The 72,089-nt window shown below is 39.6% G+C and overlaps 1 protein-coding gene across 2 annotated transcripts; it reads right to left on the bottom strand.

The window, feature by feature from the left end:
- Positions 1-21,647: 21,647 nt before the first annotated feature.
- On the bottom strand, positions 21,648-34,878 carry NUDT12 (nudix hydrolase 12). 2 transcript variants are annotated; one of them, XM_075541360.1, is made up of 7 exons: positions 34,735-34,878; positions 30,538-30,749; positions 29,277-29,866; positions 28,054-28,221; positions 26,806-26,919; positions 24,901-25,100; positions 21,648-23,881 (listed from the first exon to the last, which is right to left on the bottom strand). In XM_075541360.1, the coding sequence occupies exons 2-7, from the start codon at positions 30,741-30,743 to the stop codon at positions 23,771-23,773; spliced, it is 1,389 nt and encodes a 462-aa protein (XP_075397475.1). In that variant the 5' UTR covers positions 30,744-30,749; positions 34,735-34,878; the 3' UTR covers positions 21,648-23,770. The 2 variants fall into 2 exon arrangements, with proteins under 2 accessions (XP_075397475.1, XP_075397476.1); XM_075541361.1 differs by lacking the exon at positions 34,735-34,878 and adding an exon at positions 33,991-34,606.
- Between the last annotated feature and the right edge of the window lie 37,211 nt (positions 34,879-72,089).

Raw genomic sequence — 72,089 nt, forward strand, 5'->3', positions numbered from 1 at the left:
TTTCAGTAGTCTTCTGCGCCGATTTCTGTGGAGTCCCTCTGGGATACGTTACTCTGTCACCATCTTGCCGGAAGTCCCAACCCTTGTAGGACACTCACTCTGAGCTTTCTCATTCCCTATCTTCTGGATTCTTATGAAAAATTCTACAGTAGGTATATATTGTTATAATTTAAAATGATTATAAAAATATAAGTTACTTTAAATTTCTAAAAGACTTGTACATGAATGAACCCTTATTTGTGAAACCTTATCAAACCAAAATAATTGCCATCCATTTAATTCTAATGCATCAAAATCCTATAGGATACAGTAGGACTGTTGCATGTCTTCCAAGACTGCAAAATAAATAAATAAAATTTTAATTTTGTATTGGGTGGATGCTTGCAGAGTATACAGCTTTTCATTCAACATTATATACCGTATATACTTGTGCATAAGGGGTTCGGCGTATACACGGGTCAGTGGTACCCCAGAGAGGTGTAACATCTCGCTGGGGCCCCCAAGGTAAAGGGACGAGCGCCCGTTATCTCGCAGGTGATTGCTGTCTCTCCGCTGTTCATTCAAAGCCCCGCTGACACTGCAGGGCTTTGAATTTTTGTTTACTCACATCTAACCAATCAAAGCCGTCCTATGATGGGTATCGTTGAATAAACCTTTTAAAGACCGTGTGCGAAGGATGTGGCATGAATGGATGTTATCTGGTCAAGCCCGACTAACAAAAGGAGGAAATCTCATGAAGCCTGACAAAGAGTTAATAGCAAAGTGGGTTCGAGATGCATGGGAAGACATTCCAGAAGACATGGTGCGACGTGCCTTCCAGAAATGTAGTATTAGTAATGCTATGGATGGCAGTGAAGATTGTGCTTTGTGTGAAAATGACAGCAGTGATGGCGATGACGGCAATCTCAGTGAGGCCAGCGTCTGTGATGACCTCACACCAGCTGAAGCTCTGCATTGGCATACGGATGATGATGAGGAATCCAGTTTTGAAGGATTTTAACTCTTTACATTTTAGCTTGGTTGCTGATTGAGTTCAGGGAATAGTACTCTTAAGGTATCATTGTTAATACTTAAGGTATTGTTGATACTTATTGTTTTTGTTGAACCTATTTTCCACTTACTGTGCTGGTTTACTAATGTTAAATGACTTCTTGTCCTTTTATTTATGTTTTTTATTTAAAATAAATATTTAAATACATTACCCCACTGATGTCTCAATTTTTAGTAATTTTATTTTCATTTTTTTTGATTATTTAAAACTCACCAATAGCTTCTGCATTTTCTACCCTAGGCTTATACTCGAGTCAATCAGTTTTTCTAGTTTCCCAGGTAATAATTAGGTACCTCGGCTTATACTCGGGTTGGCTTATATTCCAGTATATACAATACATTTTGCTTCTGGATTGTCATGTTCCCCCCCCCATGTGTATAGATAAATATAGATGCAAATTTATTTATTTCTCAATGTTTTCAACAGAAGTAAAGGTGTAAAGCACCATTTTCCACAGTACTGAAATATCTTTAAAGGACATTGATTTTTCCACAATTGCTCACTAAGAATAACTAGTCAGGTCTCAAATATCTGAAGTAACCCCAAAATGAAAGAACTATGTTGTTACTGCATAATAGTTTTTCATAAAATTTACTTTATTTTCATATTAAATGATGGTATATGTAAACTCTGAAGTTATGTACACAGTTCACATTAAAATAAAAACAAGTAACAAAAGGAAAATATCCTCACCTATCGTCACCCAAAACAATTGCTTGTAGCTGGCAGTTAGTTGTCTAGGATGATGATAAATGAGGGTCCATTCTTTTGTTAGGTATTTGAGGGTGATTGCTACGAAGAGCGGAGTAGCGTGAACCTGCACACACTGGGGTGTTGATCTAACCGAGCTGTACCCAAGAAGTAGTCACCGGCATCCCTTGCTTTCAGTTGTGCTGTTCTACTTGGTATGCTACTACCATGACGTTACCATTGTAGAAATCCCTCAAGAAGTGCTTTTTCCTTGTTTAATTTCTCCTTCAGATTTAGAATTACTGAGTGTAAATTTAGTTAGTCTCACTTGCAGAATGTTGCATGAATTAAATATCACTGTATGAAGAGGAATCCCTTTACTCAATTCAATTAGAAACTTGAGGTATACTAAAAAAAATTATTTTTTCAGAGGCTAGGTTTGAAAAATGTGCAATTATGGGTTTCCTCTACTCTGACCTTACCCAGCGCCGGGATTTCAAACCCTGTCTTGAGAAAGCTGTTTCTGTTCAACTCCACTCCAACTGACATTTTACATTACTTCTTGTTGGCTAATTGTATTTGCCTGAAACAAGACAGGATGTGATCACTTCATTTCCACATTTATATATCTCAAATAATAAAAATAATTCCTAAAATGGATTTCTGTGAACATGAAAAAGATAAACATTGAAGCATGTGCAAGCATTTAAACATGTCATTAGATACCTGGTAATAGCAACCAAAAAAAAAAGTAGGAGCAAGAGCTTATGGAACATATTTTAAGAATTATTTTTTCCTGTTTTAAGCTTCCTAAACCTATTAATTAAAGAATGCCCTTGAGTTCTCTAACGAGGAATACCATCATCTTTTTTGCTTATTGTTACAGGCAAACTTTGCTTCCCCAAAGATAATAATCCTCGAATTGCCAACTGTTGCTGAGTTCAATTGGCATTTTCTTCATTTTGAAGTTACAAGCTTAAACTCTATTTAAAGTAGGGCTAAGTAAACTGTCTTCATATTTCTACAGAAACTTCTGTGTATTCCCTCAAGACAAGAAGTCCCTCTGATTCCTTCATTGAATTTCATGTCTTATCCCTTAGGGGCCGAGCTCATCAAATCTGCTGATGCTAGAGTTTTGGACGACTCAAAGCAAAACCCCATGTAACAACTTCATTTAATTCTAAACTAGAATGACAGAAAACTGATGTATAAGTATACTGCTAAACTCTAAAAATAATTATAAATGAATATGTGACAAATATAAAATATTGCTACAAAATCTTAGAAATCTCTTCAACAAAAACAATGAAATGTGAGGCTATTGTTCAGACACATGCTCTATCTAGGTGGAAACATTTCTGAAGATGGTATTTCAACTCTCCAACCTGCCCTTGAAGAATTCAGTACTGTTTAATTAATATACTGTAAAAATAGCAATGTTGGAATGCTCAAGGGACTCAGATTGTGTTCCTTGTAAATGTTCTTTGAGTTTGGAGAACAAAAAGAAGTCTGAAGGGGCACACTCAGGACAATAGGTGGATGAGGTCAAGTTTCTCAGGAAAGTTCTTGTAGAAGAGGCCCTCACTGCTGTATGAAGGGCTTAGAATGCCCGATCTCCTCTGACTTCATAGGAGAAAGAAGAATCAAATAGTTCAAGGCCTCAACCCTCTGACCTTCTTTATCGATTCTGATACCAATTGTCCATCCGACAGCACTCACTCCTCTGGTGAGTTCAATAACTCATGGCACTGACCACATAGAGCTTAGACACTATTCACAATTGTGGGTTTATAAGGAAGTTAGCAGGTTACAATTCAGGATACAAAATGCTCCCAATATAGTTATTCAGTGAAGACAGTATTTTCTCCATCATGCTAGCGGGCATACCTTTCTCTGACCCTCAGCCTCTCAGCCAAGCAGCCTCCTGGCTTCTGCCAGTGTCTCAAAGCCCTTTCAGCTCTATTGATAATGCCCAAGAGGCCACTCCGTGCTGTCGTAAGTACACGTTGAGCTAACGAAGCTCAACTCAAGCTCCTGCAATTAGATGCCAGCTGCACCTTACCTGAGCAGGGTGCTCCCTTGAAGGGTGCTACAAGTGAGACTCCAGCCCGAAGGCCTTCAGCTTTATTCATAGCCCACAACTCCGGCTCGGCTGCTGCCTCTCCCTGAGCTCACAAAGCTCTGTCTCCATCGCAGAGTCCAAAAGACTTCCTGTACTCCTGACTCTTCTTTCTGAATGATAGGAAATCCACATGCCTGCTTCAGAGATTGCTCATTTTATATCCAGCAGGATCATAAAATTGACCAATCCACATTCTACAGTTCTAAGGTTTTCAGTAACAATTAAATGTTAACAACATCTCAAAATGAATCTCATAATCCTATCTGCATCTTCCTTTCCATCTACCCAGATCTTAGAGGAAAAGAGGAAATACACCCAGTTGGCTAGGTCCCACTCAGTCACTTATTGGAAATTAGGAAAAATATGGACAGAAGAGTTATATCAAGTAGATTACCCTTGAAAATGATCAGGTGCATTACCATGATGGGAAAAAACAAAGTTTTTTTTCTCACTAAATCAGTATTCAGTGTTCTTACACTGAAAAATTACAATAAGCCCTTGTGATTGCCTTTGTCTTTCAAAAGAATCTGAAAGGATTCTCCTTTCAGAATCCCCAAATACAGTCCAATGGTTGCCATAACCTTTTGAGCTAACTTGGCCTTGTTTTCAACTGACCCCAGTGATCTCCTCAGAAGCCATTGTTTAATTGACCTTGCTCTCTGAATTGTACTGGTAAATCCAAGACCCAAACCTGGTTTGTCCCTCTAGTTCCACAAAAGTGTCTGCATTAGCTTCAATCTTGCTTAAAAGCCTGATGGTAAGATCAGTGTCTTGAATTAGCAGACCTTTGCACAATGCACTTAGCACCCATTCAGCTGAACGCTTGGAAAGACCAAGATGATGTTTAAAATGTGAAATACAGAACCATGTGATACCCTAAGTTGGGTAGCTATTGTATCAGTGATAACTCTTCAGTCTTCTTCCACTAGTTTCTAACAGGCTTCAGGAACAGTTTCTTTATTCATTGACGTCCACAGTCTTTCTTCCCTTGGTCGATCTTTGAAGTCTTCCCAGCCTTCCTTAAAATTTCTGATAGATCTGAAAAATGTTTTATACTGGGTAGTACAGTACCCTTGTATGGAGTCCTGATGGCGTAGTGGTTAAGCAGTGTGCTATAGCCTGCATGATCGGCAGTTCAAATCCATCAGCAGTTGTGCCAGAGAAAGTCTTGGTTTTCTGCTCTCATAAGAAGTTACAATGTCAGATACACATAGGGAGTCACTTTGTGGTCGGTATTGAGAGAGTACTTTTGTGAATTTGTGGTAAAGCTGTAATGATTTAGGACGATATCCACTTAAGTGTTTTTAAACATTTGATAATAAACCTGACCTCTAATTTGTTTTTCCCCATGGCACATAAGGATCCTTTCTATTTGAATGCACCCTAATGAGATCAAGACAAATGTATTCTTTAGAGAACTTATCTGCAGCCATCCACCAATCACAGAGACAAACAAACTCCGCATGTATGAAACAAACAAACAAACTCTGCAAGTATAAATTGAACCCCCAGTGAAAACAAAAACAACACAGAAACCTCACTGCCATTGATTTTGACTCATAGTGACCCTAGAGGACAGGGTAGAACTGCCCAGGTGGGTTTCAGACTGTGATTTTTTCCTGTTTTCTCCTTGGGAGGGACCAGGGATTTCAAACTGTGGACCTTCTGGTTAGCATCACTACTGTGCCACTAGGACTCCAATAGCAATACTTTTTAATTACCCAGGCATTTTGAAAACACTCAAAATACATCTTTTTACTTCCTAAGAAAACCTATGTTTTGCTGATAATCACTAAGGTAAAGGCTGGAGGCTAATTATTTCAAATAGTTCAGCGGAAAGTAAGGAACGACTCTCTTAACTGTTTCAGTGGAGATATTACCACCATCAACTCTATTTAAGTGGCTAACTTTATTCTTAGTTCTTTTCACAATGTCAAACTTTATTAGTAGTTTAAAATGCATAATTTAAGATTCCTTGAATGTTATTTGAAATTATGTGTTCGGTTTGAAAAAGTGATAAAAATGGTACTGGAAATATATAAGAGGTTCAAAAAGGCTTCAAATCAAAAGTTTTAGAGGATGAATATTTTCCAATAATTTCAGGATAACCTAAATTAGAATTGTTGTGCTGGAGATGAATATTGAAGTGATCAATGGACTGATAAAAGGATAGACTGATCTGTATTGGAAGAAGTAAAGCCAGAGTGCTCCTTAGAGGCAAGGAGGGCAAGACTTTGTATCATGTACTTTGGACATATTAGCAGGAGATCAGTCCCTGGAGAAGGGTCTTATGTTGGTAAAGTGAAGGGCAGCGAAAAGAGGAAGGTCCTCAATGAAATGGATTGACTTAGTTGCTGTCTCAATGGGCTCAAGCAGAGGAACACTTGTGAGGATGGCGTAGGACTCAGTGGTGTTTCATTCGGTTGTCGATCGGATTGCCATGATCAGAGCTAACTAGATGACGACGCCTAACAACACCAATCGCTGAAAGTTTGATAGGAATATTCGGTGAATCCAACTGGTCTATGACTTTTTTGGTTGTTTTTTGTTTTGTTGCGTTTTTAATGACTGCTTCAATTTCATTCTTTTATTCATTTTGATATTGGTTGTTCAAATTTTCTACCTCAGTTTGTGTTAGTTTAGGTAGGCATTGTATTGATAGAACCTGGTCTATTTCTTTTAGATTCCCAAATGTGATGGAGTATACTTTTTAATAGTATTCTATTATGATCCTTTTTAATCTCATTTGACTCTGTTATTATGTAACCTATCTCACTGCTTATTTTGATTATTTATAACTTCTCATTCTTTTCCTTAAGAACTGGTTATGTGTTGAGTTGCTAGCCATATGATCAGCAGTTCAAATCCACCAGCTGCTTCTTGGGAGAAGGAGGAAGGTGTAAGGATTGTTAGTCTTGGAAAGCCAATTGGACAGTTCTACTCTGCCCTTTATGATTGCTATGAATTGGAATCAACTCAATGGCAGTAGGTTTGAACTTTTTTGATTTTATTGATTTTATCAAATGTGGTAGTTGTACAATCATTTGTCAATTTGAGGATTTAGAGTGTAGGAGTGGAGTCCAGTCTGTCAATCAGGTCATAGCCAATTATACCTCTGTGTGGGCATGGCCTTCTTATGAGGATTCTGAGAACTCCTGGATTTCCTCCTGGGAGGCGGAGACACTCCCTCTCTGCTAACTCCCTGTGAGACATCCCTGAGGAGAAGGCACATGAACCTACCTTCATGCAGCCTTGGGAGCTGGAAAAGCCCTATTGAGACAGTGCTGAGATTCTTACACCACCACTGGATCCCCAAGACTTCCCACCCACCGGCCTGTAACCTTCCTGCATTCAGCATCATTGCATGTGTTTCATGAGTCTGAAGAGGACTTTATAGATTGGTATCGGAAATAGAGGTTAATATCGGACTTATGGACTTGATCTGGTCCAGGCTAAGCTATTTTCTCAATATTCTCAATATTCAATTGTTCTTGTATATAAAGCTCTTTCCTATACACATATGAGCGTGTATGAATTTGTTCTCTAGTCTACCTATACTAACACATCAAAGAATGAACTTCTTTTCTTATTGATTCTTCATGTCTTTTTTCTATTTTCTCTGTATTTTTGCTTTAATCTCATCTCATTCATATGGTAATGCTGGGAACTTTTGCTTCTCTATTTCTGTTCAAGTTGTAGAATTAAACTATTGGTTTGGGACCCTTTTTTATTGTGTGTATTTGCTACTATAAATATCTTTTGAACATGACTTTTGCTGTGTCTCAAAAACCTTGGTATATTGTGTTTTCTTTCTTATTTGCTTTAGGAATTTTTAATTTCATCTAGTACATATGAATTGCCAACCAAAGTATAATTCAGTTTCCATATATTTGATTTTTTACTTCATTCTTTCCTGTTAATTTCTTTTCTAGTAGCATTATGATCAGAGGTGATGCTTAATATTATTTGGATGTTTTCTATTTTGGTAAGGCTTGCTTTGTGGTCTAAAATATGGTCTGTTCCAGATAATGATTCATGTGTTTTTTGAAGTAGAAGGTATCCTGTGTTTCTGTTGGGTGGGTCTTTGTATATGTCAATAAGGCAAAGTTGGTTGATGATGTTATTAAATCTGTAATTCTTTATACTTCTGACCTACATCAAACCTACTGTGTTGTTTCCCTATTATTATTTATGGAACTATATACTTAACTTTTAAATGAAGTTAAAGTTTGCTTTATGTTTTCTTGAGCTCTATTATTGGGTAGGTAATTGTTTATTATGACTGCTTTCTTAGCAGATTAATCCTTTAATGATTATATAGTGCCCTTTTTTGTCTTTTCTAATGCATTTTGACTTAAAGTCTCTTTTATCAAAGGTTAATATTTCTAGTTGACTTCTTTTGGCTCATGTTAGCTTTGTGTGTTGGTCTGGGTAGACCAGAGAAACAAATCCATAGAAACTCATATGTGTCTCCATGAATTTGTTCCTTTAATCTACCCAGACTAACACATTATGTTACCTTGGGAGTGGGGTACGAGAGAAACAAATCATAAATATGGAGAGTTGTATCTTTGTTTGACCTCTGCCTCACGGTAGTTTTTTCTTCTTTGGCTAGCCAGAGATCAGATAGTGTCATGCAGTTTACTGGAAAGAATATGGGAAGTTAAAGTTTTGGTTCTTTTCACTGGTTGTAGAATTTGGTTATTCCTGTGTGAAATGGAAAAAATGAATGTTGTTAATGTATATTTTGAACTCAGGGGTAGAAATTGCCATTTGAACTTCTCAGCGACCCTGTTGCTTAAGGGAAATGGTTAACAGAGGGTCAAAATGTTTGACAGAAAGCCTGAATCTGGCTTGATACTTTCAGAGGTCTAATCCCATAATTTTGTATAAATACAATAGTTTAGATAGGGATTTAGATAAGCTAGATAAGGATTGAATTAGACTTTTAAGATTGAGTTTAGCATATGATTCTACTTTTTTATACTAATTTATTCTGCTTATTCTTGTGAATTTAAGACTTATAGAAATTATTTTGGGGAGTATGAAAATAGAGAGTAGTAAGCTAACTTGCCTTGAGCCATTAGTTGCTCTTTAGATGGGTTTAGGATAGACTTCCAAAAAAGGCTCTGAAAAGATAAGCCCCACCCAGTGCGTCAGAGTACTCAAGACATTTTCCTGGGGGCAAGATTGACAGATTAAAGAAAGAGGAATTCTTTGGATTTTTGGAAATCTTGAACTAGTGGTTTTTGCCAGTAGATGGAAAAAATCTGGAACCATGAAGAAAACTCCTCTCTGGGAATGACCATTAAAGGGAGTCTGTGGGCCGGCTGAAATGCTTGCTAGGTGACCACCTGGATCTACTTGTTGAGTGGAAGTGGGAGAAATGCAGCAATAAAGAGACAGCCAATGATACCGGTTTACGGTTTACTTGGTTTACAAAACGGGTTGATTGGTCTGAAGTTCATGACCTAGCACAATGGGCTAGGGTTGTTGAGAATTTGTGATGGGGCCATGGTCTAAGGCAAGGTGATTATGGAACCTCTGGTGAGTCTAAGTGAGACAGCCCAACCTGAGTTTACCGGAACCCGGCCAGATGAAGAGAAGATTTTTGAGCCTGTGAACTGGTGTATATTGCTGCAGACTTTATGGATGGCCTGTCCTGATTTGACTTTGCTTATGGATGTGGACTTCACAAGGTTCCAACTGAAATGAAGATTCTTCACATCAAAGAATATGATTGTCTCCTCAGAGCACTGGGCTGATTTAAATGGGTAGTATAGAAATTGGATACCCAAAATTGGGGGATAAAAGCATGAAATGGTTAGCTTACAAACTTTCATAGGTGAGGGAAAATATGTTCAAAGGATTAAGGTGTAGGTGTTATTTAATTGCAATTGTTAGGCATAGAATATTTTTGCATTGTTTACTTATAGAATGTATGTTTAAATGAGAGTGGCACATATTGAACTGCATGTATTTTAGTTTTATCCTATTAGGTACAGATATAATTTTATTATTGTTTGCTTGAAAATTATATATGGCTAAAGAGTTATGACAAGGGGTGGTCTGTGGTAATTACATAATCTGGTCCAAAGTGAGAGACACACCTCTCTCTCTCTGCACTCCCTTGGAGGCAGTCTACTGACTTCCTGCAAGACATCCCTGAGGAAAAGCCGCATGGAGCTACCTTGATGCAGCCCTGGGAACTGGAGAAGCCTCGTGGAGACCCCTGCCAGCACTGAGATGCTTACAACGCCACTGGAACCAGAAGATTTCCAACCCACTGGCCTATCATCTTTCTGCATTCGGCATCATTGCTTGTGTTTTGTGAGTCTGAAGATGACTTTATAGATTGATATCAGACAGATGGGTTAATATTGGACATTTGGACATGATTTGGACTGGCCTGGGATGCTTTCTTAATGAACAATTGCCTTTTATATAAAAATCTCTCTTATACACATACGTGTCTCTATGAATTTGTTTCTCTAGTCTACCTGGACTAACACATTTTGTATATATGTTTCTTCTTTGGAAATTATTTTCTTTCAGAATTTTACCTATTCCATCCCATTGTTTTCTTGCCTGCATAATTTCTGCAAAGAAATCAGAGTTTGGTCTTATGAGTTTTCCATTTTATGTGATATTACAATTTTCCCAAACAGCTCATAGGATTCTTTTCGCGTTGGTTGGGGACGTCTGGCATGTCTTCGTGGATTTCTTTTGGGCTCTGCACTAGTTAGTGTGCTTTGGGCTCTTGGGTGGAGTCTAAATTGACAGAGTCCTATATAATTCTTAGGCTTCCTTCTTTTCCCCTTCTTTTTTTTCTAAGTTGTTCAAACAAATTAATATCAAAAGAGGTATCCTCTGTTGCTGATTCTAACTTCCACTGTTTCAATTCTACTTCCATATTCATCCATTGACTTATTTTTTCTGATATTTTATTGCTGATTTTCTGGATTTCTATTACCATTTTTGTATGGTTTCCATTGCCAATTTACTATTTTATTTTTGTATTTTTTACCTGAAAAATTTAAACATTATGGCTGTGTTTTTCTTGATCTTTTGAAAGGTCTTATGTATAAATTATTTAGATTTTTCATCAGGTTGTTCTATTACCACTTCTTCATTAGGAAGGTTTTCTGTTTCTTTGGTAACTTATGTGGGCCATCTTTTCTTGCATCTTTATATGGAGTGCTATTGTCTGCTATCTCTGAGGCATGCAGTGTTTTTGTTTGAATGATTAATGGTTGGTTACATATTGTTTTAATATGCCTGGGCAAGGAGGGTGGGTGTGTCCCTCTGGTTGCTTATGTGGAGGCACGGGCACATTCACCCCTGTTCCCAGGTGGGCAGGATAGCAGCCAGTGTACCACATGTTTCTTCTGGGTGCCAGCTATGAGCACTCCCACTGACGGGAAACAGACCCTCTTTGCATGCAGAATGAATTTCAATTATGCCGAGGAGACGAGTTTGTCGATTGCAGTTGCCTTTATTCTTATGCACCCAATGTAGTACAATGAATCAGATGAATCCTAATAGATGGTGGATATTCAAAGGTATATATGATGTCTTTCTTATCATAAATAAAAGAGGACTAAACATTAATTAGAATTTATTTTAGATGCACCCACTAGCATTTACATAGTTTTCCCTTTGCTATTTTTTTGTTTGCCAAGTAACTAATTTAGGACAACAGAAATTAATCAAAAAGTTCTTAATTAAGTCTTGTCAATCATCTCCCTTTCATAAATTTCTCAGCTTTTTAGGACCTACAGATAAAAGGTGAATACATATTTTTAAGGCAGGAAAGTGAGGTAAACATTTGTCTTGTTTTATTTTCGGTATATCTGGTACTATAAATCCAAAATTTTATTACATATTTCATCTTACGCTATGTCAGAAATGATCTACTATCCATTAACCATTTCGTCATTAACTGTCCTTACTCTTTGGAATAGTTCCCTTATTTTCAAATAGACAATGAATACAATGAGTCTTCCATAATTTAAGATCTTTTATGGAAGCATATATGAAACATGAGCATGATGTTTGTGTTAGCAGAAGCAACTGGAAGATACCCAAATGAAAACCTAAGTGGCCTAGTTTGGCTTTTTACCCTGATTGAATAAAACATTAGGCAATTTATTTAACTTTATACAGCAGGAGCAGATGTAGTACAGCAAAAGTATGAAAAGAGATGTAGGCCTAGATTCAGATTTAAGTTTGAGTCCTAATTTCATATCCTATGTTGTCCTTCAGAAAGTAATTGCATTTGAGAGGCTTTGGAACACTGAAGTAGATTTGTCTAGTAGGCAGTTGGACATAAAAATTTGGAAACAAATCACAAATATTGTGAAAAGCATGTAGAATAACAAAGGGAGAAGGCCCAACCTAAAAAGGCACTAATGTTTACGAATTCAAGTGAGGGCATTGTGAATGGGAGTATTTTTCTCATGCGGTATTATTAAACTTCTTTAACATAGTCTTTCTTAATGGAACGACGAAACTGGAGTGAAACACTCGGGCTTAAGCCTTGGGTTTTCTATTTATTACCAATACGACTTTGATAAATTGCTTTACCCTCGCCCAGTCACCAACAACTGCTGTGGGTTTTGTGTGTAGGGCTGCTAACTGCAAAAGTGAACAGTTCAAACTCACTGGCCGCTCCTCAGAAAAACAGAAAATCAAAGCCAAATTCACTACACTGCCATTGAGTCAAAGCCAAATTCACTTCCACTGAGTCATAGTGGACTCATAGTGTTGCCCCCACCCGCCTCGGGTTTCTAAGACGGTAACTGTTTCCAAAAGTAGAAAGCTCAATCTTCACACAGTGGAGCTGCTGTTGGTTTTGAACTGCTAACCATGAGGATGGCAGATCGATGCATGATCACTATAGCACCAGGACTCCTACTCCTAAGTAGGAAGGTGATATTTTATGCTTTTGTAAAGACTTTCCAGGAAAGCTTTGTTTGTATTACCTCAAGGACCAGAATCAACTTAATGACGGTGAAGATTTTGTTTTGCTTTGTTTTGGGCATCTACAAATTGGCGAGTATGATATTCATGTGTATTTCATAAGGTGTCAAGGAGAACATTTTAAAGATATATCAACATGCCATATTTTGGAATGCATACTAGGCAATGTACCCCGGGGGTGGGGGTGGGGGGGCGTGGACACTAATAGGAACTCTGTGTGCTCTTGGGAAGGTTGTCAAGGATGCTAGACAGGTTTTATTTGAATGTAAAACTCCTGTCATGGGATTAATTCTAACTTGTAGTAACTCTCTCTAGGACAGAGGAGAACTTCTCCCTTAGGCTTTCTAAGGCTGTGATCTTTGCTGGAGACGGCCATATCTCTCCCTGCACAGAAACTGATGGGTTCAAATGGTCTACCTTTGAGTTGGCAGCTCAACACTTCATTCATTGTGCAACCAGGGATCCTTATCTATCTATCTATCTATCTATCTATCTATCTATCTATCTATCTATCTATCTATCTATCTATTTATCTATCTATCCATCTATATCTATCTATCATCTATCTATTGATCCATCCATCTCTATCTATCCATCTATCTATCATTTATCTATCCATCCATCCATCTATATCTATCTATCCATCCATCTATATCTATCTATCTATCTATCTATCTATCTATCTATCTATCTATCCATCTCTCTAGCTATCTAATCTATCATCATCTACTAGAGCCATGTGCTGTTATGAGTGACTTAGAGTGGAGAACCTTATCAATAGATATAACTTTAGCATATGGAGAGAATAAGCTCAATAGAGAGGTAGGCTTTCTTAGGAAACTGTTGCAATGAGTGCTCTACAGGTAGTTTTTTGGAATAGATTGGAAAGAAAAAGAAAAATAGCTGTTAAGAAGTGCAGATGTGTGCATTTAAAGATTTAACCAATCTATGATTTATTAATGATGATTCTATATATCTTGAGCAAAGAATACATATATATTTCACCTTTTTAAACAAAGTTATTTATGTGATAAATATACAATTCAATTTGGATAAGGGTATTTTTTTTATGAGAGAGTAAGAAGTGGCTGGAATCTAAAGAAAACAATTGTTATGACAAACCTACTAATTTGTACAAACTAAATTAAGGGTATTTTTCTAAAATAATAATTATTAGATAAAAATTAGGGCCATAAAACTTTGAAGTCCATACAGTTATGTGCATATTTCCGTTGGCATCCTTGGAGGGTTCTCCAAGAACAGACAGAGTGTCTATTAGCATCCCACCCGGGGTTCATGACCACTACTGACCTCACTGTGGGACTGAGCAGATGATGCTCCTGAGCAACACAGCCCCAGAGGTTTGAATCTGTACACAACCTCAGGACGCATTTCCTTTGGCATTCTTATTTCTCTAAGCAAAATGTGTGGCACTAGAGTATTCAAAGGTGCTCTATACACATGTGTAAACCCAGCACAAAATCAAAGTAACACTTAGCAGTAAAGCTGTCAGATAAATGGAAGTTAAATTCTTTTTACCCCCACTGACAGAGATGTCTTCAGTTCACTGCCATTTGAAAGTAGTGATAAATATTTATAAGGCACTCTACTGAGGTGTTCAGAATATCACACTGCTTCAATAGACTACAATTTCAGCTAAGTGTAAAGTAGGCAGGATAAAAAGTAAACACAAATAAAGTTCAGACTAGATCACTCGCCTACTTATTCTGGTCCAAAATTGTCACAAAAGAGTTTACCATTTTCAATTTCTACTCCTGGGGGGCACTTCTACTGTTCTAACAGTGAACTTGCCTTACCAGTTAAGGATCTAAACGAATATTCTTACTCCAACTGGAGTATAAAGGTGAGTTGGTGGAGTACAGTTGTACCCGCCTGGGGCTGGAAATGGGTCGTGTTTTCATTGTTGTGCTGCAGTTTGTCCAACTCTTACCAAACTTTTGGTTAAAATGAAAATTGTTTCTTTCTCTAATTAGAAAAGCTTAAAAACAAAATAGAATATCTGCTTTAAAACTCACAGCAGTTACCACTGTTCCCGAGTCTCCTTGTAAGGGGGTTATGAAAGGACTGCTATTGTTAAGTGCCTTCTGTCAACTGCAACTCGTAGTTTCCCTGCGCACAACAGAATGATCTGCAGCCCTCTCTAATCTTGAGCCGTCCTCGTAAATGCTGTGCCCTTTGAGCCCATTGTCACAGCTACAATCCATCTCCTTGAAGGTCTTTCTTTCTCACTCACCTTCTACTTTCATGAGCGCTGTGTCTTTTTCCAGGGACTGGTCTCTCATGATAACGTAACCAAAGTATACGAGACCAAATCATGCCATGATCACTTCTAAAACACATTCTGGCTTTACTTCTTCTCAGCGAGATTTGTCTGCTCTTTTGGCAATCCTCAGTGCTTTCGATATTCCTCTCTGTGTTCGGTTTCCTAGCGAAGCAAACCCTGTGATGCTTACATGGGGATGTGTATAGCAAGAGATTTAAATCGAGAAAGGGGCTCATACAGTTGTCAAAGGGAGTAAGTCTAGCCCAGTTCAAGCCTCTGGACACAATGGTAAGCTGGAGGCTTCTCATGACTCCTGTAGCTGCAGGGGCTAAAAAACTAGGAAGCAGGAAGACCACAAGTTGGTAGATGCAAAGTCAAATGAATGAGAGGTGGGCAGTCCTTTGATGGCTTCTGGGCGGGGCAAGCAATATAACAGAAGGTCAAAGAACCAGACACAGGATCCAGATTCAGTGGAAGGAAAGCATTCCCACAGCATCTGCTTAAAAAGGAGCAGGCCACATCCCCAAAGAGTTTTTCTTCTCACTGAATCTAGGTTGGGACCTAATGAAAGGGAATCTACTCCACCACAGCTGCTGGCTGCTCAGAGTTGACGAAGTTATGTTAGATCTCATGATATAATTGATTGTGGTGGGTGGGTTACATCCCGTCATTGGGTTGTTGTTGGCAGGTGTCATTGAGTTGGCTCCGACTCATAGCAGCCCTCTGTACAAGAGGCACAGACTGCGGGTCCTCTACCATCCTCACATAGGCCGTTATGCGTGAGCCCATGGTTGTAGCCACTGGATCAATCCATCCTGGGTCTTCCTATTCTTCATTGCCCTTCTACTTCACAAGCAGGGTGTCCTTTCCCAGGAACTGGTCTCTCCTGACAACATGTCCGAATTATGTGCGACAAAGTCTCCCCAGGCTAGGCTTTACTTCTTCCAATCCAGGTGTGTTTGTCTTTTGACCGTCTTGGTGCTTTCAATTTCTTTGCCAGAATCATAATTCAAATGTGTTGATCCTCACAATGAGTGTGCCACCAAACTACTGGGAACCCTGACCCAGCCAAGTTGACACAAAATCTAAACAGCATATTTGCCAACATGATTAGGGCAAAGAATGTACAGATGTGCTTATATACAATTGATGTATGTATATGTATGGATTGTCATAAGAGTTGTATGAGGCCCTAATAAAATGTTTTAAAAATATTTTTTGCTGTCTTCCTTATTCATTGTCCAGCTTTCATGTGCCTATGAGGTGACTGGAAATACCATGTGCTAGGTCAAACAAACTTTAATCTCCAACTGACATCTTTGCTCTTTAACATTTTATCAAAGGCCTTGTGTAGCACGAGTGATTTTTTTTTTAATTTCTGCTTCCAAGCATGTAGACTGGATCCATGCAAAATGCAATCTTTGACTGCTTCGATCTTTTCTCCTTTTACCATGATGTAACCTACTGTACCGACTGGGAAGATGTTTGTTTTCTTTACACTGGAAAGTAATGAGGGAAGTCGTGTTGGATCTTCATCAGTAAATCTATCAAATCCTTTGGGCTTTCAACAAACAAGGTTGTGTCATCTGTATGTAGCTGGCTGTTAATGAGCTTCTCCAATCCGGATCCTATGTTCTGCTTATAGTCAAGCTTCTAAAATGATTTCCTCAGCATACAGATCAAATCAAGCAAGTATGGTGAAAGGTGCGTAAAAGGTCCCTACCTAGGTTAGGATAGGATACGCACCCTTCCTAATTAATTAATTAGTTTTTAAAAACAGTTTTAGTGAGTATATCCACTTCTCGTACTATTCAATAGTTCAGTCATATCCAGAAAAGTTGTACAATCATTACCAGAATCAGTTTTAGAACAGAAAAAAGAGGCAAAAAGGGATAGGGAAGAAAAGTTTAGATATCCAAATTAAAGAAGCAATGGGCAAGAGATAAAAGCACTGAAAATAAAAATAGAAATGTAACATTAAAGCAAGAAACAGAAGAGCGGTTACTCCGCTTGTTTGGGCTCTAACCTTTTCCTGGGAATTTTGTCTCTGATGTAGGTGCTAACTTGGGGATTGATGAGTTGAGGCACTGGGAAAAGAAGTAAAAGCAATAAAGTAAAATAAGGATGTTTTATTTGTTTCCCTACATAGATGTGGAAGTCCTGGTTAAGGATCAATTAGAGAAACACTGCATGACATGGTTCTAACGAGGAGAGAGGCTATAGGAAAGAACCCAGAGAACCACATACCAACAAAAGACTCGATGGGGTCTAGACTTCGTCCTGGAGGGCAACCGGCGCCGTGTGGAGCGAAGGCGTTTTGTGCAGTTGGGGTAGTGTCTGGTCCTACGTGTTTCCACTACCCTGTGACCATTTAGGACGGCAGCTTAGGGTTGAGATAAGGCTGGGAGAATGATTTGGTGTTTGGTAGGGCTGAGAGTCCTCTATTATTAGGGCGCGGGTGACTTATCTTAAAGACCTACACCTCCAGCGCATCAGGTCGGAGGGGACAGGGTTTGAGCCAGTTTGGGATGTTGTAGGTGACAAAATGGGGGTGGGAGTGGGGTGACAGACCACTATCTAGGTGCTCTCTGGGGGAGGGAAGAAGCAATAGTCTACTTAAAGGGCCGGCTGCTTATCTGAGTGGTTTGGGATGCTGACCAGGGGCTAATGTCTGGGACAGCTGGCAGATTGCTCAGTTTATCAGCCAGGATAGGCCTCTGGGCCCTTGGGGCTCATTATGGTCCTTGTGTCAAGCACAAACTCTCTACCTGTCCTACCTTGTATTGTTATTCTAATACCTTGCTAATAGGCCAGCTATATGTAGTGAGCTAAGAGAGGAGTGGGGTCTGGGAAGAAAGTAAAGCCTGCAGAAGCCTTGTCTTCAGACTGGGGTGTCCAGAGCTGTACCTTAGTATGGCGGATGTGTTTTATCCCATTTCTTCTGGAGCGCCCCTGGCTTGTTGGGAGAGTTGGCTTAGTCACTATTTAGACCTGCTCCACGCTGCTCTGTAGTTAGTCCCACCTTGCTCAGTAGCCTACCCCTGCTTCAGGGAACGGAGGGCTGGGAAGTGATCAGAAGGCACTCCCTTGACTTGGACCATGAGCCAAACCTATTTGTGTTTCTATCTGCCCCAGGCTGGTCACAGTTTTGGACCTGCAGCGTGACCGGTCAGCTACCCTAACTAAGCTCAAGGATGGGGAAAAATCAGTTGGAAGAGTCGGGCAGCTGCAGTCCTCTGGCTTGTGGTGAGGGTCAATGATACTATCAGCAGGTGTTTTAATAACTTTGTGTCTACTTGGTTTTTCCTGAGAATCACGATGTCTGGAAATGTAAGATATCCTTCTCGTTGGCTCCTCTGTGCTGGTCTCTGCGAGTCCCTCCTGTGGGTGTTACTTGCTTGCCATCTTGCTCCCAGGTTTTCTCCAAGGCACACGGGCAGGAAGGGCAGTCAGGAAACCCTTTCCTGATTTTAAACCATGATATATCTGTCCTCTGTTCCCTTCGCCTTTTGGTCCAGGTCCAGGTTCTGCATGAGCATAAGGAAGTGTTCTGGCTTTCCCATTCTTTGCAATGTTATCTATAATTCATTATGATCTACAGTTTAATGCCTTAGTAAACACAGGTAAACATCTTTGCTTTTAAACAAGATGTAGCTCACATCAGCAATGGTATACGTTCTTTCACACCCTCTTCTGAACCTGGCCTGAATTTCTGGTAGCTCCCTATTGATATACTGTTGCAATTATTTTTCAATTATACTCTAAAAATGGAGCAATGGTCATTGTCTGGTAATATGGCTCTGTCTGCCTAGCAATAAAAGAGAAATGTGGTATTACCAAAAGAATAAAGTTATAAGTGTTATTTTCACAAGTGAGTCAAATTATACTGGGACAGTATTCAGGAAAAAGAGAAGTGATTAGGCTCTTTGCCCAATTGTCATGTTTAATTGCTCGAGCTGCCAACTTCCCATATTCTTGCATACACCTTTATATTATTCCAGCATCTTTCTTTTGACCACTTATACTTCAGAGAAGAATCTGAAATATTTGACCAATATGTTGTGTTCCCTCTTTCAGATGTTTTTAGTCTATTTCAAATACCGTAGGAGAGAAGAAAACAATCATTTTCAGCAGTTAGTCTATTTGTGCAAAGATCCTCTCTCCAATTAGTCTCTATGCAAGACAACTCTTTTTGAATATGCAGGCACTTGTGACATTACTGCTGTTTCGGCAAAATGCATCACCCTCTCATCCACCCCAGGAGTCAAGGCATTCAGGCATTTGACCCCCTTATTCAGCGCCCTTCCTAGCTGCACTGCATGTCAAACTTGTTTGTCCTCCTTTTCAAACCCCTTACTAGTGCTTGTGCTTTGTTTAAAGATCTCGTCCTCTTGCACTGACAAGACAAAATCCTATTTTTCTACCATGCGTTTGCTTTGCCTTCGATATTCGTTTCTACTAGGGACAATTATCTCCTCCCCACTCAACAAATACATCCATTTTATTCACTACCAATAATCCCTTGCCCCCACACATACATTCATATCTAATACCTGGATGCATAAACGGAGACAGCAGGCCTCGCCAAACTTCAGGGGAAGGAGGGAGAAATAAAGAACCCTAGCACAAAGCTGATTCCTGGGGTGGAGGTCATCTCAACGCCACTGATCTTTTTACCAGTTCTGACCTTGGCTATCCATCCTACAGAACATTTACTTCTCTGACGTGTTCAAGCATTCATTGCAATAGCTACACGGGTTTTATAGCCCATACTCACAATGAAAGGCTTTATTAGGAAAGTAATAGGTTACAATAGCTCAAGGTTGGGATGCATTGGATCCATTTGGAAGCAAGAGCCACTCAAGGTCGTTCTTCTCCATCTCTCCATGCTCGTCTGGTTTCTTGTCTTCCATCCTTCCTCGTAGGCCTCTTGCTCTTGTGGGTCCTTGCTCTTGGCCTGGGTCTTTCACTCTGGCTTGGATCTGAAGCATTCGCAACACAGGGATGCGTGGTCTAAAAGGAACACCCTACTCCCAGCTCTCCTTGATCGTGAGCCCCACCTCCAATTTCTGATCCTGCTGCTGTCTCCCTTTTAAGACTAGCGGAATGGTAAAGCTGACCAATCTCCTACAAGTCTCCTTGCAGCTATCCTTACTGCCCCACCCTTGTAGAAGTTACATGCACTTTATTTGCATGACTAGCCTATCCCATAACCTTGCTAGACACCAAGCAACTGTTTGCAGTCTCATGGAACCATTTTCTGGGTTATAAATCATATGCAGAATGGCTAGATAATGCCAATTCATTGCATTGTATTACTTCTATCAAACCACAGGAAAATTTGCATTATACATATTTTATTTTCAATTAATTTCTAAGGGATTTGTTTTATGAAATATTTTTCTGACTCTTCAGTAGCAACACAGCTTTAGGACTGGCAGTGTCTGTTATTGAGATTGAACCCATTAGGCTTATTACACCGACTTCTCCTCCTTACTGTCTCCCCTAGTTGGCTCTCTCTACAGCCAAATCCCTTAGGTAGACCTTTGAAAGACCTGAGGTCACTGCCCCAGAGTCCATGAATTAGTGTCCCTGTGGGGTCGGTGGGGTGCTGGTGATGAGTTGGGCTGTGGTGTGTGGGCAGTTTGAAACCACCAGCCGCTCCTGGGAGGACAAAGGCAGGGCTGTCTACTCCCACCAACAGTGACAGTCGTGGAGATCCACGGCGGGGTCACTGTGAGTCAGTATGGACTCAATGGTAGCAATTTGGATTGGATTTTTGGTTTGAAAGACCTAATAGTTTTCTCATCTCAATGAAGTAGGTTGGCTTGTAATCTTTCTATGAACAGTAAATTAGTAAAAATTAAAAATGCAAATATTGGAAAATATAAAGATATAGCACCCATGTATGTGTATAACTGAAGACGAAACATTATATATTGTATATTAGGGGATTTCAAAACGTCAGGGAGAAATTGAATGAAAAGATAACAGCATTGTTCTATGTGCCCTTTGAAGGTCTAGCGTATACGCATGCACCTGGTGACACCGTAGTTCGTTTTCGAATGCTAACTAAAAGGTAGATGGTTAAATCCACCAGTTATCCCACGAGAGAAAGATGTAGCAGTTTACTTTCGCAGATTCACAGCTCTGAAGTCCTATCAGGCAGTTCTATTGTTTTATAGGATATTGGAATTTGAGTCAACTACATTGGGTTTTAATATATGTGTATGTATACATATAAAACTTAGTGTGTGTGTATATACATATTTGACTTAAACCCATACATTTAAGATTCAAATGAAGATCTGAAGTTTTCTAAATATAGTTTTTCTTAAATTTTAAAGTTTTACCTACTTTAAAACAAGTTTTACCAACTTTAAAACAAGTTTTTACCTACAAAAAACAAGTTTTTACCTACAAAATTTTTTACCTACTTTAAAATAAGCCCCAAATTGAATGTTTTTGTTTTAAAAATATAAAGAAACATAAAACACACAAGAGAAAATGGTTAAATATTTTAATATACTGCTACATTCATTTCCATTAAAATGCATTAAGGCATTTATTAAATTGGCTATTTCTTCTCAGAGTTTGGCAATTTATGAATTGTTATTACAGTAGTTTATTTAGATATTGATTCATAGGAGTGTATCTTCAGAACTAAAATTACAGTGCATTTCACTGATAATTTGTCTTTTCCTAATATTTTCCTAATATTAAGAGAGTCGCCTGGCAAGGTGGTGAAGCGCCCATCTACTAACCTACAGGTGGGCAGCTGAACCCACCTGTGGCCCCACAGAGAAGGACGCTTTCGTAAGGTCTCAGAGCTTTAGCCTCCATCCGGGGACGTTCCGCTCCTCCTACAGGTCCAGGGTCTCTGAGTCGGAATCTACTCATCACCGAAGATTTGGCTTGGTTTTGGTTAATATTATGGAAACCTGGATTTCATTAGTGTAATTTTATAATTTTAAGTATTAAAAGTACATCTGGAGTAAAACTGAACCTCAAGCCATTACAGTCCATTGCTATAAGGTCAATTACACAGTACAGTCATTATACTTTGTGATAGATTCATTATACTTTACAGTAATTACGGCCTCTCATTTTCTATATACTTAAATAGTTCAAATGCTAGTAAGCACAAGTTGTCCTATATATTAATTTGGTTACAGTTTTGATATACATAATCACATTTCATTAGTAACATAATAGTTATCTTAAGTTACATAAATATTAAATACCTAAAATTTTAATGAACAAAATTTGTTGAATTAAATTTATTCTTATCATCTCCACTTTTAGTTTATTCTAAACATGTTTGTAGTAAGTTTCTAGTACTTATTGTAAGAAGAATCCTGAACTGGTTTATACAGTGCAGGCTTTTATAATTAATTAGCTGTGTAACTTTCACCAATTAATGAAGTTAAGTGTTGAGCCTTCCTTCACTCATCTTTAAGACGAGGACCATGAAGTACATGTATTATTACTAAGACCTCCTCCAATTCTAACTCTTAACAGCATAGAATCAAACTAAATAAATTTTTCATTTATAAGTTACTTTCTAAAAATCTATTAAAAATGTTTTGTAAAATTTGAGTTCCTATGTTGCAACATTGAATCATTTTCTCTACAGACTTACCGATTAAGCTCTAAAACACACTTATTTAACAAAAGCATCTTAAAAATTTGTTGAAATAAATTCAAAACCAAGACAGTGTATATGAGTATAAGTAATACTGTTGAAAATTATATAATTTCCACATTCTTCTTACAAAAATGACTTAAAGTCAATGTTTTCATTAAATATGTAAATCTTTCTGGGGTTTATTTATAGCTGACCTTGGTGAAGAATTCCTTTCAAATACATTTCATCTCAGTGATAAAACAGAGACTGTTTTACAAACAAATTTGAATATAACTTACAAGGAAACAGATGAACTAATTTTTGCTTTATGGAAGCAACTTCAATCTAGTAGTAGGTTCTACTTAAAGATCTTCCTATATATAAAAGTCTGATCCACTAGATTTAATTATTAACATAGATTATTTTAAATAACGGTCACATTTCAGTGGCAGCAACAATATACCTCCACCATCACTAGAAAAAGGAATCAGGAGGAAAGGATGAGTGGGAATGTGATGAGAACATCAGCAAAAATCTGTTCAAAGTCTTCTATGGTAATGAGAAGACTTGAAATCAATACAATCTCTAGATTCATTACACCGATTATAGTTCACACATCAACTACAGAACTGCAGTGATTGGACTAATGCTCACAAATAACACCAGGAAACCGACCAAAGTCTATATGTGTTCTTATTCCTATAACACGCTTCTTCAAACCAGGTTTCTTTTTAGATATATGGTTTTTTGAGAAAAAAAGCATGGATCACAACCCAAACACCAATGACTCACTCTCCTCTCGAGGAGGCGGACCCAAGGGGAGCACAATCTCAGGTGCAGTGCAGTCTATAAGAACATGAATTCTGAGATCAAGAAGGAATGAAACGTTTTATAGACCCAACGGAATATTTTGTGTTGTGACCTTCTAAGAACACTTAATATTTCTAACTTAATTTAAGGACCAGGTGGTAATTAGAAATAGAACAGTATTTAAACAGAGCTCCATCCTTTAATTTAGAGATTGGCATTCATTCCTATCCAGTGTTTGATTAACTGATGCGCAATTGCTCGGCTCGGTGGCACGAAGAACGCTTGCTGCTTCCCTTTGGTCAGGACATCCACGACCTGAAATGCATCATAGCCAGACCTGCTCAGACTTCTTCACCATCGCATGTAAACACAGCATCGCATGTAAACACAGTTGCTTAGGCAACTCGAGGAAAATACAAATGGTTTTATAGTGAATAACAGCCACAGAAAGTGATTACATTGTTAACATGAATAGTATTTTTTTACTGGTTCAAGAAGTTAATGATTCAATTTTTAAAATGATCTAGAAAATGAAGTCAAGAGAAAGCAAGATAGATATCCAAATTTAATTTCAAAGCAAAACTCCACTCTGGGGACATATTTTCTTCTATAAATTTAAAATAAAAATCTAATTTTTATTTTGGGCGTTAGATACAAAATAAAGTCAATTTTATTTAGGGAAAGTCAGTAAGGATTTCAGGGTCTACTATGCAAATACAGATAAGTAATTTATTTCTCATTATGTTTTTAGGATGGTATTTAAAAATTTTTCTTAAGTGTATGTGGGTTATACAGTTATAACCTTGTCCTTAAGTACATTTTAAATGAATAAGAATTTTTAAAAGAAATAAGCATTTTTAGTAATTTTTTAGAAGTACTAATTATAATGTGACAAGCTCAAACATAAAATGTCTGGCAATCTTCCTTGTCATCTCTGAAGTAATGTTTACCTATTTTAAATACGTTGAATGGCATTTTCACTGATCTGAAGGAATGGCATTTTGGAATCAGAAAATAGTACAGGATCATAATTACTAAATGAATCTCAGAAAATGAGTGAATAGAGGAGGTACACATATAGTAAAAAGTCACAAAAAACAAATTTATTGTACACAATTATTTCCTCTAGATGACTGGTGACACACATGAAAAATGATGCCTATAAAAACACCTTTTCTTTGTCTGGGAAAATAACAACGATATGGAAATACCTGGATGATGGGAGGATCATGGCCATTCATTCAAATAGCTGAAAATATGCGTCCGCGCTGCATGCCTAAACTGACACCGTCCAAGAGCGATCAATAAAAGCAGGAAATTTAGTTGAACCTTACCTGTTCTCTTGTGAACCAGCGGGCATCCTCTATTTCGTTCTTGTCAACTTTAATTTCTGTAGACACTGCCACAGCTAAGCAACCAATCATCAAGGAGGAGGGCATTGGCCACGGCTGACAAGAGACATACTGAACATGGCCGACTTTCACTCCGCTCTCCTCTTCTACTTCTCTTCTCACAGCATCTTCGATTGTCTCCCCTAATCAAAAAGGGCGAAAGGACAGGTAGTTGATGAACATGCCCGGGACATTTTACACTCTGAGTGGTTCAAATGTTGGGAAATCAATTTGGACGGGTATGAAATTCAAAGAAATGGAAAGCAAAGCCTAAAGCCAGATTAGAATTCAAGAAAACATGTTTGTTTGTTTTTCAAATGTATGATGGCATACTGATGATCACAATGTCCATAGGTCACTTTTCCTTTCTTTCAGGCTCAAATTTTGTCAATTACCTTAAAAAAAAACAATGTTTCAAAGTACTTAGCACCTACTATTAACAAAGTGCTGTATTAAGTACTTATATATCATCTCATTTATGTACTATAACTAAAATGTTATACATTTTCACTGTATAATTATTACAAATGGCTAATATGCATGAAAAATCTAAATTTTTTATTATGTTATAAAGCAGTAAGTAGAAGTAATTCTTTTCAGGTCACTAGAAGTTCAAAAATCACATAAAACAAAATTCAATTTTTTTATTGTAAACAATTATTTTCCTCTAGATGACTGTTGACTTAAACATGAAAAATGACGCTTATAAATGTATTTTAGATTTCTGATTCATTGGTCTTGAAAATTAAAATAGAAGTAGCAGTTTCTGAGTGTATCTGGAAGTTCAGAAGTATTATGTTATTAAAATATAACTTCCTAGTTCTAAAAGAGTGATACATTTCTTACCCTAACATGAAGAACATCTGTTCGGGGGGGAGGGGGCGGGGAGGGGGGGGGAGGAAACATATATAGTGGATAAAGTTCAACCTAGCAAGATATTTACAAGACCATAGGTAATGCAAAATTACCATGTAACACAGATACAGAACTCATACAATCAGAGAGAGAGAAAAACCACTAATAGGAAAATGGGCAAAGGATCTCAAGTTGCAAAATTAAGAGCAAAGTTGCTTGAAGCCTAATACATACCTGAAAAAGATCCTCTATCAACAGCTCTATTCTTATCAAACAAAAATCTTAGTGACATTTCATACTCTTCACACGGGGAAATTAAATAGTCTGAAACTCCTAACTTGGTAAAGACACACACATTGAGCTGCTACCTCCAAGGGAGTAGTTCGAAACCACCAGTGGCTGCAGGGAGAAAGAAGAGGCATTCCACTCCCACAGCGAGTTACCTCCAGGGTGGCTATGCGTCAGAATGGACTCGATGGCGGAGGTCAGCTTGGGACACATACTGCTGGGGGAGTGTAACTGGCCAGAGTACCGCAGAACGCAAGCTGCCAACAGCTAGTACAGGTTAAGATGCGTCCATCCTATCAACTAGCAATTCTACCCTTGTGTACATGTCCCTGACTACTCCCACACAACTAAGCACACACACGTATTAGGAGGACTCTTAAAGGAAATGTCCGCTACCAGAATGGACGCATAAATGGATTGCAGTCTATGAATAAAATGACTACAAAAGAGTTGGAATGGATGACCGAGAGTTACTAGAGGCGGCACAGTGATTCAGAGGAGACAGCAACCAGACTGCTCCGTCCGGGACATCTTGGGCAAGTTATTTAGTCCCTATTAATCCCTGCAATTCTCACTGCTACTAAATGGATCCTAAATACCACAACTTCCTATTAATAATTTAGGTCAGCTTTTCCCCCTTCAATTGATGTCTCAGATTTGTTTGGAAAGTAGACGTCAAATGAAAATTATCAATAAAAGTCTTACCAGGTTCAATAAATCCAGCAAGGCAAGTAAACATGTCTGGGGGAAATCTTTTCTGTCTGCCTAAAAGACATTTGGTTCCATCTGGATGAATAACTTGCATGATCACTACGGGATCTGTTGGGTGAAAACAAAAACCAACCCATATTCAAATTACAGGGAAAATTAATGTAGACTTTTTGCAAACACTCCATTTTATAGAACAACAAGAAGTCATCTCCTGTGGGATTAGGACTTAGTTTGTCACAAGATTGTTTCTTTCTCCCATGTTGCAGGAGAGGACAAAGCATCTGATGGAAACTGCCCGGAATTCTGTCGCTAAACTACTGGAAGGTCATGTCACCCTCCTTTCCCTATTTTCACGGCAACATAGTTGTAGTCATGGAATGCCAGGCATAGTCTTATATTTTTTAATTAAAAAATAAATTGGGTAGGTAATAAATTCCACATGAAGAAAATTCAAATTTTATCATAGTTATTACATTTCCACCTTTTTCTTCATCAATCCTTAAGGAAATGACTTTAAAAGCTAATGAGACCTAATACTTAACTTGCTTTAGCCATCATAATTAAAAATAAACAAGTAAATAAATAAATGAGTCAATCCCTCTAGAAATCCAGTGCATTCTCCTCACTAGATCATAATTGATCATCAGGAATTAAATGTAAAATGCTTTCAGCAGCTAAAACGGATGTTACTCAGCCTTGCACTTTACTCCCTAGAGACCAACTGAGGTGTTTCTAAGTCTATTCTTTTTTCACAGTTTTAACTGGTTGTGTTCTCAGCTTTCCAAACCCAGAGCAGATTCAGAAGTGGCAATTAGAAGAAAGGGAAGTTAGAGCAGATGTGAGCCGCAGTGTGAAGCTAGCTTCAGGCTGTCATGCTTTGGTGATGCCTAAAACAGGCACTGAATTGTGAGGCTTTTTTGCCTTTCCACTAAGTGAGACAGATTAGTGGGCATTTTGAAACAGTATATTCCAAAACATCAGGTTTCTGTTGATTAACTCAGATTTAACATGCGGCTAATTACATATTCCTTTTCCCTAGAAAGCCAAATAAACATGTAATTTTAAGATATTTTAACTATTTATAAGCTTACTGGTTAACTGGTTAAAATATTTATATTACTTAAACATTTTTTTAAAGGTAAACCTAAAAACGTGTCTTTCCAGAGTTCCTGAAAGCTTGTCTTTTGGGAGCATTCCCCGAGATTCTGGAAGGCTGAGACTGCACTGTGAAAGTGGCCTTACCGACTCTTGGATAGGATGTGTTGTGCACACCCTGGAGGCTCGGGCAGTTGTCTTTTAAGCACACTCTTTTATAGCCGCCTTCTTCGATCTTAGTTGCACTTCCACAAGTTGGGCAGAACTTATATCGACTGTGCCAGGCAAGAACAGATCTTGCTTGAGCAACTACTCCTTTAAAAGAGGGGGCAAGAAAAAAATTAATTCTGTAACAACTGTAAGGAAAAAAATATGTAAACTGTGCTTGGGGGCATGCACTGATTTCTGGGTATCTGTGTGATTGATGGTTGTAGTATTCAAATTTTATGAAGTGTACTCCTACTTTAGAGCAAAAGTTTTAATTTTCCAGATGACAAGTGAAAATTATATTTAGCTTTAAAAAATTAACTCATATATTTATCTTGAAAGGTTGGTGTACTGAGATCCATCTTACATAATTTATTAGAACAGGCCTTTACTACTAATAATTTTTATATTTGGGGTATAAATAATTCTAGCTCATTTGGCTCTTCTACAAAATACTACAAAAGTGGTACTTGACTTAAGACTTGGGATTTCTGTATTTCCCTCCGAAAACAATCCTACTAAAAAACTGTAGAAACTCCACTTCACTGTCTTTCTTGGTGACTAAACTACCATTGAATCATGCCATTGTAGAACATAACCTGTTTAGAGCAGGAGACTCCATATAGTATTAAAAATGCTTCACTTAACATATTTATAGTTAATTACACTGATGAAAAAATGCTACCAGAATATTAGTGTAGTGTATGAATCGATGTATGTGAATGTGTGTGTGAGGTTCTTTGTTTACTTAACATAGATCAGATCATAATTCAGCATTTAGTAACATTCAGAATAAAATTGTAACTTTTTCTCTTGGTCTCCAAGGTCTTGTCAGAACTGAGCAGAGCCAACAACAGACAGTGTAAATCAAGACATTGGCCGTCAGGCTAGTGTACAAAGTAATCCGGAATGATTCATACAGTAACTGAAAGAGACCAGCAAGCACGGGGTCAGTTCTGGGGAAACTAGTCTTGGCTGATTAAAGCTGCTCTGATTGTTCAGGAGGGTCTTGCCTGAGGAGGAGCATTCTAAGAAATCCTTCGTGGAGATGCTCCCCTTTCACTACTCAGTGAGCAAATGCATGCCTCCTGAAAACGGACAACTCCAACCCAGTTCCAAAGAGCAGATCGTTATCAAAAGTGTAAGTGCAGTTCGCTTCTTACCAGCTTCCTTTTCCTTGAGTTGTAAAAGTGCTGGCATTGGAGGGTGAAGAAAGTAACAATTTTCATGCCTTTGCTTAAATTCTTCAGCAGCAATAGGGTCAATACCCAGAGCAAACCAGGCGACCAACCCATCTTCCTCTTCTTTTGGGAGTTCCCCAGCGTAATTCAGTAACTCTTTTCTTATTTCAAGTTCTACTCCAAGGAAAATTAAGGTGACCTTCTCGCGCTGGATCAAATAATCCTTGATGTCTGTGTGGTTCAGTTGGCAGAGCCTGACTTCTGGCTGCTGGAAATGTTCTTTATTGCCACCGAGAGTAACTAAAGGATTTAAATCTGAGAAAAGGAGATAAACTGTGGAGGGATGGCTTTCCTTAGCTAGCAGCCAGTCAGAATCATTTCTTTTTTCACTTCGCCGGTCCAGTAGTGTCCTGCTAAAATAATTTTCACATTCTTCCACTTCATTGGTTAAGAACCAAGGCTTCTTTCCACCTTTAGCATTAGCTAATAAGTTAGCTATATGCTTGTAACCCCAGAATTTAGCAATATCCAGTGCAGTCTGCTTTGATTTATTGACAATAGACCTGTCACACCTACCAATAAAAGGAAAAATTGGAGAAGTAATGAGATATTAAGTAAACATTTTCTTTAGTAAATAGTTCAATACAATATTTTGATATGCACTCTATTGTTGTTAGGTGCCACTGAGTCGGTTCCAACCCATAGCGACCCTGTGAACCCTGTGAGCTCCTCTAGTTAATGATACTTTAAAGAAAGACTGGATGTCTAGCTCTGAAGGATCAGTCAATGAAACCTGCAAGGAGCAAAATTCTACTCTCGAACACATGGGGTTACGATGAGTTAAGATCAACCCAACCAGTAACTACAATAACAATTTGTTTCAGGAGTACACATTTTACTATTGTCAAGATGAAAGGAAATCAATTTTCAGGGGAATAAGTTACAAGATAAAAAAGTAAGTCTTATGTGCTATGTTCTTAAAGTTGTCCAAAGGATCCTTGATAGTTGTGGTATGCAGATTTACATTCTCTATTTTGGGGAAAGGAATTCAATTAATCCACAATTTGCTTTGTTATTAAGCGTGAATGTTAATTTCTCAAGAAAATATGTTTTTTTTAGGTAGAAACTATGCTAGGTTTTTATGTAACAAGCTGGTCAATGCATCATTTCCTAGCTCCAAGATACAGGTGTAGTTACTAAAGATGTTTAAAAGGGACTATGTAACAGAAGTTAAACTATTTACCCTTTCTCAAGTAGAAACTGGACAGCATCCGGGTGCCCATTCCTTGCCGCATACATCAAGGCTGTCCAGCCATTTTCAGACGTTTCGTTGAGGAGAGATGGAGAATGACTGAGTGTGAGTGTCAACTTGGCAATGTCGCCTTCAGCTGCCCAACAGTGAAACTGGGAAATTATTTCCTTCTTTGGATTTCTTTTTATTGAAGACATTTCTCCCTTCAAAAATGGAAAATAGAAAAAACATTCATTGGCATTTCAATACTAATGTATAAATAGTACTGTGATACTTGAAGACTACTGAATTCAGAATGAAGACTCCTTAACAACCTGTGATGTGCAGATGTCACAACCTTACTTGCTGAAAGCAAAGGACATGTGAAATATTTATTGATGAATATCAAAAAATTGATGAATGTCCTACAGTCTTTAGTATGGATTACACACATATAACAAAAAGATCCTCTCAACTGGGTCAGTAGGCAACGTCATGATAAAGGGTGAAAGTATTTAAGTTGTCGAGAATTTCCTTTAATTTTGATCCACAACCAACATCTATGGAAGCCCCAATCTGGAACAAATAATATATTTTCATTTGGCAAACTTGTTGCAAAAGCAAAAAACTCGAAGACTAAGGTGTATCTGACCTAAGCCATGATTTTTGCTAAAAAGCAACAATCTCGAAGACTAAGGTATATCTGACCTAAGCCATGACGTTTTGAATCACTATGTGCATGCAAAAGCTGGCCAATGAATAGGAAAGACCAAAGACGAGTGAGAGATTTCACAGACTGCCAAAAGAACCCAAGAATCTGTGTTGGAAGAAGTGCATCCTGAATGTTCTTTACAAGTGAGAATGGTGCAAACTTACTTTTACATACTTGGAATATGTTATTATCGGAACAGACCAGTCCCCGGAGGAAAATATGCTTGGCAGAGAATCCATGAAAAAGACAATGACTCTCAATGAAATGGCCTGACGTAGTGGCTGTAGGAATGAACTGAAACACAGGAATGACTGGGAGGATGGTGCAGGACCCGGGAATGTTTCATTTGTACACAGAGGCCTCCCTGAGGCAGAACCGACTCAATGGCAGCTAACAGCAACAACTGCTCAACAGAAGCAGAGCAATGATTTTCTGAAGCGAAGGTCATTCCATTCTTTGCAGGTTATTACCAGGGAACAACCATCATAGCAGACATTTCAAAACTGTTGCCACATGAGCATTGTGAAAACTTCGGCCACCTAGTCCATTCTGATTCATAATGACCCTATTGGGCAAGGTAGAACTGCCTGTGGGTTTCTAGTCAAACCCTTATGAGAGAAAGCTTCACCTTTCTTCTGGAGAAAGGCTGGTGGCCTTGAACTGCTGATATCATGGTTAGGAGGGCAGCAAACTCATAACCCATTAGGCCACCAGGGCTCCCACGTGTTTCAGCATGTTGACAGTGCTATCAAGTCAGCTCTGAGCCACAGTGACCCGATACGCAGCACAAGGCTACAAAAACGATGCAATAGAGGTTTGGGAAATACAAATGAGGGACCAATGTTCTTGGAGACAGAGTTGTCGGGTAAGATGTTACACAAATGGGGGGGGGGGTATTTGAGGCAGACCAAAGGGGCTTTACGATAGAGCAGAAGAAAATTAAAGACAGCCTAGGCTTTTAGCTGAGGACAAGTAGTATTCTTTGATACTATGCTTTTAGGGATAGGTATCAATCATCAGATTTTCAAGCTTCACATGAAAAGAATTGTGCAAAATTAATTGTGCAATTCATCTAAGATTACCCTTTGTTCCTGATGTGAAATGCGGATCGTTACTATTGTGCATCACTGAGTTGATTCTGATGCCTAGCAGCCCTGTACTCCAGAGTAGAACAGTGCCCGTCTCCAAGGCTGATCTCATTGTGGAAGCGGATCGCCACGTCCTTCTCCCATGGACACCTGGCCGTTCGAACCACTGGGTTGGTAACCACTGTACCACCAGGGCTCCTTCAAGTAGGGAAGGGATATCTTTTTTTTATCTAAGTGGATAATCCATGGGACTCAGCACCATTCTTGTTATGACCTCTGTCTCCCTTCAGTGCATTATCCTAATTTTAAAAAAACAACCCAAAAACCTCACCGCCAACAAGTCAATTCCAACTCATAGCAACCCTATCAAAGAGAGGTGAACCGCCCTTGCGCGTTTCCCAGACTGTAACGTGGTATGCGAGTAGAAAGCAACCTCTCTCTCACCCGGAGCAACTAGTGGGTTTGAACTGGTGGTTAACAGCCCAACATGTAAGCCATCATGCCACGAAGGCTCCTCCGCTAAGTAAGATGATGACAGACATTTGATCTATTACTGGACTCTTTCTATTGTTCCAACAGGAGATCCAAAATCCATCACTTATTCGGAAGCATCGTAATGTAGTATAAGGGAGACAAGGAGTCCTGGTGGCACAGTGGGTAGGCCTGGGTTTCAAAGCCAGCTGCCTCTCTGTGGACCAAGGAGGAGACCGTCTATTCCAGTACAAATGGACAGCCCTGGAAACCATACACTGGGTCACTAAGGGTAACAGTGGGCTTTCTGACGGTGGTCTTGGGTCCCATTGCCTATGCTTAAATCGGAACTTTTTCAGTCATTAATGTTCTGCTTGTTTCAGTAAGAAAAACAAAAGGAAAGCAATTGCCCACGCTTATTAAGAAACCTTTTTTCAATCATGGATTGATTACGGTAGGGTACAGGCTGAACTATTTTTTTATGGAACTAGTTCAAATGACCATTGTCTATAAACTTCTCAAAGTATTTTGTTGCAAAGCAAGACTTTTTTCTTCCCCTATAAAATGAAAACATTCATCTATTAAGAAAATATCTGGAATTATAAAATGATAATTATTTTAAGTAATAAGCTATTCAGGCTCAAAAGAAATGATTCTAACATACTTGTTGACAGTTGTCTGGTTCTGAAAGGCCAATGGATAATCTATTTTGGCAGTTGGAGTAATATGAATAAAGTCTTCTAGGGGGAAAACTGAGATAAAAAAACGATAATGATTCTGTAGCTGCTCACCTTTCCTGTTTTTCTGCTACTAAAAATAGGTCAAAGCTGCTCACAGGAAGGAAGCATTTACATAAAACCTTAATATAGGAAATTTGCTTATAATTTAGACTTAGGCTTTCTATACTGGAAAGCCAGTTCTCATTTTTATAAAATTATTAATAACAAAAACTTTACAGCACTTTATTCTGAAGCACAGTTATCTAATGACACTTCCAAGTTACCTTTCCCGTCAATCTGCTTTTTTCTTCCCATAAAATCCTATTACACAATTTATTTGGTTTACTCTGAACAAGAATTCACCATCCCACATTTCGAGGTCATAGGACATCCTCACTCTATCCCAAGAGATTGCAAAACCGTCGTACAAAAAAAACATGGCGCCACGCACTACTCTGAGGATATAACCACTTACTAGTGCTCTTAGGAGAAAGGACGTGGGAAGTGTAACCTTTAAATAAAAAGCAACTGTTGCTCATTCCAAAGAGACGCTTTGCAGAGTCTGCGATCCGGCCGTTTGGTTAACTTTTTCATTTCGTATTGACAGTCCAGTCTGGGGCTACGGAAGGATCTGAAAGCAGGTGGCGGTGATGCGGGCTGCTCACTGCTGCCCTGCTCACTGCTGCCCTGCTCTAAGGGCACGAGGTCGTTTACAAGGGGCTTACAGAGGGTCACGTTTTAACCAACTCCGCACCCATCAACTGGTGTAAACCGAGGCCCAGGACCTGCCAAAGGGCAAACGGTGTGCGAGGGGGTGGGCGGCGACCTCAAACGTAGCAGTCACCAAGTGGCCGACCACCATGCGTAGAAAGCCACTCCCTGGTCACCTACGTCCACTGAACCAACCACGCTGCCCTCGTGCACGTTCTTTCCAAACGGCCCCAACTCCTGAGATTCCGACTTTTCTTGCCGCCACTAGGCGAGTCCTTCTTGCAACGCGAAGCCCATCAGAGGGGCTCCCCTCTCCGAGTTCAAGGTCCGGGGCCGCGAGGACCTGCGGCGACCCCGAGTCCGTGCGCTGGGCGCCCCGGCCGCGGCCCCGCGCGTGCGCACTCGGCCCCCGGGCACGGCCGCTCAGCGGGCGCCCGAAGGCCCGAGGGACTGCCGTGGGTCCCGCGCGGGGCCATGGACCAGAGCCACCCCCACTACTACTACTGACCCAAAGGCGAGCACCGCGGAAGAACCAGGACGCAACGAAGGACGGGGAAAACCCGCTCTCAATTTCCCAGCGCCGGACGCAGCCTGTGACTTCCGGCCGCGGGCCCTTGTCCTCGCCGGGCTTTGTGGGACTTGTAGTTTGAGGCGTGTAGACTTGCCGCGTCTGTGCCGGGAGAGGCTGGGGGGCGGGGGGGGGGTGAGATGTTCTTGGGGTGGGGAGAGCGACTCCGAAGCAGGGCTCAGGGTCCGAGCCCTAGTTTCCCTTCTGCTTGACTGAGATGCGTGCGCATGGCGAGACACGACTGGCCCTTGGAGCCCGTTTACATTTCCCAGTACTTGGCACCCAAGTTCCAGCTCGCTCCCATGGAGTCCAGGGAGGTGGGCTGTGCAAAGCATTCTGTGATGCCAAACAAAGCTAGGAGTTTGGGCTCTCCAGATGTGGAAAATGACTCCCAGGAGTTGCTAGGAAGCGTAATTAGAAACATGCCTCTACGCTCTTAGGACAGTGCAAAGCGCAGAGCTGACACGCCAAAGCACAATCATCATTGTTGTTTTATCATTTCGTTTCTGGCTATCTCATGACTCAACACCAACAGACTCTATGTGACCCCTGTAATGGCCAGCTGCCTATTTGGCAGTCAGCAGAAGCTACAGAAGCACCTTCTCCTAGTGAATTATAAACCTTTCAACGTTGTTGGCTTTGCTTTATGTTTTTTTCCCTGGGACTTCAATTTTTAATTATATCCTTGACTCACTAAAAATCCACACTCACGACTGTCTACTTGAGTCTAACTCCTGTTGTCAGGTTCCCTCCAGTCAGTTCTGAACAATAGTGACCCCAAACACCGCTCTTCCTTCGCCATCCTCACAAGTGGTCTCAGGTTGGAGCCCGTTGTTGCAGGATCAGGGCCTTCCTCTTTTTCGTTGCCCCTTTACTTTACCCTTTAATTGAGTCTCCTCTAGAGACTGGGCTCTCCTGACAATATGTCCAAAGTATGTGAGACAGAGTCTCACAGTATTTGCCTCTAAAAATTATTCTGGCTGAACTTCCAAGACAGATCTGTTTGTTCTTTTGGCAATCCATGGTATTTTCAATATTCTTTGTCAGCACCAGAGAATGCATGCATTTTCCTTTGGTCTTACTTATTCATTGCCCAACTTTCATATGCATATGGTGAGATTGAAAATACTATGGCTTAGGTCAGGTTCACCTTGGTCCTCAAAGTGTTGCTTTTCAACACTTTGTTTCATGCAGGAGATTTACCTAATGGAATGTATTACTTGGTCTCGTGACTGCTGCGTCCATGAGCATCCATGGGTTGAATTGTAGTAAAGAATAATGGTTGCGATTCTTGACCTTCACCAGAAAATGCTTCACGTCAAGCAAGGTTGTACCATCTGTATGTTGAAGTTTGTTAATAAGCCTCATCCAATCCAGATGCTGAATTCTTTTTCATCTAATCCTGCTTCTCTGATTATTTTTTGAGCACACAGATTAAAATACTATAGTTAGAAGATGCAACCCTGACGCACACCTTTCCTAGTTTTAAACTATACATTATTCCCTTGTTCTGTGTACACAACTGCCTCTTCATCCATATACAGGCTCCACATGAGCACAATGAATTGTTTTGGAATTCCCATTCTATTTCACCTGTGCATACTTTTTTTTAATGATCCACACAGGCAATTGCCTTCATATAGTCAATGAATCACAAGCAAACACTTTTTTTTTAGTGTCCTCTGTTTTCAGTCAAGATCCATTGGTCATCAGAAATGATAGCTCTTTCTGGGTCCACCCTGAACCTCTGGTGGCTTATGGTCAATGTACTGCAGCAACACTTGTTGCTTCAGCAACATTTCACTCACATGTGATTTCAATGGTACTGTTCTATAATTTGCACTTCCTTCCTTTGGAGTGGGTACAAATATGTATCTCTTTTTTTAATAAATCATTTTATTGGGGCTCATACAACTCTTATCACAATCCATACATACATCAATTGAGTAAAGCACCCTTATACATTTGTTGACCTCGTCATTCTCAAAATTCACCTTCCACTTGGGTTCCTGGAATCAGCTCATTTTCCTTCTTCCAAATTTCCTGGTATAGACAAATCCACTGCCATCGAAGAGATTACAACTTACAATGATCCTATATAAGGTTTCCAATGCTGTAAATCTTTACTGAGAAAGATAGCCTCATCTCCTCCAGAGCAACTGGTGGATTTGAATCAAGGTCTTAAACTCAGCATTCCAAAGCAAAACCCACTACCCAACCTGGGATACTTAATGATCAGAAAAGAGGTCACATATGTACTGTTTAGGTTAATTCACTTATAATACCTAATTGGTGGTCCAACATTAAAAGAAGCAAATCAAGATGATGAACTCTCATATATTGATCATCAAGCATTGACCCTTGTAAATATTTTATCAATATCCATCAAACAATATTGCATTGGACAAAGCTGCTGCATAAGACCTCTTTAAGGTGTTGAAGAGCAAGGATGTCACTTTGTGAGCTAAAGTTCACCTGACCCAATCCATGGTAATTTCTTTCTTTTTTTTTTTTTTTTGGTAATTTCTTTCAATAGCCTCATATGCACATGCAAATTGGACAATGAATATGGAAGAACAAAGAAATTGATGCATTTGACTTCTGGTATTGGTAAAAAATATTGAAAGTACCATGACTGCCAGAAGAACAAACACATTTGTTTTGGGAATAGTACAGGTAGAATGTTCCTTAGAAGTAAGGTTGATGAAACTTTATCTCATGTATTTTGGACATGTTATCAGAGGAGACCAGCTTTCCTAGGAGTCTGCTTTAAAAGGAGCAGTCCAGACCCACCCCCCTCCCCCAAGGAGCCTTTCTTCCAATTGCCTCAAAGCTGTGAACTGATCGAGGGGGCTACACTGTACCACTACTATTTAGCTGTTCAAAGTTGATTATGTTAGGTCCCACCATAGAGTTTATTATGTTGTGTTCAAATACGTCATGGGGATTACTGCTCAAGTATTGAGAACTCTGGCCCAGCCAACTTTACATAAACACTGTCACAGATATTAATAATATAAAACACTTTATGTTAACACTCTTCTTTCTAATTCATAAGCAGTTCAGTCACATTTCCTTAAGCCCACCTATGTAAGCAGTTTCTCTGACCTACACAAGTCATCGTATCCACTGACATGGGGCACTCTGGCACTTTTATATCTCAGTGATTTTGCTCATATTTCTTTTCCTAAGTTAAGTGCTTTTCTTTATTTAAATCATACTCATTTCAGTTTAACTCTTTTTTTCGTAGGGCCTTCTAGCATATTCATGCCTACAGGATTATCAGCAGCCCACCCTATTCCTTTGTTTTTATCACCTCTGTGCATGCCAGCCATCCTTTTAAATGTTGGTACTGCCCTTGTCACTGTTTACCAGAATCTACTTTGCCCTCCTGCTGAGCAGGCTAGCTGTGCTAGATAATTAATGCCCCTTGAAAGAAGCTCTCATATAATGAGTGGCTTGAATTGGTATGCAAATACTTGAATCTTTTGGTATGTAGACCCCACAGTTCCAGTGGGATTGTTGTCATTAGTTGTGATAGAGTAGCAGTTCTCAATGTGTGGGTGGCGATCCCTTTGCGGGTTGAAAGACCCTTTCACAGGGGTCCCATGATTCATAACAGTAGCAAAATTATAGTTATTAAGTAGCAATGAAAATAATTTCATGGTTGGGGGTCCCCACAACATGAAGAACTACATGGCAGGGTCATGGCATTAGGAAGCTTGAGAACCACTGCCATAGAGTCAGCTAGCCCCCAACTAATGGGGACTCCATGCACAATGGATCAAAATGGTGCACCTCCCCCTTGAACAGTTGCAGATCAGACTGTTATGATTCATAATGTTTTCATTGGGCTATATTTGGACATGGAAGATCAGGTGCCTCTTCCAACCCTCTTTTTCTGGAAGCTCGGCTGGAACCTGTTCAGCACCATCGCAATAAGCAAGCCACCACTAACAAACGACATGCATTGACTGCCCAACAAACTGTGGTCTCACACCTGAGAACAGAGGATTTTAATACTGATCCATCAGTGGGATTTCTTTATTTTCACTACAAACGTGCTGGATAAACAGCCTTTGCTAGCCACATTCCTTTCCGTCTCTTACTCTTTCATTCTGTCTATCATTATTCCCCCTATTTGGCCAATTCTGTTTGGGATCTTATTTCACAACCTGCTTCTTGCATACAGACTCTAATACAAGGCTCTATTCACTCTGTTCCATTGATGATCTCGATCCTATCCTAGTTTACCTTCTCTGCCTTGCTTAGGTGAATCGTTCTTGTGATTGTTGTTGTTAGTTGCCATTGTGCTGACTCAATGGTACATAGCCACCCAGTGTGCACAAAACACGCCTCCTGCCACCTGAGACCGCCAAGGCCTTCTGAACGCAGATATCCAAGACGGTCTTCTGAGATGCCTCTTGGATAGGTTTGAACCAGCAACCTTTCAGCAAGTAGTCAAGCTCTTTGATGCTTGTACTCACTAGAGACTCCTGGAAGAACTGTTGTTGTTAGGTGCCATTATGTCAGTTGTGGTTCATAGTGACCACACATGACTGAAGAGAACAGATCCATGGGGTTTCCGAGGAGGTAATTATTAGGGAAACAGAGCACGGGGATCAGATGAGTTAAACTGGCAAGGACTTAATCATTTGCACTTTTCTTGAGGTAGGTAGTTTATTGTGCCACCCTGGCCAGTAAACCCATGAGGGGTTAATTGAAGGGCGGAGTAATAAATGGCTCAGTGAGCCTCACCTTTCTAGTTCTCAGGTCTCTTGCTTTCTGATGGTCAGACCAGGGTGCAGATGCCTTACCCAGTTCTCTGCTTTAGCTGGCAAGGCTCACTTCCTGCAAGATATCCCCAAGGACAAGCCACATGGACCTATCCTGATGTAGCCCTGGGTGCTAGAGCAGCCGTGTGGAGATCCCTGCCAGTGCTGGGGTGCTTACACATTCACTGACTCGGCTTTCCTCCTGCAGTTGGAATCATAGTATCTGTTTTGTGAGATGGAGGAGGACTTTGTGGATTGGTGTTGAACATATGGGTTAATGTTGGACTTGTCGGCTTGGGCAGCACTGGCTTGGGATGTTTTCTTGATGTTCACTTACCCTTTATATAAAACTCACTCTTATACATGAGTTTCTGTAGATTTGTTTCTTTAAAGTACCCAGACTAATACATTTGTCCATCTACGTTTCTATTGCCACCCATTCTGAAACACATTATATGTTGTTTCCTTTATGGGAATCCTCACTCATAAACCCTATTTGGGGTTGACATGAGTCATAACCAACTAGATGACACTAGGTTTATATCACAATGGTTATAATTACAAATCACATGGAATCTGGATTGTCTGTGAGATGACTAATTTAGGACCACTGTTTAATTTTTCTGCCCATAGTATGTTTATTTGAAAATATCTATCAAAAGTTGGGGACCTACAGACCTAGATAGTTCAGACCATACTTTTCATCTGAGAGTCCAGGGTTTAGGTCCCTGATCTATGTTTCCTCTTTTCCCGCTAAAATGGGAACCCAGGTTGCATACTGGGTGAGTTATGCATTGGGCTGCTAACTCAAGTTCAGCAGTTCAAAACTACTTGCTGCTCCTGAGGGAAAAATTGAGGCTTTCTATTCCCATAAAGATTTATAATCTTGGAAACACACAGGGGCAGTTCTAGTCCATCCTATAGCATCAGAATTGAATCAATGGTAATGAGTTTCAGAGCCCTGGTAACACATTGGGTTACACTTTGGGCTACTAAACGCAAAGTCAGTGGTTTGAAACCATCAGCCTCTCCACTAGGCACAGACTTCCTACATCTGTAGATATCTACCTTAGTGTTTTCCAAAATGGGCAATACTACCCGCTGATGGTCCGGAGGACTACAAAAGCATTTACCTTCACTTTATCCTGAATTACGGGCTATAATCACCCAGAAGGCTCTGATTAATTTTTTTATTAGAGGAGACGTAGATCAAATGATTTGGGGAACATAAGATTTGCAGTCTCATAAACCACAAAGGAAGTTCTTTTCCATCGGATCGATGGGTCAGAATCGAGTCCATGGGAGTGTGAGCATCTTTGTACAAAGGGGTTGTCACTCCTTATTGCTAACCCCCTTAGATCACATGGGCCTCTTATTTAATTTTAGTTGCTCTGTGAAGACACTCTTAGACTAGTCACTTCTTTTGTTCTTCTTCAGAGTACATATGCTATATACTGTGCATAGTGATTTCTTTTATTTTTAAAACTTTTTATTAGGGGCTCATACAACTCTTATCACAATCCATCCATACATCAATTGTGCAAAGCACATCTGCACATTCATTGCCCTCATCATTTTCAAAGCATTTGCTCTCCACTTAAGACCTTTGCATCAGGTCCTCTTTTTTTCCCCCAACCTCTCTGCTGCCCCCTTCCTCATGAGCCCTTGATAATTTATAAATTATTATTTTGTCATATCTTGCCCTATCTGATGTCTCCCTTCACCCCCTTTTCTGTTGTCCATCCCCCAGGGAAGAGGTCACATGTAGATCCTTGTAATCGGTTCCCTCTTTCCAACCCCCTCTCCATCTACCCTCTCAGTATCACCACTCACACCCCTTGTCCTGATAGTATCATCTGCCCTGGATTCCCTGTGCCTCCAGCTCCTATCTGCACCTGTGAACATCCTCTGCTCTATCCAGACTTGCAAGGTAGAATTCGGATCATGATAGTTGGGGTTGTGGAGGGGGGGAGAGAGGTAGCATTTAGGAACTAGAGGAAAGTTGTATTCTTCATTGGTGCTACATCGCACCCTGACTAACTCATCTCCTCCCCACTGGAGGGGATCTCCAGTGGCCGACAAATGGGCTTTGAGTCTCCACTCCGCACTTCCCCCTTCATTCACTATGGTGAGATTTTTTTCTGTCTGATGCCTTATACCTGATCCTTTTGACACCTCGTGATCGCACAGGCTGGTGTGCTTCTTCCATGTGGACTTTGTTGCTTCTGAGCTAAATGGCCGCTTGTTTACCTTCAAGCCTTTAAGACCCCAGACACTATCTCTTTTGATAGTCGGGCACCATCAGCTTTCTTCGCTACATTTGCATATGCACCAATTTGTCCTCAGCAATGGTATCATGGAAGTGTGCCCCCCAATGATATGATTTTTTGTTCTTTGATGCCTGATAACTGATCCCTTTGGGACCACGTGATCACACAGGCTGGTATGTTCTTCCTTGTGGGCTGTGTTGCTTCTGAGCTAGATGGCCGCTTGTTTATCTTCAAGCCTTTAAGACCCCAGACACTATATCTTTTGATAGCTGGGAAACATCAGCTTTCTTCACCATATTTGCTTATTCATCTGCTTTGTCTTCAGTGGTTGAGTGGGGAAGGTGAGCATCACAGAATGCCAATTTAATAGAAGAAAGTATTCTTGCATTGAGGGACTACTTGAGTATAGGCCTAACGTCCGTCCACCACCTTAATACTAAACCTATAAATATAGGCACCTAGATCTATTTCCTCATCCATATATATATATATATATTTTCATATGTACATGTCTTTGTCTAGACCTCTATAAATGCCCTTTGCCTCCCAGCTCTTTCCTCTGTTTCCCTCGACTTTCCTCCTGTCCCACTATCATGCTCCTTCCCCACCTGGGTTTCAGCAATTCCTCTTGCTTACATTACCCTTGATCATGCAACCAGGCCTCCCACACCCACCTCACCACCAATTTGGATCACTTGTGTACTCTTGTCCCTCAGTTTGTTAACACCACTTCCTTATCCCCCCACCCACCCCCACCCCATGTCCCCTGGGAACTGTCGGTTCCGTTGTTTTTCCTCCAGCTTGTTCATCCAGCCTATCTTATTTTGACAGACCTGTGGAGATAATAACATGCACAAAAACAAGACAGAGCAAAACCAAGCAACAATATACAACAAAACAACAACAACAACAAACCACTGACAAAGAACAAAACAAAACACAACAAGAAAGAAAAGCTTGCGGTTAGTTCAAGGATCATTTGTTGGTCTTTAGGATGGTTTTGCAGTCCAGTCTGCTGGGGCACCACGCCCTGGCCTCAAAATCCACCTTCAGCATTCCCTGGGGACCTTGCTGCTCCATTCCTTTGCTGTTCCACTGCACTCCCCCAGTACTTTGCCTCCGTGTGGTGGGATCAGGTAGGGCACCCGACCTGATCCTATCACACCGAGGCATAGTTATTTCTTAAGAGAGAAAAATACCAACCATATCTGAAAATTTAGTGAATATCAATTCAGTAATTTCTCTAAGAAAGATACGAACTTGATTTTATTGACAATATTAGATAAAAACTTATGTATATAATTTAATAGATAATATTATTCTATCATTATATAATTATTATATATTATATCTTCTTGTTCCTCTCACACATTGCTTTGTAATTTTTGTATTAATATATAATTTTGAGTTTCATATTTTTGCCTTTTTTAGTAATAGGTTTTTTTGAATGCAGAGTCTAGAGTTTGTGCTTTTAAACTATTCTAAAATAATAACAGTTTCTCACACAAAAACCATTTGATAAAGCTCATGCTTGACAATGGTGAAACATATTTTAACTAACTTTACAATTTGGAGAATTTTCTTGAACAGCACACGATGTCCTTGGTATAAGATAGTTTTACTTGTAAATATAGATTAGGCCATCTCTCTCTCTATATATATATACATATAATATATATTATACATTCTTTAATAACCTAGGTTTGCTGTGTATTTCTCCATTAAAATATAACTTAAACAAGAAAGCTCTTGTTTGTCTTATTTTTTGGCCTTTACCCAGCAACTGAGATTTTGCTGGTGTGCATGAGGAATTAAGTAATTATTTGCTGAATGTTGAACAAATATGATTGTTTTCATATTCATTAAAAAATTCAAATACATCTTTTATGTGGTTACTACATTTGGCCATTTGAACTTTTCAAATTACATTGAATAGGAATGTACCTCTTTCTGTGGCTTTGTTTATTTGTGAATATATGGAATTTAGGCAGAAGAATAAAATCTGCTCACTGTACTCAAGGAACTTATTGTCCAACAAAGTAAAATAGATCATTACTTATTATCTGAATTAGAATAAAGTCCCACCACCCTTCTCTCGCTTTTTTCACACTGTCCCAGAAACCTCCGGGCAGTTCTCCTCTGTGTTACAGGGTCTGTGCATCAGTTTGTGTGTTGCTATGTGGATAGAATCTATTATCCTGGCACAGATACCTCCAGGGCTGCATGTAGTAGACCAGTTATAGAGAAGGGAGCTTCCAGGCTAAGATAAACTAGGAGGAAAGAGGTGACAATCTACTTATGCAGATCAGCAATGAAATTCCTGTGGATTACAAATGAGCTTTCTCTAATTTCTATCAATTGTATCTTGATGGTAAAAATCTGAGTGTGGTAGTCTGGGTAGACTAGGGGAGACTCATGTGTATAAAAAAGAGCTTTATATACAAGAGCAGTTGAATATTGAGAAAACATCCTATCCCATTCCAGATCAAGTCCATAAGTCCAATATTAGCCCATATGTCTGATACCAATCTATAAAATCCTCTTCATACTCACACAACACATGCAATAACACTGAATGCAGGAAGAGCACAGGCCAGTGGGTGGAAAGTCTTGTGGATCCAGTGGCAGTGAAAGCATCTCAGTGCTGGTAGGGGGCTCCACGTGGCTCCTTCAGCTCCAGGGTTCTAGCGTAGCTCCATGTGTCTTCTCACCAGGAATGTCTCCAGAGAGTGAGTGTGTGTCCCGTCCCTAATGAGCTATTTATGTTCTTAGCAGCTCCAAATGAGGTCATCAAGTTGTGACCTGATTGACAGGCTCTGTCAGTCTGGGTAAACTAGGGAAACAAATGCACAGAAATTCATATCTATATATCTATCTATTTCTATCTCTATCTCTATGTCTTTATCTATCTATAGTCTGGGTAAACTAGGGAAAGAAATCTACAGATACTCATATATATATATGAAATCCACAGAAACTCATATATATATATATATTTTATATAAAGGATAAGTGTACATTAAGAAAGCATCCTAACCCAGTGCTGATCAGGCCCGTAAGTCCTTTAGCCCATATGTCCAACACCAATCTACAAAGTCCTCCTCAATCTCACAAAAACACACACAATGATGCTGACTGCAGGAGGAAAGCTGAGTCAGTGAGCGTGTAAGCATCTCAGCAGTGGCAGGGGTCTCCGTGCGGCTGTTCCAGCACCCAGGACTGTATCAGAGGAGACCCATGTGGCTTCTCCTCAGGGAGAAGGAAGTGAGTCTTGCAAGCTGAAGCAGGGACCTGGTTAAGGCAGTTGTACTCTGGTCAAAGAGCAAGAGACCGGAGAACTAGAAAGCTGAGGCTCACCAAGCTATTTATCTCTCCGCCCTTCAATTCATCCCTCATGTGTTTACTGGCCAGGTTGGCACAATAAACCTTAACTATTTTACAGGCTAAACTCCACCCCTGCACACGTTGACACCAGATTATGTAACTCCCACATTGAATCATATTTTATCATGTTTATTATGCATTGGATCACCATGAGTTGGTGTGACTTAACTGCAACTAACAGTAACTATATGATGCAGTAGAAATAATGTGGACAGCTCATGGTGTGGTTAGCTGTCACCACATCGGTTCTCACTCACAGTCCCCTGTATACAAACCCGGCTAGGTCCTGCACCATCTTCATAATTGTCCTTAAGCCTGAGCTCACTGTTGCATCCACTGTGTCAGTCCATTTTCCAAGGGTCTTCTTTTTTGTTAGCTGCCCCTCTACCAAGCAGCTCAACCACAACAGCTCATAGGGAACACCTACTCTAGATTTGGGGAGTAGAGTATGGAAATAAATAGCAGAAACTTAAAAGTGCTTATGCATATTTGATTTCATCTCTCCTTCCAGAGCCTCTTGGAAACTGATAGGTTCCAACACCTGGCAGCTAGGCATGACTATGCAACTAAGTCTACCTAATGAACTATGAACAGGAGCGCTAGAATTCTGGGCCAGAGCTTTTAAAAGATGGCCCATTTTCTCCACATCTTTATTCCTTTGTTGCAGCAGTCTGGAGGCCCATGTTAAGACAGCAGAGTCACAGACAGATAGCGCTGTCAGTTACCATTGCAGGGGTAGCTATAAAGAAATGTCAAGCCTGCACTGGACTTCAAATGGCAGGGGGTGGGGTGGGGTAGGGATAGTTGGTGTACACCCCTGAGATTTGGGGTTAAGTTATCATAACTACTCTACTCGGATAATGCATAATGAAGAGGGAAGCTCTAAGCTGCATTTTGCAGGCCCAGGAGCCACAGTGGAAGGAGATCTGTTTGTCCAGGAGTTTTCCTACTGAGGTAGAGCTTGAGACACAGTAGGAACTTGTTTCAAGATAAAAATAAGTTGTTTTTTGGCTAATATTCCAGATGCTAAGAAGGTAGAAAAATCCACTAAGTAGCAGATCTCTCAGAAACCAAAATAATAATAATAATAATAATAATAATAATAATAATAATAATAATAATAATAAATAGATTCCTACTGAAGAGAACTGGGCCACAGGGTTTCCAAAGCTGTGATCTTTAGGTCAGCAGACTGCCACCTTCCTCCCACTGTCACTGATGGGTTTGAAATGCTGACCTTGCAGTTATCAGGCAAGTGCTTTACCTACCGTGCTATCAGGCCTCCCTTACGTTAAAAACACACACCTTAAGAGTGTGATACTCAAGAGTGCTGGTGAGCTAAGTGCTGACAGCGCTTTGTCAGCAGTCCCCAACTTGTCCGATTTAAGACCTGTTGTGCTCACTCTGCGTTTGCAAATACATCTTCCCTTACTGAAAATGACAGCCTGTAATAGCAGTTGGCAGAGACGACCAATATAAAAACACTTTACCCTTTGCGAATGTGTGCTTCCCGAAATGCCTTTAATCTTTAAATGCACTCATTTGTAAGTTTTATGGGTAACCAGCCACTTTTGTTGAGATTAATGGTAATTTCATCTGTCTTATGATTTTCAAAAACAATTTGTAGAATTTTTCACTCTTGGAAGTATATGGAAAAGACTATCTTTTTCACACCGAAATCAGTTTAGTGTGTGTATCTTGTAAAGAATTTCCTAACAGCAGTATATTCTTATTTACAAATCCTCTCTTTCCTTTGGCTCTAGGAGTTGTTTTTTATGAAGCAACAACCGTGATGTGAGAAGGAGTTTGTCTGATCAGAGGCAGAATTAACATTGCTTGAAAGAGCAGCGTTCTTTTTGTGTACGCTGGTTAATTGATGCAGTAATTTAATCATTGAGCCGCTGTTCACATTTCATGTTTAAATCATTTAACTTGATTTTTTTTTTTGCTGTAGACTGTCTAGGCTGATGAGCATTTAAATGGATTTGTAGCATTTAAAAATGTCTTCAAACCTGATTGCCGCATGCCATCCATCAGATTCTCTATTCAGTTTTACTTCAGTTGTTTTGAAGCTTCCAGATGAAACAAAATGTAAATGTAATATTTCGCAACAGGTTTTTCCATCAACATGCTAAAACCCAGAGGAGCGTTTTATATATATATATATATATATATAGAGTTTTGGTCTCCTATTATTTCCTTAGGATATTTTTGACCCTAGACACTTTCTTCTTTCAATTTGACTGAGCTGTGATCATGCCTTTGACCTCTAGCCTTGAAAGAAGACAAGTTATGCCTCTCAGGAGCGATGCCTCAGGCGCTTTGCGAGTCAGCTGGCAGGGATTATTTCCCAGGCTGTGAAGCAATGACCTTCCACGGAGAGTGAATGTCTGCGCTGCGCGTAAATTCCGCCAGTCTTAGCTTTAGCACCTGCTCCATGAATCAGAGGCCAGCCTTCCTCTATGGGGGACGGGGACTGCCGGGTTGTATTTAAACTTGCCGCGTGGTATATGCTCTTAGGTCAGTTAATTTACCGCTGGAGGTGAACGTATTCTGGTTTTGAGCCCCTTATCGGGTACATTCAGAAGTAAATATGGTGTTTTGGACTGAAGAACTGAGATGATTCGAGGGCACCTTACCTGTTATTGCTAAACACAGTGTCCCTACAGCCCTCCGGCAGCTGCCCCAACTCTGTCTGATTTCAATATCCCTGAGAGGGTCGTGCTTCCTAAGCTGTCATTACCACAATAATATACTGCTGATTGCTCTGATAGTCTCAGAATACATTAGATAGAGAAATGAAATTTAGAATGATTAATAAATGCTTTTGAAACCGTGGGATGGCATGTAGTTCTTTTTCTCCAAACCAAACTGTCAATCTGAACCCAGTACATTTTTAAAGTTTTGAAAAGTGATGTGAACATTCCATCCTTTAGATTTTTCTGTATTCATTTCACAAAGCAATTATATATCAAAAACTGATTTTAACTTTCTAGTTTATTTTAACATTGATGCTAAAATATATTTGACGTCATCTAAGTTCTTGTGAAAAATATTTGAGAATCCACATAATGTCACTATTTTACTTAGCTTGTTTCACTCTAGCAGAATTACGGGAAAGCTAGAGGAATTTGAGAAAGAAGGCAATACCACTGTAGGCCCTGTGAAGTACTAGTCCCTGGTGAATGACACAGCTGCTAGGCCAAAATACACTTGTAACCTCCATTATGGTGTGTGTGTGTGTGTGTGTGTGTGTGTGTGTGTGTAGTTTGTGTGGGTGTCTTATCCTTAGTACTATGCACTACATGCATTATTAATGTACAGCTATAAGCTCTATGTCAGGTTTCCTACCCCAACAGACAAAGAAAGGTCAGATTTGTAATGAATGGATATAGTAATGAATACTAAAAGGAAAAAAGAAAAGAGGTTTCCAACCTAAGCCCGACCTTGTTTATGATGGCGTCATTGCAGTGGAGACCCGCCATGGCTGGCACCACTTTGACTTGGAAAATCGGGGTGTGAGAAGCCATTGTATGTTACGAATGCTACTAGGAATATATCGTTGCATTTGGTTCCAGTTAAAAAGCTGTGTGCTGTGGATGAAAACCTTTCCAATTTAAATCATGCGGGGCTTTCCTGGCAACAAGGTCATCCACATGATGATTGCGTGTGCAGGACCAGAGACTTGGATGAAAATACAACTTGGATCGTGTTTCATTCACTCAATCACCCATTCATTTTTTTTTAAGTTGGTTTCTGAAACTATCTATCAGGAAAAAGTGCTCGAAAAGCCCAAACTAATCCCCGGCCCTTTTTCAGGGGCCTTCTTTTCCGTCTTGCCAGGCTAGAACCTGATTCCTTGAATCAAGAGCAGCAACAAAAGTGATGACAAAAAACCAGGTTAATAGTTAATATTCCAGATGCTAGAGAAGCAGTAGAATCCACTAAATGCCAGATACATCACAAATAAGCAAACAAACAAAAACAATCTGTTCGTGTTGATTTGATTCTGACTCACCATGATCTGTAGGACAGAGTCGAACAATACCCAGGGCTCAGCAGTTCAAATCCACCAGATGCTCTGTGAGAGAAAGACTAGACTTTCTACTCCCACAAAGAGGTACAGTGTTTCTACCTCTAACCCCCTCCCAGGGGGATGGACAACAGAAAAGTAGGTGAAGGGAGACATCGGTCAGTGTAAGACATGGAAAAATAATAATAACATGGATTATTCAGGGTTCATGAGGGAGGGAGGGTGGGAGAGGGAGGGGCTGATACCAAGGGCTCAAGTAGAAAGCAAATGTTTTGAGAATGATGATGACAACAAATGTACAAAAGTGCTTGACACAATGGATAGATGTTTGGATTGTGATGAGTTGTATGAGCCCCCAATAAAATGATTTTTAAAAAGTTACAGTTTTGAAAAACTACTAGGGAAGTTCTACTTTGTCCTGTAGGGTCACTACGGACCAGAATTGACTGAAAGACATTGAGGCTGAGAAAAATACTCCACAGGATTCCTGGGGCTGTAAGTCTGTGTAGAAGCAGACTGCCTCATCTTTTTCACCTAGAGCGCCTGGTGGAACTGCTCCAAATTTAATTTCCTGCTCCACCAGGGCTCCAGCAAGTACACAAATAGCAAATTCTATTATCAAATCTTTCGCTTTTCCACAGTGTAAACATAAGAGAGTTCCACGATGTAAAATAAGACTAGTTTTGTTATGTTCATTTTTTAAAAACTCCAGTGGAGGAAGCATAGCAAACCTGTTTCCTTGTACGATTCACTTTCACCTGGTTTTACGTTTTCAAAAAGGAAACCTGTGATAGAGCTGGATGCAGATTTACTCAGAAGACTCTGGCCTAGGAAACTGGGGGAAAGAGACATTATACTGGGCTTCGTCTCTGGGGAAAAGAGGCATTATACTGGGCTTCGTCTCATCACCCGTATGATGGCATGAGATAATCGGGTACTGAAGCCAGCATGATAGCGGGTAATTCATTTCACCTTGGCCTCCACCTCTCTCCTATCTTCTATAATTGAGATTTTGTTTAGTCTACATGAGACAAATTAGATCAATATACCCGGGACAGTTATTATATTACTTTTCCAATATTTGTCCTGCTCATAAAATCAGAATATAATGTCATCTTTACATTTTATTTATCTCCAATAGGGAACTGTACATTAAAACTTGATTTGTAAGCCTCTGTTTGGAAGGAGTGTAAATCATCTTTTATGGAATGGCATAGGATCAAAAGTAATGAATGACTTAGGTCAATTTGATTTGTAGTTTGTAATCTTCTTCTTTATCATAGTAACCCTATGAGATAGGGTAGAACTGCCCCTATGGGTTTACAAGATGGTAACTTTCTATGGGAGTAGAAAGTCCTGTCTTTCTGTTTGGTGGTTTCGAACTGCTGGCTGTTCGGATCATCACCCAACAAGTTACCACTACCAGAGGGCACTCTAAATCAGCACTGACTCCATAGCAGTGGAGTTAAGTTTGTTAATGTTTTTCTTACAAGCAATTTCTGAGACTGGAGCATTCTCACTATGCCATTATTTTAAGATCGTCTTCCAGTCTCAGAAACCTTCAGGGAATTCCACCCTGTCCAACAGATTGGCTTCTACTCTAAACACACTCGAGGGCACTGACTGAGATTTTCAGTTTCACTAGGAGTACCACAGTGGCTTCATAACGGTTCTACTTGTCTCAAGTGCCATTTGCTAATTTTCTTTCAGAATACAGTCAGAGTGATATTTGAAATCCAATCTTTCTTCCTTTGCTTAAAATCCTTTATTATCTTCAAGTTCATACAGAATATGAAGTAATTTCTTTTCCTTTAATTGGAATCAGCATTAATTAAAATTTTAAAAATTTGAGAACATAGTCTGTTTATGCCTATTATTTGTTTTTTAAAATTTATATATTTTTAATTTATAACTGTTTTTAATTTAATTTTTTAAATTTATAACTGTTCCTTCAAACAGTTCATCCAAAAATTAAATGAAAAGATCATTTCATTTTTCCAGAAACTCAGAAACTTTTTGAAGCCCCAGCATATTTAATGTTCTCTGTCAACACCATAATGTCTAGTACCGCCCAACCCACATTTTACACCCTAAGTAGAAGTGATAGGGATGTGTGGGGAAATCAGGAGGGATACAATGGAAAAGGAAGGCAGGCAGGGAAGGAGGTAGGAAGGAAGCAGTTGTGTTGAGAAAGTGATAGTTAACACAGGGGAAAATCTGTCTTTTACATATCACTTGTTAGGTGCGATCTACGTGGTGTCAGCTCAGTGGCCTCTGCACAGCAGGACAGGACAATGGTCAGTCTGGCACCATCTTTACATGCTTTCCCATGTGTGATGGCGTTGTCACCCACCCCGTAGAGGGCCTTCCTCTGATCTGCTGACCTTGTACTTTAACAAGCATAATGTCAAGCTCAACGACTGAACTATCCTGATGTCTGAAGATGAAGGCTGTACACCCCCTTCTCTAAGGAGCATTCTGGCTGTATTTCTTCCACGAGACATATATTTATTTTTCTGACAGTCTAATACATTTGATATTCTTTATCAACACCGTGATTCAGATGCATCAGTTCTTCTCAGGGCTCCGTATTCATGGTTCCATTTCCAGCTGCACGTGGAGCGGTGGAGATGCCACGGCCAGGGTCAGGGACACATTAGCCCTCCAAGTGTCATCCTGGCCCTTTCACACTTTAAAGAGGATTTTTGCAACAGATCTGCCCACAATGCAACACTTCCCTTGGTTTTGCAAATGTTGCTTCAATGGGCATTGGGTGTAAATCCAGGGAAAATGTAATCCCTGACAACTTCAATCTTTTTTCTATTTAGCCTGGTGTGACTTTTTAGTCCACTTGTGAATTTTTTTTCCTGTACATTCAGAAATATTCCACACTGCAGGCTATTTCTGGGATCTTCGTCAGTAGGGGCTTCAACTCCTTCATCTTGGCTTTCAGCAAGCAGACTGCGTCATCTTCATATAACGGCTTGGGAGTGAGCCTTCCTCTGATCCTGCTGGTGTATTCTTCTTCATATGGTTTTATCACGTTATCTGCTCAGCATATGCATGGCATAAATATTGTCACAGGATAAAACTTAGATGCATACTTTTCTGGATTTCAGGTCACTCAAGATTCCTTTGTAACCTTTGGACAGCGTGTTCTTGATCCATGTTTAGTTTTTGCATGAGCACAATAAAGTGTTCTGGTTTTTATTCTTAACAGCATGATCCATGTTTTGTTATGACCTTCATAGCTGAGTGCCTCTGTGTAGTCAATAAAAAACAAGGACACTCTTTTCTCATACTCTCCATTTTCCACTAAGACGTACTTTATGCCAGTGATGATATTCATAATCCCACAATCTCATTTAAGTCTGGCTTGAAATTCTGGCAACTCCTTGTTCACATACTTTTGCAACTATTTTATAAAATATTTCATTTATGTGAGATAGTAATGGTAGTTTCTACATTCTATTGGCTTGCATTTCTTTGGAATGACATAAAATATGAATCTATTTTAAGTTGGTTGAATGGGTAGCTGTCTTCTGTATTCCTTGGCAAGGATAAGTGGCCACTTTTAATGCTGTTTGTTGAAATATTTCAATTGGTATTTCATCAACTCCTGAAACCTTATTTTTCACCAATGACATCATGCTGGTAGGACTTCTCCCTTCAAAAACATCAAGCCATCTCATTTATCACTTAAGATGACTGACCATCAATTTATTGTTTTGTACAGTGAGTGTATATTCTTTCCATATTTTTTGCCACATTGCCTTCACTATTGCAACTCAAGACTTGTATGTTTTCTCCAGTGTCTTCAGCTTGATAAACCCCAATCACAGCCTTCCCTTTTAGCTTTCTAACTCCAGGCAGTGCACATTTCACAGCAATGCTTAACATTGTTTCCTCAAGCTGCCGTTTGTTCTGTCCTGTTCGCTTCTTTAACTTCATTTTTTCCATTTGTTTTAGCTACTGTACATTGAAGACCAAGTTTTAGCATTTCATATGATAGGCACTTTAGTCTTTTCTTTCTTTCCTTTAAAAAACCCGACCTTTTGTATTCCCCCTATAAAATGGTATCCCACAACTCTTCTGCTCTCAGTGTTCAGTGTGTCAAGTCCATACTTGAGATGGTCTCTAAATTCGGATACGATATACTCAAAGTTGTATTTTGGCTCTCTTGGACTTGTTTTAATTTTCTTCAGTTTCACGCTGAACTTACATTTTGCAATTTGTTTTGTCTGCTCTTAATGTTGGTCCTGTCCTGTTTTGGCTGATGATATTGAGCTTCTCTATCATCACTTTCCACAGATGTGCATTCAATTGCTGTATGTTAAGTCTAGTGACAGCATGTGCCAGTTGTGTTGCTGAAACAAAGTATTTTCAGAAAGCAAGCCTTTGGTCTAAGGAACTTTGGTGGTGTCGTGGTTATGTGTTAGGCTGTGAGCCACATGGTTGGTAGTTTGGAACCACTAGCAGCTCTGTGGGAGAAAGAATTGGCTTTCTACTCCTGTAAACAGAACCAGCAGGGATGGCACTGTAAGTCAGCATTGACTTGATGGCAGTGAGTTGAGAGTTTAGTTTTAGGAGGTCTTTGGACTGACAGGATCTTATTATGAAGAATCCAGCGCTATTTCTACCACCGGGATCGTATTTTTCGCCTCCTCATTTCTCCTCCAGTTTCCAACCTTGCACTTCTCAGTGCATCCCCGAGTGCATTTCAGATGGCAAAGGGGGTAGGATTTTTGACTTTTTCATCTTTGATTTTAATGGTTGATCATAAATTTGAGTAATAATCACATTAAATAGTCTTATTTGAAGCTAGGTAGCTATTGTCCTATCACCTGCAGCGTTGCAGTTCAGGATACGTCCTGCAAAGTTCTTTTTAATTTGAACGTGACACCATCCACACTAAGCTAGATCCTTGTTTGATTCCAAATCGCCAGTTCTGCTCACGAACGCTCAGGCTATCGGTGTTATGGGTTTCATTTCATTTTTTAATGACTTTCAATTTTCCTAGGTTCATACTTTATACAACCCACATTGTGGTTATGAAGGGATGTTTGCAGCTGTGTCTTCTCACTTGGACTAATGCTGCAACATCAAAGAAAGGCCCCCGGCCCCTTGCTCTCCCTCTGATGGAAGCCGGCTCTGCTTTGAGGATGCAGCTCTTCCAGCGTCCTGTGCTGCGCTCCTCCCCACTTGAGATGCCCCCTTCCTGGCACTCTGTCAGGCAACGCGCCACCGGAATCCAGAAGCTTCTCAGTGACTCCGTTTTCAGAAATGGTCTGCCTCTTCCTTCTCCCTAAGTTACGTGTGACCGCTTAGCTGGAACCTATTGGCCACGGGTTCTCTGTTGGCATTTGAAAGGCGTTCTGGCGTGCCTTCCCGAATCACGGCACCATGCAAGCAATCACACTCTGACACGCTGACAGCTAAGTGGGTGGATAGATCAGTATCAAATGCAAATTTTGCTATTTAAGGGTTCCCCACTTTTCTCTAGGTTATACATCTTCTCCCAGTAGCGTTTTCACTTTTGAAAACTTCGTATTTGCCCTTAAGATAAAGAGTATTTTCTTCTATTTTAGGAAATGGAACAGGACATGTTCTACTCTGTCCCTCAGGGTTGCTGTAGGAGAGATATTTGACGCGACAGTGGTGGGTTTTGCTTATGTGCTTATAGTACAATCACAAGTACACAAACATAGATGCTAAAAGTTTTGTTTGAAATGACTGTGTGGAGACAAGGAATCATAGGAATCAGGTTATGGATAAGGATAATGTATTTTGATGATATTCAAATTCATGCAGCAAAGACCATGTAAGTCAGAGCAGATTTGCTGGTTCATCAGTTGTGCTTCTTCTGCATTCTTACTAGTACACTGTAACACGTTTTACAGAGACTCAGTCTTTTCCCACGGGGCACAGCTCTAGATTAAGCCCCAAAGCAGCTTTCATCATAGATCGCTCATTGAAAGGGGAAGGAAGCAATGGCAGGATCTCCCTGAAGAGGAATATTGGCCAAACACTCTAGTTTGGAGGAGTGCATTGTACTAGACCAGTTATGTAACACTTTGGCCATTATTCAAAACTAGAAATGTGTCTATTATATACATATTTATATTTCTGAGACTTGATTTTATTAGGAAAGCAACAGATGTATTCTGAAAAAATCAGATGTTTGATCTTCTGGCTTCTAAAATGTTCCTCTGTAGTAAGCATTTATCATTTGTTATTTTAGGTCTTTACAGTTTACAGCACCCACGAAAGGTGCTTTTCGATTCTGCAGACACTGATATTTATGTAGTTGGCCCATTGCAGTAACAATCTTCCTGTGGTGTGCTACTGCTGTGTCACGTTGTCATTCTATTGGTGCCATTTGTGAGCAAATTTAGGAGCAAATATCTAGAGATCTTCATTTAGATGAAATATGACAGAAATATGCTTATTTGAAAAACTGAAATAAAATTCACAATATCTGATCTTTTATAATGCCTCAATCATCAAGTTTTGACTCATTTAGATAAAGTATTTCTTCTAAGAAGTCAAATATTCTACTTGGAAGCGGATTTAAAAAAAAAATCTATTCCTGGGCTAAGATTTTTTTTTTTAACTTTAATTTTAAGAGCACTGACTTATTTGAATATGTCAAATGTAAGTTATTAAAATAAAATTGAATTTTCATGATTCTGTCTTGACGGTCTTAAAATTTTAATTTTGGAAAAATGTATGTGTGTTTTCCCAGTTAGTGAACAGTTTCTCAAATCACCAATAGAAATTTCCATGTAAATGGCCTATCTTTATAAAAGTGGTAACTGGCAAAAAGTTGTCAACATCAAATCTCAAGCTGTGTTTGTCTCACTAAATACTTGTACAGAGTTGTTATCCATGTGCATAGGTCATTCCATGGTCATTTGCTGGTTTTGATCCTGTTTACACTGTTATCTTCACATATTCATATAGAAGTCTCTTCTCCACATCCTCACAATGCTTTTCTTTGGTAGTCAGAGAAATAAGCAGTCATGACTTAAGTGAAGAATGGTATTTTAATTTTTTTTCTTGGGAATGGCACATTCCACTTGGAATTATTTTGGCCTGATCAAATCAGGCCACCTTGAGGTCTTGGAGGGCAGGAACTGTATTGCTTTCATATGGAATGTCACTAGAGAGGGACTTGTAAGAAGGACAGTTGGAACAAGCCATCAAATTGACTGTAGGAACCACTTGTAATTCCCAAATATGGACCTTGCTCCAAATGAAGATCGCAGATTTCTATGTAGAGTGTCTATCTCTCAAATTTTACCTCAGGTGCAATATCTAAATCTTTTAAATTTTATTATTGTCCAGGGCCCTGACTATTTTATTGTTGGTATATAGAACATTTCACCACATTTCCCGTGTCAGTAAATTGTTGAAGACTGAGCTTTTGGCTATTAGAAAGTGACTCCCAATGCAAACTAGTATTGACTAGGACGGGGAAAGAAGGTTCTCTAGAGCGCTGCTGAGACTTATGGAGAGATAATACCTCTTAGGATCCCCCCGCCCTCACTTTCTGTGTGTTCTTTTCTACTTACTCTGCATGTGTGTTTCCTCCCTTGCACTGGCCTTGTCCCCCTGCTCTTTTGCAGGCATCTGGTATTCAGTAGCAGCCCCACAGCTCTCAAGTTGATTTGCCCTTGTTTCCTTAAAGGGCAGTGACAGAGCTATCTTTGGGGAATTTGCCAGTTTGCATTTTCAGAAGGGAGAAGGAGTACACATATCCACAGCATGAAGCAAAGTAAAACTCATTGTAAGAAAGTAAGTCATGGCCATCATGACCAGCTTTGTTGACTGACAGCAAGCTGTTTCCGGCTCACAGTGAACTGCTAGGACAGAGGAGCTTTACCAGCAGGGCTCCTTAGGACAAGCTAGGATTATGCAATCTACAGCTCTGTGGAAGGGCTAACTAGAAGGGGGCATTCACAAACAAAGGTTGGACAGATCCTTCAAAATCTGTCTGTTATGCAAACGTTAGAGTGCTTATTTTAAAAATGAAGCAACTTTTAAATTGATTGACTCTATTTGTAATATTAATAATGAATATTAAAAAAACTCTCAGTTATGGACTTTTACTATTTGATACACACAGAAATTGAAGCACTGATGTAGCATTAAAGTCAGCTAACCAGTCAGTTTTAAAACTTCTATCCTGTGAAAGAAAAAAATTTCAGCATATCGTGTCCTTTTATACATTTTGTATCTGTCCTACCCCTGAGGAAAGGGGGGGGGGGGTCACTGCTCCAACTCCACAATCATCCCACTAAGATCCAGTGCTGCTCCGGAAAGGGAAACAATATAAAGTATTGAAATCTTACTCAAAATTTAAAATACTCATTAAACCTGTCATAGGATTTCCATGCTTTCTTAAATTCTCTGCAGTTTACTTGTAGTGGTAAATCAGATTAAAAATACCCATCCCCCTGTCAAAACCAAAACAAACAAAACAAAAACCCAGTCCCCTATAATATCTCTATTGCCAACTTTTTAAAATAGTAAGTTTGTAAACCTAAGAACAGTGCAAAAGATAGAACGGTAGTTACTGAAGTATTTTTCAGCTGGTTTCGCCAATTTCGAGCACAAATGCTGATCTTTCCCTCCAGAGGTGCTTTTATAAGCTCGCATAGCTGTAAGACATGGTTTATTTAATTAAAGGGAAATCACTTAATTTCTCCCAGAAGAACCTCATTGTTTTCCTTTTCTTGGGTATGTAATACATCCACCTGTTTCTTTGGTTATGTAGAAACTCACACCACCACCCCACCTTTGTAAAACCCTCAAGCAAGTAAGAAAAACAAACAAACAAACAAACCCTGTATTAAGATGTCTTAAGATCTATTCAGATCATCTCTAATAGTAAGAGACTGATTAGCGTATAGATCTAACTTTACCAATTGTCAGAAAAAAATATTTTGCTGACTTGTATACAAAGTATCTTTAAAAGTTCTGTTGCTCCTGGATTCTCAAGCCAATTACCTCATGCTGGTCAATTTTTCTCTGTGAACTGAAAAATGAATTTGGTCAACAGCAGGTGGCGCTGCTAGCAAAGGTTGTGACTCGGGATAGGCCACCAGCCTGGCAAGGAGATACTTTTCAATCCTGCATGGGGACTAAAATAATGCAAATAGAATCCTTAATTCACGAATCTAAATTTATATCGCATTTATTTAATTTTAGCCATCACTTTAGGAGTACGTTGAAAATTCCCAGATCGTGTTAAAAAGTACTGATTGAGAGCTTGAATGGGATCAAATGACTGAGGAAGGGCAGCTCCTTCTATTCTGTTTTAAAAGGGTGTTTGATAGCCAGGAAATAACCAGGATACAGATGATTAGAAATATGATAAAATTTAAATATTTTTCAGATTTATGAGAAATGCCATAGTAATATCGCTTATGTCTGTTGATGAAATTAATAGCACTTTAAATTTTGTGGAAAACTTGAAGAAGCTCTTATAAAGAGAAGCTACAATGGTTCAAAAGGGACATCAGTTCTCAAAAGATTAAAGTATTTTTGATATTCATCAAAGTAATTTAAAAAATACTGCTTAGCTACAATCTACTTCAGAGGCCATATTTTCCTTTTATTTGCACTTTCTTCTTTTATTAAAAAATGAAGCTATGGAAGAAAACCCAGTTTTTGTTTTTATTAAAGTATTCTGATTCTTCACAATTTTTCTGCTACATTATTAGAAATAATGAGGACTTTTGAGGCTAAGATGCCAGAAATGACTCAATGATTCTGAGATTTTAACATAAAGGATCATCAAAAAGTTGGTGGAAAATTCACTTATTATTTAATTCCATTTTTATGTGAACATTCTGAAGCCTGGCATAGTTCTACATATGGGTTTGAATAATTTGCTTATTTGAAGGTTCACATTTTTAAGTTCATGTGTATTTAGACTTCAGCTAACAATAAATTCATTTATTTCTGTTATTAATCTAATTATTCAACTTATTAAGCACCTAGAGCACATATTAGAAAAGGGTTTCTCAAAGCATAGGGTCTAATGGGTTCAGTACTAGGATGAAGAAACTAAGGCCCAAGATAAGTTCCAGTGAAGAAAATGTAATGAATGATATGAAAAGGCCTCGTTCCATTCTGTCTTGCTTTTCAGGAAAATGCGGGATTGGCTGTGACAGAGCATTACGCTATTTCTTCACATTCTGGAGTCTCATGTTTTCTGCTGGGGGAGGGGCATTTACCTCATGAAGAAAATGTCTTTAACAAATACGCTATCGAAAAAGCACATATTTTAGTCATTTCTCTATTGGACCAAATAGTTATTTAGTTGTTCTATTTGCTTGATGTGTATTTAAATTTTAACAGGTCATTTTGGACTCTGGTTTCAGTAAGCTTTGAGAAAGATCCCATATAGAACCAATTATCAATACTTTTTCATTTTGAGACTAACTGAAAGTCACAAATCATTTAAATTATGATAAGATAAAATAGCCAGTTATTTGGACATTTGAATTGGACAAAAGGTATTTTACTCTTAGGTGATAATCACTGGTTCCTGTAAGAAGGAACCAGTTAATTTTTGAAAAATGACCAGGACAGAATAAAACCTTAATTTTTGCTTAGTGAATTACATTATAATTAGTAAATAAGATGGAAAAGTGTATGTGGGACATTGAAATAAAAACATTGGTTTTTTTTTCAGTAAACTATCCATTGTTTATTTAAGTTATTGGTTAAAAGTTTTTGTGTGTAGTCTTAAAGCTTAGTTATGAGGAAGTATTTAGTCATTACACTGGTTAGCAGCTATTACATACGAGAGCTTTTCTAAAGGTTAGGCATATCACTGTTTCTTGAAAATTTTCTAGTAAAGCGAATAGCCATGAGAAAATGCCTTAAAAATAGCACTTTATCAACTTTGGCCTGTGGTAATCTATGTTTTAAATTACAGTACAGCTCATTCCAAATCAATATAATGAATTGATTTATAAACATTTCGGGCAGGGCTGATTTCTTTGTAGTTGACTATTGAATGTGCACTACAGTTAAAGCATCTTTTTCCTGCATAATTAAGTCCATGTTCTTGGCCTTCCACCGAATTTAAACTGGATTTAAAAGACAGAAATGTGTGTTAAAGCAAAATTATGCACATCCATTATCCTTAGTCTTTTAAATATTGAAGCATTTTTCCCACTTTTAGTGAGACACAGCAGGGAAAATAAGGTGCACTTTTGCTCTCATTTCTTGCATTAGAAACGGTTTCAGTTCTGCACGTACTGCCCTCAAAGGCCCACGTTGCTTGTACACACAGGAAGACTGCTTTGTCGTGCTGTGGTACTGTGGGAATTACAGATATGAAAACAAAGGAAAATGAACAAGATAATGATTTATGTTTCAAAAATTCTAGAAAGGCTTCAAGTTTATGTATAAATGGGAAGGGAGACCCTGATTTATTGCTTTTGTGGTTAGTGGTCATAAAAATCCCCAACTCATTCCCCCTGACCACAGCAGGATCAACCTTGGCCTGGTCCTGAACCAACCTCCTGGTCAACTGAGGGATGGACTCAGTGATCCATGGAGTTTTCACTGACTGATTTTCACATGTGGATTGATAGGCCTTTCTAGTCTTTCTCTGGAAGCGCTGCTAAAATCTGCTCAGTATCACAGCAACAGGAAACCCTGGTGGAGTAGTGGTTACACATTGGACTGCGATCCTCATGGCCAGCAGTTCAAAACCACTAGCATGTCTGGATGATGTCAGAATAAAATGGCGTGGAGGAGAAATAAAAAGCACAAGTTTCAGACTCCTCTGACCTCCATTTTGAATTTTCTTTCTTTTCTGCCTTTTAAGTGACATTTTTCTTTCTACATCTATGGTGAGTTTCTTCATACCATCCCAACTCAAAAGGCGTTCTGTGATTAGTGTTTAATATGACAAATCTGTTTTTGAAAATTCAGATAGGAGTAATTCAGGATCACATTTTATCTTGCATGGACTTGTTTTAAGTTTCTTCAGCTTCAACCTGAACTTACATCAGAGCAATTGGTGGTGCGTTCCACAGCCCGCCCCCGGATTGGTTTCAGCTGCTGATGTTGAGCTTCTCCAGTGTCTCTTCCCACAGAGGGAGTCAACTTATCCTATTACTGACATCATTGAACTTCAAAATAGATCTTGAAATGCCCTTTTTGACGATGAATACAAAATACAATACCATTCCTCTTCAATTTGTCATGATTTTTTAATTCAAATTACTCACTGAAAGCGAGTAGGACTTGAAGCACTTGCTGATGAGGCTCAAGGACTGCAGCCATCACTGTGGACTGCAACTCAGTGTAAAGGAAACCAAAATTCTCACAAGAGGACCAATAGGTAGCATGACGATAAACTGAGAAAAGATGGAAATTGCCAAGGATTTCGTCCTACTTGGATCCACCATCAATCGTCCTGGAAGCAGTGGTCAAGGTAAACTCATCAAAGCATTTGAATTATGGTGCTGGGTAAGCATGCTGAAAGTGTCATGGACTGCCGAGAGAATACATGAATCTGTCTTGGAAGAATGGCAACCAGAATGCTCTTCGGAGGCAAGGATGGTGAGACTTTGTCTCACATGCTTTGGCCATGTTATCACATGGGACCAGTCCATGAAGATGAACATCACACCTGGCACAGTAAAGGGGAAGTAAAAACTAGGAGGGCAGTGGGCAAGATGAAGTGACACAGCGGCAGCAACAATGGGCTCAGAGTGGGGATGGGGCAGGACTGGGCGGGGTTTCTTTCTGTTCCTAGGCTTGTTGTGCGTTGGAAACAATTCGATGGCACCTAACAGCGACAACCATGCAATACATTGCCATATGAAAGGGAAAGGAAATCATAAAAACTAAAACCAAATAACATCCTCCCTGCCTTCGAGTTAATGGTGGCTAAGGAAGGCTACTGTCGCCATTGCAACAGCCTGATCTTGAATTTCCTGGACTTAATGTCACGCAGTTTAGGACTCTCTGGTTACTCGGCTTTAAAGCAACTTTCATGATTGATTTCCTATATTGTTGTTACCTCTGATGAGCATGATGTTTTTATATGTTTGAATGTACACGAAAACAATTCGACTTTAAGTTATAGAACATTAGTGATCCTGCAAGTTCTTTTCAGTCAAGACTTTTATAGAATAAGGTATAATTTCCCAAGGATTATTTGCAATGCGTGTTTTTTATGAGACGGTTGTATTGAACAGGGAATTCAATTGTTAATGGTGGTACTGCAGAAGCAGGAAGGGCCACTGGTCCTGATCGTTTGTCAACCCCCTAGTAGATTATTCAGCGATCATGAAATGTGAGCTAGGAATTTTAGATGAACTGCGTTGGTGCACTGTAGAAGGGATGACTTGTAGGACCTTTAGAGTCTTCACAAGTGTCATTACAAAGAGCGTCTTTGAAACTGGAAAGAGCCCTCCTGTTCTGAAGCGTGTCTTTTCTGCCACCATGTCTGACATGCTGAATGGAATGACGTAAGGCACCCGATGGATTGATACTTGTTTACAGGGGCTTGTGATCTTACGGAATGCTATGTTATCTGCAGATAGAGATAATGGCATCTTCAGAGAAACCAACTAAGTTTTATTTTGAAATTCCATTTAAAATTTAGAAGTTGATAGAAACTTTAAAAATGTATGACTCTATCCGGTCTGATATCTGACTTATGCCTGGTGAAGTTGTGTGGCTTCATCTCCTCAGACATTATTGATAACAGTTCTCACACTGTTGCTTAGGCTGCTTTGGCGACTTCACAGAGCCACTGTGTTCTGAAAGTATTGATTGACATCTGGATAGATATAGGTTCTGAAGTCCCTTTTATAACTTAAAATAGTGAATGATAAATTATGAATTTTAAATCCTTAGAGTGCTCAAATTACACTTCTTTGAAAGGTAAAAATATCTTAAAATATATTTAACAGTCACCCTGGAAAGAAAATTATACAGAGACACACAATTCTCCTTGTAAACATTTTTGCCACCAGCTCCTCTGGCCTAGGTAGCGCTTGCACCGTTGCTTCACTTAACCACGAAGCAGGTGTCCTACCAGTGTGAGCAGCAGGAACACGGACATAAAGCTCAGTGGCAACACCTTTCACATTTTCATAAATAGGAAACTGTTTCGAAAAGAAAGAAGAAGGTTTTGAGGACGGTATGGAATAAGGCAATCTATTTGTTTTGTATTTTATTCTGGATGCTTAATTAATATAATAAAAAAGGATACCGAGTGACCTTCTTGAAGATCTTTGGGTTAAAGGATTTTATTGTTTTCCGGAAAGATAGAACTATGAGTTTGTGTGTGCATGGGTATGTGTATGCTGAATTTTGCTTCTTCTGAAAGGAGAGCCATGTTTCAGATCTTTTACTAGGTGAGGATTCACTTCAAGCTTTCTATAAATGACCTCAGCAGATTTTCAGTTGATTTCAACATGCTGGTATCAGGAAATAAGAATGGGGCACCTAGTGATGGTCTCGCTGCTGAGTTGTTTTGTGCCTTGGAGGCAGATTCGTAAAGTCTTATGAGCTTGTTAATACGTCAGACCTAATTGGGAAGTGTGGAGTGTCTCCTAATTATTATCCCAGTTAGCCCGACTCGATGCGCTTCTGTTTTCTCAACGCTGTGAAGTTATGTGAGCTTCAATTAATGCGTAGGATTATTAAATTACAGATTTAAAGGTGTGAAGTGTGTAAATGTCATTATTCTCATAATTTTCAAATATACTAGATGAAACCTTTGAATAGCCTTGAATAAATTGCTCCCAACTAAGCAGATCCTGAAGTGGCCAGGGGAGGGCGCACTGGCATCGCAGAAACGAACAAGGTTCGCTCCTCTCAGGAGAAGAAATTGAGAAGCGCATCCCTGTGACCGAGACATGTTTAACATTTCGGAAAGCGTGCAAAGCTTCAAGCCTTTCCCTGAACATGAGAGAAGTCTATGCTCATTTGAGTCTAATCCTACTTCTCTTCCTTGATTTCTTCCGAACAAACACGTCATCTGTTCCTTCTTGAAGAGCTCGCGCAGGATCCGATCAGGGAAGCGGTACTACAAAAGAGGACGTGGCTGCTCCCACCCAAACGAGAGACTCTAGATATATTTTACTGCACCGATGAACACTTTAGAGAAATCCAAATGATAAGTAGTTTGTTTTCTCTGTAAAAATGGGCTCTTGGCTGAGGAGAGAAAATAGGTTTTCAGAAAAAGAAGATTTGGAGTAGATTGACAAATACAGAAAAAGGTTATAGAATATCTTCCAACATATTATAAAATGTAAAGTTTAGATTTATTTGCTAAGGTTGGTTTTACAATTATTTTCTATTTTAGAAGGTAGAATTTTCCGGGCCATATCTTAGAATTATCTGGAACATATATTTAGACGGACTCTATGGATCATTTAACCCTCTGCAATTTTTCAGAAACAAATGCAGCCTCCACAAAGCACGTAACATAAGATTAATTTTAACTATTAATAGATTAATCAACATAAAGAACCTGCAAAATGTCATAGATACAGCAGTTGTTTTGATAAGATTTCATTGCATAGTTTTCACTGAATACTTTCCTAAATAAAACATTTTTTCCAAAGTAACATTTTTGTTTGTTTTGTAATAGGGTAAAAAGAAAGAAATTAATATACAATATATAAGCTACAGGTGACAAGAAAGAAAAATAGATAATTATTAAATAGTTTCAATATCAACGATAAAAAACTGCTTTAGAACTAATCTCTTTGATGATTGTATCTTATGTTTTTAAAATGAAATCAACCCCACAAATAGTAAGCCAGTGGGAACGTTTTATACTTTAGATTGTCAATGCTCACAACATAATTAATTTTATTCACCATCAGGTTCTCAGCACCGCAGGACTACCCTGGAACACGCCTGCCTTCGTATTGTTGCGACTGTGCCCACAGTGTAGTCCAGAGGCGAGACGGTAACATTGCTGCTACATGAGGATCACATCCTCGGTGCTCGTGTCTCTGAGTGGATTTCTAGAGTTATCGTCCCAAATAGCGAATAACAACCATATCGCTATGTTTCTTAAAATATTCATTTTTATAAAACTTGTTTTTTAAGACATTCTTGGGTTTATAAAACAACAATTATTGATGACTACAAACATGTATACATATCAGAAATTACCAGCGAGGTTAGGGGCAGGCTTCAAAAGGCTCATAGAGCCTTTCCATTACATTTTAATTAATGTTTTCTATGAAATTGTGACTCCCCCTAGGAGTCCTGGAGGCTCTGTGGGATAAGTGTGGACAGCCACCCTCACGGCCAGCGGTTCCATTGCTGCCTGGGAGAAAGATCAGGCTGTCTGCTCCTGTCAAGGTTTAAGAAGCCCAGAAACCCCACAAAGGGTCATTATGAGTCAAGATTGACTGGCTGGTAGTGGCTTTATGGGTTTTTTTGTGTGTGTGTGTGTTTATTTTTTGTTTTTTAGGAATTAAAATTTATAGGTGATGGTAACTAATAATCCAATATGCTAATTTCTAGTTGAAATGAAGGTGGTCGATTTAAAAAAAACCAACATTCCTGCTACCTTTGAAAAATGTGTTTTGACAATAAGTAAGAAGATTTATTAAGATTCATTTTGATCTCAGGAATTCTTCAACAAAAGATAACATGAATCTCAGTTCCATGTAATAGGCTAATGTGATTCTACCTATAGGCAGTCCTGTTTTGAAATAAAAAAGAAGAAAAAAGGTATTTTAAATTAAGTATTTTGTCTTCTTCTTTTGATTTAAGGAGCAGAATCAAAGCATATTTGGTGTAACCAGTCATCTCAGAAAGGCACAAAGAAACAAATACTTGAACGTTGGTTCATTTGTTTGACGTTTTTTGGCCATGTTTCAGTAACTGGTCAACCAATTGCTGTTTTAAGACCAATTCTTAGCAACTGGCATTCGAATGAAATGAAATTATTTCCCCTTAGATTGTATGTCTGCTCAGAAGGCATCAGATTTCCGTACTTTCAATACACATCCCAGTCATGCAACAGCAATTTCTGGGCCAGACAGACGGGTAAACCTGAGTGTGAAAGGGCAGCTACGCCTTAATATTAGTGCTCATACAAGTCTTTTCTGGCGAGTTCTGCCATGTTGCATTTTGCCAAACTAGTCAATTAACTTTCTGGCTCCACTGGGCAGAATTGTTACTAATTTTTCAGCCAATGTTAGAAGGACAAAGAGTTGCATTAATACAATTGAAATTTGCTACTTTAGATACAAAGAGCCTATTGCATAAAGGGAATTGTTTTATATTGCAAACAGACCTCTTCCCCCCTCCCCCCTCCTCCTGACGGATAAAGCAGAAGGGACAGCCTAAGGTTATTTAATTCATTCCTCAACCTGTAGTCAAGACTTCATGCCATCCTTCACAGGCAGAATGATATTTATCTTCTTTAAAGGTCTCACGGGAAGGAAAATCTATAAGCTACCTTGGTGACCCATCTTAGTGTGGAACAATCCTCATACATTTATACAAGAAAGAAGGAACAAAATTTCGGTTTGACATAAAAATCATCATTTACAATAGGTCACTCTGAGAATGAGGGGACGAGTGCACATTTCTTCTTGCCTCCTGGGAAAGATGAATGCCTCTCAGCCGAAACTTCCCCCTTGTGTTCTGCCTGAAATAATCGCGAGCCTGTGAATGCTAAATGAAAGGAGATCAGCAACAGCTGTCGGGCAATGTATGTAATTTGAGGAAAATGAGAGGTTGAAGGCAACTTGTGAATAGCCTCCTTTCCTTACACTGTTTTTGTTTTTAAGTTTCTTTTGGTGGGGGGGGGCTTGTTTCCCCACCCCCTCCCTTTCCTTTGGTCACACATAATACCCCCAGCTCATCCCCCCTCTCCCCCAAATACTATCAGGGTTTGACCATGATGAATCATGGCACTTAGGAACAGAAACTCACTGCCATCAAGGCGATGCTGACATGACAGGTAGGAGGTGATTAAAGATTTTATATATATATAATGAGTTTAATTGAATGAAGCTGAGGTCAAGTTCAAATCTAGAATGTTCATCTCTACCCTCACTCAGAAGCAGATGCCACAGGACTCCTAGGGGAGAGGAGATGGGAGAGAGACACACACCGAAGAAGAAATATGAAGCTTGGCTCTTGACTCTCAGTGTGCCCTGTAGGTCCTGCTCCTTCAGGTTTCAGGAATAATCTATGTTCTACTTGCCTCCCCCTCTCTTTCTCTTTCTTTTGCAATTACCCACCACACACGCCATCGTTCAGAATTTTGAAGAAAGCAAGATTTTAAAAAGCAACTAAAGCAAGAGTTATATTTTAATAAGATGATAATTCTGGGCCACTATCTCTGGAGATGATCTGTTCAAAAGTGTGCTTTGTGGATATGATGCCTCTTTAATGAAGCCAGCATGAGAAATGCACCATATTACTGCATAATCAAGCTGTGACAATGTTTCCTTGGGATATTACATCACTGTTTGTGATCTGCTCTGATTCCAGATGGAATTTAAGATGTTGACAACAGACTATAAAATCCAAAATTATCTGGATCTTGGTTTCATTGTTTTTTTCCTAACGTGATATTTTATAAATTGAGATTTAAGGGGGGCATCTTTACTGCTAACCCAAATGACATGAATGGAGACTGAACAAAAGACTTGCTTTGGAAGCTTGCATCGTTGCTTAGAGGATACTGCTGAGCCTTTTTGGAGGGCATGGGAGAAGGTAGGAGGAGATAGAACACTAGCTTGTTGAACTTTAAAAAGATGTGACTGGCATATATTTACGTCGAGCTTCCCTTGATATTACAATGTAACATGCATTAATTATTTAAATAACCAGTTGCTATATATTTTCAACTAGGCCTTTGCATGCATAACCTGTACTCATGTTGTATGGAGTTAACTTTATGCTGAAAAATAATGCAGTTATGACTTTAGGGATGGAATGGGAATAGAGAAATGATTCCAAACTATAAAATATGGCTCCTTTATTTTCTTTTAAAGAATGTATTATTGAAGTTTCTATAAGCATTTCATACTTTAATGAATATCTTCTTTTCATTAATTTTTCCAGGTTTATGAAGAATAATATCTCCCTTAGCATCTGTTCTGTAGAATTAGGCCTGTGTCATATTATGCAGCCAGCAAAGTGGTAGTCCTTTATTGATCATTTTCTCTGCCTCATCACCAATATCTAATCCATCAGTGATTAGTGTTCAGACTAACTTTAAAAAAATTTGACTCTGACCAATTTTTCATATGTAGCCTAATTGATTCCACTATTATCTCAATGATTGCAACAAATCCTAATTGGATCCCCGCTCCTATTTATTCCATTTTATTTTATTCAGAGTAGCTGCTATTCAGTCTTCAAATCTTATTTCGGTTATATCACTTCTTTGCTTCAGATTCTTCAATGATTTTTCCATTGTTGTTCGATTTTTTACTATGGCCTAGGGTCTTTGCAGTTTGGATCCTGCTACTTCTTCAACTCCATGAAAAAGTTTTTTCTTGCTTTTAATCCCACCAATTACACTTTCATCCTAAAAGTGCTCAAGAGGTTAATTTTATTTTCACCTTCAGGCCTTTAGAGTTGCTGTCCATTTTGATTGAATTCTAATTCAGCTCAAATGGCAAATTCTAATGAAGAATGTTTCTGAAGATCAGTCTAATTTATGACACTCGTCCCTTCCAGGCACCACCTAAGGATGTAGTTCCTTTGTAGCAGTAAATGTACTTTCCTCTGTGCTCCAAGCCTCTTCTTTCTTGGTGACTGCCCTTCCTATCATTAGAATCTAGCATGGTACCTGATGAATAATGTTTCCCAACCTTTTCACTCGATGGCATACTTCTATGGTGTATTTATTTCCCATTTTCTGTACATTTAGTTGGGAAATTTAGTCTAGCACATAACAAATGTCCAGCAAATACTTCATGAGAAAATGCCTTTGAGAGAACCACTGGAAGTTATCTTTTAAAATGATCTCGTTTAATATTTGGTCTCTGGCCTCATGATCCTGAAAATTGCCCTACCTCGTTCCTTTTCTCAGGGATCTGTAATTTCACGCTGGTCCTGACAGGTCGCTAGATTAGGAATTCATGGGGGTTGTCTTCCAAATTGCCCATGCTCAGTGAAAACTAGCTGTCCAGGCCACAATACAGGGCTTGGAAAGAAATCAGGCACACTAAGTAGACACTTCTGGGAAAATCCAGAACAGAGCATGCTCCAGACCCAAGCCGCCTCGGCCTGGGAAGCCAACCTGCGCACACCTACCTTTGGCACCAGCCACATGCCATCACACAAGTGCACCTAAATGCAGTCAGCAAGATAGGCCAATACCCTCAGGCACGCCTCCCCAGCCAGAGGGGACACAAAGGGAGAAAGAACGCAGGCTGAGGACAGGGCTCGCTCTTCTTGCTCGGTGCCATCTGCAAGCAAGGGGTGGGAATCTCTGCTGTGTGCCTGGTGCCAAAGAGTCTGCAGGCCCTTTTGGGGCCCGTGGGCCATGGGGGTGCCCTGCTCTTGGTTCTGCATGCAGGCTTGCACGCTCCTGCGCCCTCCTGAAGGGCCCTCTGAAGTTCCCGTATGGCCTTGTGAAATATGTGAAACTTCCCAAGTCACTTGGATTTACAAAAGTGCTTCCACCGCAGGAAAACCACCCTGTAACCTAACAGGCCTACCTGTCCACAGCAGCCCCTGGCTTGTGGGACTTCACCTGGGGCTCAATCCCATGTACAAGCAGGAGATGGAAGCCTGCTGTTTCAATGCATTGTCTTGTAAGCTGTCTCTAAATGGCGGAGATAAACTCCTAAAGAACATAAAACCAAAACCCAAACTAAACTCACTGCCATTAAGTCAGCGCTGACTCAGCAATCCTGTAGGACTGAATAGAGCTGCCCCGCGGTTGCTAGCTGGTAGGATCGAACTGAGGACCTTGTAGTTAGTGGTCCGACTTGTCACTACTGTGCTACCAGGACTCCCTCCCCCCAGCGTAGAGACTGTGACTCTGGTATTCATAAAACTTTCTTTTCCGTCACCTGGGAAGCACGTGGAAGTTGGACATTGAATAGGAAGAGTGAGGAAGAAGCACTGCATTTTGTATTATGGTAAGAATATTGAAAGTACCATGTACCACCAACACAGCGGGGGGGGGGGGGGGGAGTGTGTGTGTGTGTGTGTGTGTGTGTGTGTGTGTGTGATCTGTCTGAGAAGAAGCTTGGCCAGCACTCTCTTTCAAAGCAAGGCTGGAGAGACTGTGCCGTGGAGACAACTTTTGTTGTCAGGAGAGCCGGTTCTTGGAAAAGATCTTCACGCTTGGTAGAGCAGAGGGTCAGTGAAGCAGAGGAAGCCCTTTGAACTATATCGAATTGAGAAGAAAGTGAGTTATTTTCAATACTAGCTAACATTAGCATAGAGAAGCTCAAAGCTCCTATGTTCTTCCAGACCAGGAAAAAGAAACTCTAGTAAAACAGGGGTTCTACCGATTTTAAAGGAACAGAACTACCTATTAGAATATATTTGATCAACTTCCCCCCCCCCTACCATTTGGGAGTCTTTTTTCTAAAACCAGAGGTTTGAATTTTTAATATTCTTTAAACACACCTAAGTCTCAAAGAGAGAGTTCTCACAATGTGTCCGCCAAAACGGTTTCAGTTGTGCTGCTTCCCACTAGTGGTTTTTCTTTTTCACTTTCTGTTTCAATTCCTTAATCTCTCCAGCTTTTTCACAAATAATTTGTTTTCCAAATAAGAAATTTCATATTGATTATTAAGAACAGTAAAAGTAAGGCTGACAACAGTTGACAAGCACAGTATAATATTACTTGCTTTTGCTTGGCTACCACAACACCAAAATTTGCTTTGCATATTTGTGAGTGGCCGCCGTTGTGTCTTTGGATGGAACTGCCCCTCTTGCAGTTTGGATCTAAAGGTGTAAATCTCTAAAGGAGGCCTGAAAACTCTTGCAAACCTGAATATCAGTCAGGTCATCTAGCTCCGCGTCTTCCTGCTGAGGCACTCTCTCCCCTGTTCTTCACCACTGCCACTCACAGCCTATAATTTCATTCCACTCAGTCAGGACCACAAGTCAGGATTAAGAGAGGGCTGTTGGTAAAATAACCTATTTGTTTATACTATCAATTCATGTCATCATTCAAGACTAGCCAAGAGATCAATGCCCCCAAAGGATGCTACCTTTGAAAGTATTTTGCATTCTTTCCACAAAGGAGGATCAGGACAAATTGCACCATGCTTTATACCCATTCATCTCAGTCACCTTCAGAAGGTCAAAATCCTTAGCTCGCACCTGGACTTTTGCTCCATAGAACTTGCTTATTCTCCGAGTGATCGCATTTTTCACATCTGCTTCAGACTACAAAACGTTTCCATGTGCTTTTGTAGTTTGTAATTAAAATCCCACATCTTTTGAAGACATTGATTTCTTTCCAGTGTGTTCTGGAGGTGGCATTCTTTACCTCTCAAATTATTCAAAGCCATTTGTAATTGGATGCAGGGTGATGTTGTTGTTGTTGTTGTTAGGCTCGCAGTGTACCCCACAGCAAACAGAAGAAATGCTGCCTGATGCTGCGCCAGCCTCCCAGTCATTCCTGCGCTTGAGCTCCTTGTTAAGACCGTTGCGCAAACCCACTTCTTTTAACACAGACCTCGCTAGGTTTGGGGTGCCTTCAGAGGGTTCCTACCCAAAGCGACCCAATGTGCCGCCTTCCGTGTTACCATCCCTGATGTTCTAGGGACTGGTATCTTCTGATGGCATACATGTCCAAAGCATGTGAGCTGGAGTCTTGCCAATATTACT

The sequence above is a fragment of the Tenrec ecaudatus genome, chromosome 2 (assembly GCF_050624435.1).
Source record: "Tenrec ecaudatus isolate mTenEca1 chromosome 2, mTenEca1.hap1, whole genome shotgun sequence".
Taxonomy (NCBI): domain Eukaryota; kingdom Metazoa; phylum Chordata; class Mammalia; order Afrosoricida; family Tenrecidae; genus Tenrec; species Tenrec ecaudatus.

Coding starts and splice junctions, on each gene's coding strand:
- NUDT12 (XM_075541360.1), bottom strand. CDS start 30,743: ATGTCTTCAATAAAAAGAAATCCAAAGAAGGAAATAATTTCCCAGTTT. Junction 25,101..26,805: donor TGCTGGATTTATTGAACCTG/GTAAGACTTTTA, acceptor CTTTTTGATTAG/GGGAGACAATCGAAGATGCT. Junction 23,882..24,900: donor GCTGGTTCACAAGAGAACAG/GTAAGGTTCAAC, acceptor GATGCATTTCAG/GTCGTGGATGTCCTGACCAA.